Below are 68,958 nucleotides of genomic sequence, written 5' to 3'. Positions count from 1 at the left end.
CCTTGCCGCACTAAGATACAAACCTGCCCCCTTTGACCCCGAGTCATGTTTTTAAATTGGTTCTGATCACATTATTTTACAGAATATTCAATGAATTTTCAATAAACTAATTTTATTTTAACAGTGAAACTAGTTTTATCAATAAAAAAAATATTTTTAAAATGAAATTGCATGTAATATTAAATAATATGCGCATATATTGCACATTTTATTTGAAAATATTCCACAGGGATAAATATCCAAGCACGTTCAAAAGTGTACTTAGTTGCCAAATTTGGACCCTGTATTTTTCAAATCCTAGATGGGGCCCTGGATTAGATAAAAAGTTTGAAAAAGCAATTAATTCTACATAAGTTGTTAACAGTATTTGCAATAGGTGAACTGTAGTTGTGCTTAATATCAAATTGCATTTCAGATTATGACATAGGATGGGGGAGAATCGTGGACCTGAACAATACTGTGATAGAGAGGAATTCCTACTCAAGAAAGCAGTTTAAAAAACACAGTCAATGTGAAAGAGTGACCTTTTTCATTTTGGCCGTGTATAAGAACAGTTTGTTTTTTAAAAAGTGCATGTCTATCAAATAATTTTTTATGTATATATATTGAATATTTTTGTTGTTTGTCTTTAAAAGCTACATTGTATCTTAAAAGTATCATCAAAATGCGGAACGAAAATGCATACATTTTCCGCATAAGTTCCACATTTTTTGTGACTGCGGAAAAAATGCGGGGATTTTCAGCATTTGTTCCGCATTTGCAGAAGTATTAAATGGTGATCCATGTTTTTAAAATGTATTATCTTAAAATAAATATAAAGATACTATGTTAAATGTATCTTGTCATAATTTGACAAGTTTTTAGCTAACCTAAGCACAAAGTGCTCATGGTGAGCTTTTGCGATCGCCTTTTGTTTTTTCAAATGGCCTGTCCTTATATGGGTATATTTAAAATATGCATGTAAGCCGATTTCCGACTGGTATCTAAATTACGCCCGTAATCTAAGTTACGCCCGTAATTTTAACATTCCGCCTGTAATCTGAATTCTGCCCATAAACTGCTTTCTGCCCGTAATTTAAAATTCCGTCCCACCTCATTTACATATTTCGCCCCTGTTTTCCGCCCGGATTACGCCCGGAATCCGCCCCTCTTCTTAAAATCATATATAGAAAAATACGCCCGGAAATATTTTTTACGCCCGGAATTTAGTTTGCGATTCCGTGCCGATTATGGGCGGAACATTTCGTACAGGGAGACATCTATCTTAGTGGACAACATACTAATAAACAGGGCATTGCCTTTCTGATAAAAATAATATAGGGATCACAGTCGAAAACTTTAACGAAATAATAATTGGCAGACAAGCAAGTATAGATATCAAAATACACGAAACACAATTAACATTAATCAACGTTTACGGCCCTAACATTGATGATTCCACTTTTTACGAAACATTACAATCCTTTATAATTAATAACCAAGATAAAAACATTATAGTCGGTGGTGATTTCAACGCTGTCCTTAACCCATTAATAGATAAAAAGAAGGGAAACCTTTATACTCATTCTAAAATAGAAACATTTTAAACAACATAATTGAAAACTACAATGTGATAGACATCTGGCGTACAGTATATCCAAACGAAAGCAAATTCACCTGGCACTCAAACACAAAACCAACAATATTTTGTAGATTAGCTTTTTTTAAATATCTGAGTCACTTTGCAACATTATTGACACATGTAACATACAACCAGTATTTATGACTGACCACTCTCTAGTTGAAATTAAACTGCACAATATACAACCTGAAAGAGGCCCAGGATACTTTAAAATTAACAACAGCATCTTATTGGATACACAATATCAAACACAAATAAAACAGGAAATATTAAATACAGTTCAAAATAATAAAGATGCAAATCCGAACACCTTATGGGAAGTAATTAAAGGAAATAAACGTAAGACAACAATTAGATACACATCATTTAAACAAAAAGAAACACACAAACTTGAAACTGAAATCATACACATCTCAATGGAATAATACTAAGAGCGCGTGCACAGCATAATGAACACAATGAAAAAAATACAAAATACCTCGCAAACACTGAAAAACGTAGAAGCGAACAAAAAACTGTACACACATTAGTAGTCAATGGCAAAGAAATAACAAACGAACTCAAATACTAGAAGAACAACGTTTATTTTTCGAAACCCTCTATAAACGAAAAAATGTTGAAAATAACACCCTTTTTAAAAATACAAATCACGCTTTAAACCAAGAGGAAAACCAACTGTGCGACGGATTGCTTAATGAATATGAATGTGGATTAGCCCTAAGAGAAATGCAAAATAACAAAATATAAAGAAGTGAAACTCCATCTGCTGGAGCAGTATTGAATTTGTATAAAAAAACAATTAGTTGGCATGTGATGGCATCACAATCGAATTTTATAAAATATTCTGGAATGATATAAAAACACATCTAATTAATTCACTTAACTATTCATTTTACAACGAAAACTTAACTACGCTACAAAAACAAGGTATTATATCATTTATTCCAAAACCTGGAAAAAACTTAGAATCCTTATCAAACTGGCGCCCATATGGTTTACTAAACAATGATTATAAAATTGAAACTAAAAGTATAGCAAACAGAAAAAAAAATTATTACCATCAATCATTTCAAAATCTCAATCTGGTTTCATAAAAGGACGTTACATTGGTGAAAACGTTCGTCTTATCCAAGAATGCATAAACTATTTTAATAATTCAAACAATCCTGGTCTAATATTCTTTGCAGACTTTGAAAAAGCATTTGATTCGCTTGATCATTCATTTATGTTCTAATGCTTAGAAAATATGCACTTTGGTGAAAGTCTCATTCAATGGGTCAAACTATTCTATACCAATATTAACAGTACAATCATTAACAATGGCTTCTTTTCAAACAGTTTTAAGATCGAACGAGGGGTTCAACAAGGATGTCCACTCTCATCATCGCTATTTATTATTTGCATCGAGTATCTATCACATCACATCCAATCAAATAAACACATAAAAGGCATATCACCAGATCCTGATGAAGATATCAAACAGTCCCTATTTGCTGACGATGAAACTTATTTATTAAACGACAATTACGATTCTTTCCATAACTTAATAGAGTCACTAACCCTTTACGGAATGGCATCGGGTCTTAAACTAAACAAAAGTAAATGTACTGTGCTACGAGTAGGTATATTAAAACAAAGTAATGTCCTATATAAAAAAGAAATTAAATTTAATTGGACATCCGATGAAGCCACAACGTTAGGAATTACTTTCACAAATAATGAAAAGGATGCAATTCTTAAAAACATACTACCTAAATTACAGAATTTTAAAAACTGCTTAAAATCATGGCATCACCGTAAACTTACACTAATCGGAAAAAAAACACAGTATTGAAAACGTTTGCACTTCCTAAATCAGAGGCGTATCCAGAAAATTTTCAGAGGGGGTGCTGAACAGGGTAGGGTGCGGGAGAGGTGTCCCCTTCCGTCGTCGATTTTTTTTTTGAAATAGCACCTTGAAATGATGCGATTTCCTGCTATCTAATCAGCATTTTGCATGATAAAAGTGCATGTAAAACAAATAAGAACTTGAGTTCACACATCAAGTGTGACAGACACACGGACAGACAGACACACAGGGGTAAATCAAATGACTCTCATACCACTAAAGTGGTGGGAGACATTATCTTTATCCATAACTTTTTTAACGGAGTTAGATGGGTGGACCTCCTATTTAACCTTGTTGGATATCCTACTAGGTCAACTTAGGTACAATATTAAAATGTTTATGTCCATGTCCCTATGAATGGAAAGCAGGCACACAGCGGACAACCTGTCCTGACCCATTGATGATCTTAGTTTTGTCCTTGGGCACTGATACTCCTTTCACACTCGCATGATGTGACAGGGAACACACATGATATGGACAAAACAGTGTAAATGGTGGGGTACAGCTGGGAATCACAATCTGCAACAGAGCCCTGAAGGAAAGTAGGTGGGTTGGGTACACCTTTCCACCTAGCCTGCCATATAAAGTGCAACTCGGCAGGGAGGGACTGAGGGGAAGGGAGATCATCATTGAACCACTCAAGGTCACTAGCACTGACAGGAGAGGAGCACATTTGTTCAGGTATAAACTTCAATCCCATGGCTGCATTAGTCTGCAAATCACTGAATCGGGTGTCCATTTCGTTCAAAAAGTGTCAACAAAGGGAGTCGTTAGGTTTCTTGTGTAGTTTAATTCGGGTGTTGCTGCCTCGATGTTGTCACGCTTTAAGAAAATGATTTAGTTTCATATAGCAAAGTAAATCTTCATTTTTGAGTCTTTTTTTAATTTTAAAAACTATGGATGAACATCAAAGCAGTTAGCCCGATTTGTAAAAAACCCAAAACAAAACAAAAAAATAATTGCCATTCATTAAGTGTGCAGTTGAATTTCACTGGCAATAACTTGTTAATCAAAAGGATTATCACTCTAAAGAGCTAATACCAATTAAATTCATCAAAGAAATTACCGAAAAAATAATTATGATTGTCCATTGCGTTCGTCTAAACTCTTTAATTGCTACAAATTGAAATATTGTTTTTCACAAGTCTCATGCGGCAGCCGTTTGTAAACATTTATCTATAGCTAAATGTATGGATGAATTTCATTAGTTAAATGTATCTTCTTCAGCCAATCAAATAGCGCAGTTTATTACTTACAGTCAATGAACCGTGCACTTTAGCTGACGAAGGTTAGATCGTCTGTACACATGCCCGGGGGCTAATCACACAAATCGACAGCTGTTTATGGCTTAATTAGGGACATATGACAGGAAATATACAGGTGAATTGAAACTGTAAGGGGCTCATTTTTATTTAAAATCATGTCTAGCCAGCCAGCTGGGGGGGGGGGGCTTTAGCCCCCTTGCCCCCCACCTAAATACGCCTCTGTAAATTAATTTATGTATTAACTGTTCTCCCAAATCCACCAAATGATAATATTAACGATATAAAATCAGCAATATTTAATTTCATATGGGACGGTAAGCCTGATAAAATAAAACGAACTCAGTTAATTCAATCTGTAGAAAATGGAGTTATCCAATTAACGAACATTGACTCATTCTTGAATGCAATTAAATGCAGCTGGGTTAAAAGATACCTAGATAATACCAATACGAGTAAATGGAAATTATTCTACCAGAAAATCCTAAAAAATATGGTGACTCCTTACTCTTTTAATGTAACATCAGCAATACTATCTTACATGAAATTGCAAACGAAAACATATTTCTGTCTGATGTTCTATCAGCATGGAGTGATATCACTCATAACCTAGAAACCAAAACCAACAGTAAAACAATTTTATGGAAAAATAAATATAAAGAAGTGAAACTCCAGCTGCTGGAGCAGTATTGAATTTTCATTAAAAACAATTAGTAGGTCCTTTATTTAAGGCAAGTGACCGATTTCCCATACAGTACAAAACAGCACAATACAGCACAATACAAACCAACATAAACACAAAATATGAATAAAGCTGGGGTCACCGCCTTGGAACGGTCAATGCAAAGCATTGGGGGTTTAAATCTGGTTATAGAGCGCTCAACCTCACACTTGGCCCAGCAATATTCATAATACATTTAAGTGTAAATAAAATTTAACGTCATAGCAATGTAACTCAAATTAAACAATAATAAAAGGGAATTAAAACGCATTCAATTTAATTACTATTTAATTACTCAATTGCATTGAAGATACAAGAGTAACAGAATTACAACTTTTTGACGAACGATCAAATAAAACTATTAACAATTGTCAACTACATTCCTTCTTTATAGAAAAGATTTGAGAATATAGAATCATAGAGTTAATATCTCAGATAATCATCGCGCAAATACAGGAAGAAGCAGCAATAATGGGTGTAAAAATTCCATATTACATAGCTTGGTTGTTTATGTGACTGCTAAACAAATTAAAAATAATTAAATCAAACAAGAAACGCCTATCAGAGAGAAAATATAAATAAAATGGAACGTTATAAACCCAATGACCTATGCATGTAGATTACAACTGGGAAAGTCGTATGACGTCACAAAAATCCATAATGACATAATGACGTGAACAAATTCCAAGGGCAGTACTAATTAAAATTTTAATGGGGCTGTGCTACTAATAAAACAAGTTTAGGTGATTCAATATTAAGAAGCAAATGAATACAAATGGTAATTCCATTAAAGCGACATTATTGGAATCAAACAGTATATAGGTGTTTTGACAACTGAAGACAGAGATGATTTGATGTACGATTTGAGTCCAAATGTAGTTGACATGCAGATTTGTTCATACGACACAATGACACAATTTTATTCAACAGTGAAAAATACCTATAATGTAGTATTCATGCAGATTTGTTCATACGACACAATGACACAATTTTATTCAACAGTGAAATATGACTATAATATCACTAATGATTCCAAATTTTAAGGGAAGAAAGATATAGTGAATCGAAAACCATCAAACACGTGTTTTTAAGTACATAAGCATCGTATCCTTTTGATAAAAACAAGTTAATTAAATTGAAAAGTTTAATATGAACATTTGGTTTAACATATTTTAATTTGCGGACACGCTTCAAAACATCTCCGTAAAATGATGGATGGGAGATTCCATTATTTAAATGTCATTTTAAAGAAACATTATATTTTGAAATTAAATCACCATACTTAGAGTAAAATCTAGCAAATTTATTTCTTATGTTATGATACAAAAAGCCTTGTTTTAGCAATTTTTTAGTTAATATTAGATTACGATCATTTAAATCTTTAATACACGAACATGCTCTGGCATAACGTACCAACTGCGAAATGTAAATACCATAGGAAGGTCCTTTAGGAATGTTGCCATCTAGAAACGGAAAATTCACAATTTCAAAGTTAAAATCGTCCCGTTTGTCGTATAAACTAGTTTTGATCAAATTATTATTAATAGTTAAATGTAAGTCTAAATACGCAGCGTCTGTATTGGATATACGCGATCTATTTAAGACTAGTTCTTTTGGGTAGATTTTGTGAATATATTGTTCAAATAATGGATTATCTAAATTAAGCCTGTCATCAATGTACCTACTAGTAAGGTTAAAACAATTAATCAAATCTACTTGCTTAGTTCTAGATAATTCTAACATAAATTCGCTTTCATAACAATATAAAAAAAAAGGTCAGCTATAAGTGGCGCACAATTAGTACCCATAGGAACGCCAATAATTTGTTTAAATATTTTACCATTAAATTCAACAAACAAGTTATCCAAAAGAAAAGTAAGTGCTGCACAAAAGTCAAGACCAGTCCAAATGATGTAATTATCTAAGATCTGATTAGTAAAAAAAGCTGTTTTAGTGTTTAAAGCTAGATACAAACATTTCTCTCTAGCAAAAGTTTTTTCAATCAAAGAAACAAGTTTGGATTTTATTAAAGCGTGAGGAAGCGTTGTATATAGTGTCGAAAAATCATAAGTACTTACCTGTGACACCTTATATTTTTTATTTTCAATTTTATCAATAACTTCTTAGGTGTTTTTTATTGACCAAAATAGGTTAATATTACTATTTTCATAAACTTTATTACAAAATTTAGCTATATGATATCTAATAGCACTCAATACAGATGTAAGATACACTGATAATTGTTTGGTGGTACAAGACACTGAATAAGCGATAAAACGACTTTTATATGGCGTGTAATTTAGGTATCCAGTAAAGTGATGGCAATTTATTGTCAGTAATATTGACTATTACATTTAACTTTATGCATTTGGCAATATGGTCGGTAATAATTTCATTAGGTTGCTTATTGTACTCACAATATGATGTAGTTTGTGAAAGTTCTTGTGAAATAGTTTGAACATAAAACACTCGTCATATTATGATAACATTATTAGCAGCCTTATCAGCAGGAACTAAGACGAATTTAGATTTTAAGTCTTCAAGCAATTTACAGAGATTTTGTTTATTAAATTTAGGTGAATGTGGTAGGGCCAAAGGATGTGTATCATAAAAACATATTTTATTCATGGCCATACTAAATATTTAAAGACATAACTTCAAACAATAAGGCGTTTTTCTATAAAGATTGGTTTGAACGAAGCATTAAATATGTCGACCAATTATATGACTACAGAATTAAGGATTTCTACTCTTTTGATGATATATGCTACAGATACAGAATACCTTCAAATAATTTTCTGAAGTACTACACACTAATCAAAAGCAAACCCATACATATTAAATCTGAAATAAATACAAATAATACACCATGTACTCAAACAACATTCATAGAAAACATACTTGGAAGAAAAAACAAAACAAACAAAATATTCTACACACTACAAATTAAAAACCCTACAGAAAACTCAAAAATCCAAAATAAATGGCAAGTCCTTATCGGAGAACATGAACTTAATTGGAAACACATATTTACCATGCCATATAAAGCAACTTTTGAAAGCACACTGAGAAATTTTCAATATAAATACATCCATAGAATTATAGCTTCAAATAAATATCACTTTAAATGCAAATTATCTATCTCAAATCTGTGTGACTTCTGCGGTGTAAACATTGAAACTATAGAGCATCTTTTTTGGGAGTGCAAACACATCCAGCCTATTTGGAATCAATAAGTATCTTTTCTTAAACAACAGCAACTAAACGTTAAACTATCTTTCTTAAATGTAAGTTTCGGAATTAACTCATTGAAATCAATCGACTGTAATAATATTGTGAATTTTATTCTTATAATGATGAATATTTTATCTTTAACATGAAGTACAAAAAACAAGTACCAAATTTTAATTGTTTTGTCCATAGTCTTAAACTAAAAATTCAGATTGAGAAAGAAATAGCCCTCAGTAATGACACATTACAAATCTTTGAACAAAAATGGAATCGGATTAAATTCTCATAATGTTTTGTCCTCTTATATACATTTCACTCGAATGTTAGTTTATCTTTCTAAACTATTTTTGTTTATTTTTTTATTTTTATTTTGCAATCTTACAAGATCATTGTGAATATACAACAAAACACACACGTCCAGTATGCTTTCTTCCGACTTTATACAAGTCATCATTTTTCATAACTATTCTTCTGTTATTCTTTTCTTTTCTTTCTAAAAAATTATATATATTAGCATATCTTGTATAACATGTCTGAACTTTATTTCTTTGTTCAATCACTATGTTGTATGATCATATACATGTATCCATTGTATGTATTATATTGAATAAAAAAGATGTTTTCTTTATTTAAATAAAGCATTTAAGATACATTACTTCCCTTTTAATGACGCAAACATGTATTTATATAATAACAACACAATTTGGGGTTACAAAATATTCAAAATGGAATAAGACGAGAGATTATTAGAGAGAGGAACAAACATAATAATGGTGATGTGGAAAACACAATGTGCGCAAAAAGCAGTGTTAGAAAGAGAAAACATGGGGAGACTTTATTTCTGGGTGACACAAAACAAGAAAGGATCTGCTTAATTTGGACAAACACGTTTAAATGCGAAGATTGAAAAAAACTTGTAATACCACAAGGCGTCTATTAATAAGCAGATTAAGTTCTTCAATTAAAACAAGCTAGTAAACTGAACACACACTTATTAGTATGAATAGCGACTACATGTCACAATAATCGCAAATAATATCTGTTTTAACAAGTCAATGCACTGTAATTCTCTGATACAAATTTGTTCGTTATAATAGGTATACGTTGAAAAGTCAAGAAGGCCTTTTTTTTGAACTCATAGATGTTTTTTTTTTTCAAATGCAACAATCATCTTGCCTGTGCCTTCATTGAAGTAGACAGATGTAGGGTTGGGCATATCAAGTTGTATGGTATTGAGGACTTTCTTGCCGTCCGTGTCAACTTGACTTACTGATTGTTTACCTAAAACAAACACCTGTCCTGTGGCTGCCACTTGTAAATTAGGTATATTGTCAAAAGGCGGTTTAAAAGCAGGATCCTTCAGCGTGGCCGTGACTGCTCCATTCCTGGTAAGTGTGAGTAGCTTGCCAGTATTGTCAGTCACATAGATACTCTTTCCATCAGGTCTCACACTAATACCTACAACTAATCACGTACTCCTTATAATGACATATGTAAACAAAAAGCTTAGTTTTAATAACCGTTTTGAAATTATTAAACCACTAGATCAAACCCGATATGCTTAATTTAACTTCCTTGCCATTTTCATTGGGGATAAAGACTTTGTTTACTTTAACATATAACGTGCTTAATACATCTTCGATACTAAACATGCCACACTAGCTGGCAATAGTCATACAACAATGACTATTATTAAATTAGAAAAATAATTTAATTTACATTATAAATAGAAACAACATTAAAACATACGGTAACTTAAGCGAGATGGAGTGATTTGAAACGACTTTAGCATACGCAGAGTTTTGAGACACTTTATAGCCAATATCTGCTTGTACTCAATTTTGAAACAAAATTATACAATGAATAATGTCCTTTTTTCTTATTGAGGTCATGCCAATCTTTACTTCGGTTGTGAAAATAAACAAGAACTCTACTAGCACAGTGTATACCCCCAGTGTCTGCCTGATCTCCGGACCCATTTGAATAATTTAGTTTAAAAGTGGGTTAGTTTCTAGGTCAAAATAAAGACAGGTTAAATGGGTGTATTAAGTGTTTATAATTAATCAATACAATTATAAAAGCTTTGGAGGAAGCGGTATGCGTCATGCATGGTTAATTAAGGGTGTTTATCTTCTGCTTTAGCCTAATTCCAAACTATAAATAAATTCGTTAAATTGATATCCACCGCAAATATGCTTCTGGACACTAAAGTATTATATTTGACACGCAAAAAAGCATTTTTTTTCAAGAACAAAGGGCCATAACTCCGTTATTAACAAATGGTTTACGATGCCATTTGGCGTGCATCATCCTGTTATCCATATATATAATCATACTAAGTTTCAATGAAATCCGCCAAAGAACTTCCAAGATATGGCTCCGGACGGACGGAAGGACGGACGGACGGACAACGCCAAAACAATATCCCGATGGCGGGGGATAACAATGTCAATGTCAAAACAAGTTCATGTGATGTGGTTTTGTTGACAGTGCTCAAAGACATCACCCATGATAAAGTATCAAACCTTTCTAGAAAGAATTATAGATGTTTTACAAATTTTGTCATTTTGGGTTCATCTTGTACCAATCGACAGACGTAAGAACCGACATACCAACTCCCAAAATACAACAATCACTTGTTCTACCCAGGAAACGGACTCGAGGGTGTTTCAGTCACCGAGAGGCTTTCATTGCAATCGAGCTTAAATAAAAAGGTTAAAACTAGCTGAATGTACTTATTGACAATAATTGAAATTGGAAAACAATTTTTAAAAAAGCAGCTTACTAGCGCTATCTAGCGACATATCCTCGTATAACGTCTTCACTAGCCTCCCATCCGTGGTGAATTGATACACTGCAGTTTCAGACGATACAAACAGGTCTCCTTGGTGATATGCAATACCGTAACAGAAATCGTTCATATGCAGAGTTTTACAATTTACAATCCTCCCTTTGATGACTCGTAAGAAATGAATCTTATTAACAGTGTAACCGTTACTAATTGTCAACGCCACCTCGTTAGTGGATATATTACACATTGATTTCGGAAAAGTACGAAGTTGCATTTGTTCTTATAAATTGTACGCCTTATCTAGGAGTTTCACACACTTATTGTCAATGTCAGCAATGACTAATTCTCCATTTGACGATTCGCATATTCCCGTTATGCTACTGACCATCTCATCAGTCGCCTTGCGCACATTGTACTTTGAACTGTCTTGAATGCTTACAACCTTGTTGGGGTCAACGGCCTGATGTGACACAACTTCGCGACTAACGATACCGCCTAATTCTGTACAAGAAGCAAGAAACTGCGTCAAGTCCGTGTTGTGGTGGAAATTAATGGAAACATTTGCATATACCTTGCGAAGAAAAACATCTGCAGAAGCGTTTTGGTCTAAACATTTTCTGTACATAATAAACGATCGATCAGGTGACATTTTGTGTATATCTTTAATATTATATCCCTTTATCTTTGAAATAAACTCAACGCATTGTTTTTGAATATTTTTTGAAGAATTCTTTAACATAGAGTGCAGCTCTTTCAATTTCATTTCGGTATTGTGTTGAAGTCGGTCTAGATTGTCGTTTATCAGTTGACGCACATCAACTATTTCTTCCAACACTTTTTCGTATGACTTTTGGAGAGACGTAATATTTTCTTCACCGACTTTTACCATATCTTCTAGACGTTTCATTAACGATTCAATGCTGGTCTTCATTTGAGCCACGTCCATGGGTCGTGTGAAAGATTTTACCTTGTCCGTCAATAGAACTACGTGACTGCATTCCCTGAGACATATATACATGTTTATATACCAACAATTGATAATTCTCCCAAATAAAGTATATTTTATTATTTGCATAGTGAACCCCATTATGTATGTTATCGTCATTATTATTATTCCTTGTATTATGTTTATTTCTAACAATAATATATTTTATAATAATTTCAAACAGTTTGTTTCGCTATTAGTTATTTGTTGTTTGGGGGATATGCATACTGTTCTAGTTTATTTTTGAACATTTAATGGAAACTTAATTTCGATTCCTGCCAACAAAAGTACTTTTGCTTATTAGTTTTCATATATTTTAACTTTTGTAATTGCTTTTATACATTGATTCATATAAAAGTTTAATATCTAGATTTATGATTTGAACTCCGGATTTAAGATTTTGAAGTCAACTTCGTAATATCGGTAGTGCCAATAATGGATTATGGCACCTGAGGGTATGATATTAATCTTAAGTGCAGGAACCCAAACGTGCGTATTACAATGAAACGTCATTCGACGAAAACGGTTTATTTCGTTATGCAATCAGAAGCTATTTTTTACGAGCAGAATTCTATTTAAACATAAATTATGCTTTGTTCAGGCAAATCAATCAATCACACAATTGTGATAGTTATGCCATGTCTTTTGTCACGCATTCAACGGGAAGAAAAACTACATGTAAGCAGGGCACTTAAGCGTTTGATTAAAAAGTATTTGTTGCGATCTGTTAATTGTATAAAAAAAAAACATGTAATCAAACTTAAACATATTTAATTCCCTTTTAGCAAGTTTTCCTGTTGTCTTTTGAACGTTTCGGAACAAACCAACCTGTATTTGTTCAGTTCACTAGTTGTTTTCCCTGCTGTAATTCTGAGGATGAATTCCTTTATTTCGGCAATGCTGAAATATAGCTGTCACGCGCGGCGGAGGATGGTCATATTACTCGGAATCAACTATAAAGTAATAATTTTTAGTAAAATCGAATCGGATTCAACAAAACAATCAATTTAATACCAAGATGTTATATATTTTAAACACAAAATGCAACACAAAAAGCAAATAAGCATTATTTAAAAATATTAAGTGCGCGTCACACGAGTCATTGTCTTTCCCGCTGCAGCTGCAGTTTTTTGTATTTTTTCAATATTTCGTTGAAATTGGGGACGTAGACGTATGGTAAACAGAGAAACAGGTTAGTTCCTGATATTTTTGTAATATATTAGGCTCGACACGAATAAAATAATAAAACAATGTTTGCTTAAATTATCGTTGGGATTTTCCGTGTAGTTCTATTTTCCTTTTCTATTTTTAAAGAAATATTTACGACTAAGAAAATTGATGGGATAAATCGAATACTAGGTCGGTGCCGTATAAAGCGAAGTTTTTTTTTGCTCGGCCCGAACATCTGAACCACTCGCCAAGGTTCGTGGTTCAGATTTTATAAGCTTCGCAAAATAAACTTCACTTTATTCGGCATCGACCTAGTATTCTCTATTTATCTTGCTCATTCACATGCTATTAAAAAAGATCGTTACACGCATCAGAACTTCCGTGCAAATATTAAATGCATCTTGATAGTTCTTTAATACGAAATAATAGGTTTTGATCGGTATCAACGTATTTTATATGAAAGCGATTCGCGTACACAAAGCATACAAATACAGGTATATTTGTTACATAGGGGCCGTCCATAAAGTATGGCACGCTCCAGATGGGGGAGGGGGTGTAAGAAAGTTTGACAGTTTGTGGCATGGGGTCAGGCCATGTGTGATGTCACACATTTATTTTTAAAAAAATCTTATTTATTTATTATTTCTTTAGTAGAACTTAAAAATAATTTTCAAAACAAAGTGAAACATTTGAATTAGTTTTATGTCAAAATAAGACGAGTTGCGTATCTCCTGAATGTATAGCTCGAATTTTTAATAGGCACCTTGGCTGGGCCGGCTTATTCAATAGGCATAACCTCCACGCATATTTCATTAGTAAATGACGATATAATTTATAGGACTGTTCCATTTTTTAGTTAATAAAAGGTTGAAAGAAAATCTAAATTATAATTTCAAACGAAAACGAAACGAAAAGCGAGTAAATGCCAGACCACATGGTGTTGATAAACTGTGGTTAATTGCCTCAATTAATTAGTTTAAATGGTTAAATGTTTACATTCCCATTCTCTCTTTATGTTTAAAAGTGAATTGTGTTTTAAATTAAATTTGAAATAGGTATTACACTATTAATTAAAAAAAATATGTTCGAAAGTGTGAGTTTTGGACGTACTTTAGGGGGCGGGGTCCAAGATTTTGTGACATTTACATCATGATTTATCTTGCACAAATTATAGCTCATTCATGTGCAATTAAAATAATCGTTACACGCATCAGAACTTACGAAATAATAGGTTTTGACCGGTATCAACGTATTGTATATGAAAGCGATTCGCGTACACAACGAATAAAACCACAGGTTTATTTGTAACATGTTGGAAAACACTAAAAAGGATATATTGAAAACAAATAGTTTCATCCTTTACCGTGTGTTAAAACGGAGTTGATTGTAAACGCGCCTTTTACAAAGACGTTTTCTTATTGAAGAAAATACATAAATCAATATCTATTAAGGCCAATATGCATGTTTCGGGTCGGTTAATTGGTTATATCGAATGACCTGAATCGAGCAGACTGTGTGTGACTAAGTTAAATCATCACAAAAGGGACATACATCACTTTAATTTCACCTACTTATAAAACTAACACTTTTGTCTACGGTAATATAACGCAGCAAACGATTCAGTAGACCGATAATTGTAACATTCGACAGAGTAATGAATGATGAAGAGGCACTTCTGAAAACGTTTTATATTATTAGAATTAACTTATAAAAATGAAATAAATACGTCTGAATAGTAAGTAAACGTGAAAGGTGAGAAAAAATAATTTGCATATTTTTTACAACATTTATTTTCGCAGTAAAGTCATGCAAACTAGATGATAATTAGTTTTTTTAATTTATGATATATTTTTAACATTTAAGTACAAAGGTGATCAATCATAGTATAGTTATTTCTTTACTAGAAACGTACGTATGATCATGATATCGCAAGTCGGGTTTTTATTAATGTGCAACCAATGCAATAAAAGAGGAGAAAATTAGCTATTTCGAAGGAACGAGTTAGTAAGCCAATGAACTCTTTAACTGTCCGATTATCCGAGAAGTCCCTTTCAGTATAATGATCGGACGACTAGGTGTATGGGACGTACAGATATTGACAGATCTCGTGTTTTTTACAGTACATCACACATTTGACGATATGAAAGTCCTTCCTGAAAATACCTTACCATCAGCTCGTTTCTTTCGACCATATGACCATGGGTACAAGTTAAGTCGAACCCTCGGGATAGCTAAAATTATCGCATCTTTTGTTTAATGCATCCCTCCTTTATTTACTGCACCGCTCTGTTTTTCATCGCACTTATCTTTTATACACTTTTCACTCCTCTTTTTCTATCTAGTTCCCTCGACTTGGTAAGTCGTTAACACGACATAGCTTACTCGTTTCCACGAGATAGTTAGTCGTTCCCTCGAGTAAGTATATCGTAGGAACGAGACAGATAAAAGAGGAGTGCATGTCACCTTTATGTAGCAAACTGACTTATTGACCATTTTTTACTGTAGTCACAATTTTCATAATACCTTATGACAAATCTCTTATTAACTAAGTTTAAGTCGATCTTTGTTTATTTTCTTTCAAAAGCAATAACTGTTTATTTGGAAATTAGAGCGTCCAAAAATTCCGAGCGTCTCTAAGGTGTCGGGATATTAAATAAGCTTGCCATAAGTATATCTCACTTGAATTATTGCATTAATTCCCTATAAAAGGTAATAACAAGCGTTTACATTAAACTGCGTACCATTTTATTTCTTTAAAAACCAAGCACAATTTATTTTATTTTGGGGTATAATTCGTTATGTTGCCATCATCTTTCAACCTGCACAGTGAGCTGCACAGTGTATTGTTTGTTGTAACACAGTTTTCCCTCTGTTAAACGTTCAAGAAAGATCTGGTTTAAAAAGTATTCTATATTTAATATTTCCGAGTTACACATTTTTATAACTATTTTACAAATTAACTTAAGATCAAATCATAAATGTTGGCCATTAAACTGCTTCTCCGGACTGTAACTTGATCATTCGTCAGGCACTTTTATAATTATTTACCACACATGTTCAACGTTTGAGACTGTGTGTCATGTGTAAAAACCACCTTTTACATCAAACGTTAAGGTCATAAATATAGGTAAAAGGCTAAATTTGTATATAAAGCAACTTGTCTCATTCATCGTGTATTTTAAATGATTTACCAACACAGTTTTAATATTTGAAGAAGGGTTATTGCACCTAAGTGAAAGATCAATATAATACTAACAGCAAAGTGTCAAATATTCAGCTTGTTAAATAATATTGAGCATTATTGACACTGGGCTCAAAATGTTGCCGACCTAAAAAAATATTATGCTTTTTAAGAGTAGTTAATCTCTTTACATGTGAAACCACCTCATAGTCTAAAGCGGTACTGAATTTGACACGGTAAACTTGTGTGGGTGTAGAAAGCAGTGTACCGATTAGACTAACTGAAAACTCAATAAGTAGAGCGCTGAACTGCAAATTATTTATAATGCTATTTTTCTCATACTTCTGATTCCAATTAGACAGTTGTAAGCTACTTGCCTCCGTATTTGCATTTTTGTTTCGTAAACCAGCTTGCCCAGGAAATGTTTGAGAAGGTTAACTGATCGCATATATATGACTGAAATACCTTTGAATAATCCAGACAAAAACGAACAAACAAAACGCGTCGGACGAATTCTTTAAACCTTGTGTCCATCAGGCAGCGAATTAAACCCGAAATATATTAGAAAACACGTTTCAGACTCACGTGATGAATAATTCAATCATTTTTTGCTTCTTTATTTCTTGGACCATAGGCATACTGTGGTTTAAATTTACTCTTCTCCACTCTTGTAACTCAAATTACTGAATCAATCCCGGAGCACTTTCACAAAGAAAAATACACAAAGATGCATAAAGCAATTTTAATATCGATATTTACAAATAGATTACATCAGATAAAATTCTACTACATAATATTAGGCGCTTATCATAATATGCGAGGCTATAATAATAATGTGAATAGTATGATATATGTGAATATTAATGAACGGACTTGTGACATAAAAAAAATCAGAAGCAATATTTATAAATCGAACATGTGTTTATATACGAAGATTTCTATTTACATGTATATAAACACATTTAAATATTGACTAGTTCGTCAACGCATTCAGTGAAAACACAAGATGTTATTGTTTTAAGAAACGAGTAACTCATATAAACATCCCACAAATGAGATTCATACAATTGTGTTTACGATAATCTCCCGTTTACTTATAATTTAACTGATTTGCCTGTGGTGATGAGTCATCATCCAATTATTTGTCGTATCTAAGACACGCCTTGAATAGAATCAGGTAAAACACGATAATTAAGCATGTCCTATGACGAGATTGTCCACGTGGATTGGCCCATCCACGCACGTTTGTGAGTACACGTCAAACCAGTCACGGCCGTCGGTGGAGCAGATGCGCATGTGCATGATTCCGTTAGTGTCACACTAGATGTAATTGTGAGGGTCGCCATGTACCCGGAAGCAATACCGACCAGCGTTGGTGTTCATCGTGGTGCACGGCTCTCTGCAGCTTGGTGTCTTTGGCCATCAATGGCATCCCACCAAGGCTACCGGTGCCTTGTGACCCGCGAGCATTGGTGCTGCGCCAGTTTTGAATGTCCGTGTTCAGCTGGTTCGAGCTTGGGTTTGGAAGAGATTCGCTGAAAAAGGACCCGCTTTGCGTGAATTCCGCAAAGTTCCCTTGGCGCGCCCCTTGTTTATGCACTGCCCTCTGTCCCGATCCGAAGGACCATACACCTCGCCATGTTTTACTTTGCGATGTTAGCTGAGAAAAGACCTGTTCTGGAACAGGCGATTGTTTAGCGGTTTTTGAATGGGTTGTACCCTTTTTTTACTCAATGATGAGTTGATGTTGAATTTGCGACTGAAGTTCGGTATGAAATCTCAAATTTTGCACTGATGAAAGCTCATGCTTGTTTTTAAATTATAGCAAACAAGAGATATGCATTTAGTTAGCCTCATGTTTATTACTTGGAAATGATTTCTTATACGGATGGTAATTATTACAGTTTAAACATTTATTGAATCGCACTTTGAATATTTTTAATGAATTAATGATGCACATTCTAAAAAAATAATTATAAAATGATACGTTTGCAAATTGTCACTAAAGGTGAAGAAGTGTTCTATTACATGTAACTAGTAACATACAAACTTGAACAATGTCAATTTAAAAAAGATTGAATTTTATGTGTGTCAAAGGATTGTTAGCAGTTCTCTTCTACAAAACATCCAAATTTTACAATTTCATTTAATTTTGTAATAATTAACTAATAATTACCTTATTTAGCCCTATATGCAAGAGATGAAAATCTTCTAAACATATGTTGAAAAATGTGACTCATTTCCACATTTCAATGAACATACATTATGAAAAATCATAGGTTAAAAACAATATATATATATATATATATATATATATATGTGTGTGTGTGTGTGTGTGTGTGTGTGTTTGCGATCGTTTAAGCAGTTAATTAATAACGTGTTCAAATACTGTAAACTAATATTTTAGAAAATTTAAAATTATATTATAACAATAAGTATGAGTTATGTAATTATTTGTTTAAACGTTTAATTTTTTTGCATGTTTTTCGAAGTTCATCATTTCTAAATTAAAAAGCATCAATTGAACAAGTATGTTTTGGAAATACAGTTATCCAACCCTAATGAATCCAAATAGCTATCAGTAGTTAGTAATTTGTAGTCAATAGATCTCTGATAAAATAAATGTTAAAGACTTAGGCACACACAGCGTTATGATATTAATCTTCTACCTAATATATTAATAGTTAATTTGTTTTATTTATGACATAGATTTTCTCAACTTTTTATGCAAAATCTAAATCATTCACTGGTTGACAGCACATTGTCGTACATGTACGTACATCTGACATGTTATGGCATGTAATGCTTGCTTTTTGTTCAATTTATGTCTGTTGATCAAATGAAATTGTTTTGCATTGTTTTTGAAATATAATAACACATTGTTAACTATTGTTTGCATTATTTTAATCATGAGTTTCTTTGATGTTTTTTCTATTCGTTTTCAATAAACATAATGCGATTTTGAAGATCGTGTATTTTTCTCTTTTTATCTCGCGTATACAATCATATAAATACTACTTTAGATACTGCTTTTGAGGTAAAACATACTATTGACGACTAGTTAGCAAACTTAAACGAACGGATGTTTATCTTCTTGAAAATATGCGCATAGGGCGTGTATTTGACTGCTTTTGCACGGTGTGTGTCAATGTATCGTATGATTTTGCAAAGTCTCAGGAGCTTGTGGGGAAAGTGTCAAGAACAATACACAGGCCCCAACTTCCAAGCACAAGGTTCAAATTCAAGTCAAAGGAATGACGTAAGAAATTACCACTATGCACTTTGTCAACATCATACCTTGTCCAGCCAACATGGATGCATTCATATATAACACACGAGAAGTGATGAGACAGCTTGTTGGTACGTAGAATGGAGCGAAGGACCCGGTTCCTTGCATAGAAGCCGGACACGTGTGGTATTTCGTGACAGCGAAAATGACGTATTAAATTGACCACGAATCCAATGAGAAGACACGAAAGGATGAGAACAAGGCATCTACAAAATGTTAATTGTGTATAGTTTTGTGGAACACACTTTTACTGAGTATATGTCCAAGGTTGCTAGACGAAGTAAAAATAGGATTACAGGGGAAAGTGCAAGATACGGTGTGAAGTCCTTGTATCTTGCATCTCGGTTAATCGTCTCATGGAAAAACGAAAAGCGGATAAGGTTTAATAAAACACCACCCAGCATTTAATGGATTGTCAAGTCAGTGCGTTACTGCAGCACCATAGATCTTCATTAAATGCATCTGTTGCATGGTGTATGGGTTATCTGTAAAATATAGACGCAGGGGAGTCACTTTTTAAAATTAAACCAGTCATCCGATGAGACCCGACTTATCATACATGCAGATGAGCGTTGTTGAAAGACTTTTAATTTGGTCTTTAAAGTCATTTAAAGAAGTAAAAATGCAGAAATTTTGCATCGCGCTTTAAATTTGATGTGTGCTTTGTACTTTTCTTTCAGTAAAGGAGAGTGAATGAAATGAAACATATTCGGCTTTCTTTTTGTTTTAATCTTGACTGTTCCCCGAAAAGTCCAAGATTTAATTTTCACCAAAATGTTTGCGACTGTGTCGGTTAAAGTAATGTGCAACACCTATATCTAACTGTGTCTACTGTAAATGTGTTGGGTTTCATTGTGTGAGGTAACTATCCAAGTTCCATAACAAATATCTTCAAAGTAGCAGAATTATGCCCATTTTTGTTCTTCTGTTAACATAAACATGCAACATATCCATATGCCTCTTTCTACTATTGGTATTCATTTGACACCTTATGCGTGTTCTCATTGTGTTCGACCACTGACCAAGTTTTTTGACTCTGATCTGAAATTTAGCAGAGTTATGTGCCTTGATGTGCTCAGAAATGTGGCTATGGTAAACGTACATCAACACTGGTTCTACTACATATATTTAATTGAAACTTCAAACGAGTTCATGGGTCATTGTACAAGGTAACTAACAAAGTTCCATTACACTTTCATGCAATGTCGCTTGCAACTACCATATATCTCTAAATTTACCACGGATGTTGAAATAAAACGTTACGAAAACGTTACAAAAGAGTTCATGGTCTTTATAAACATTCTCCGAGCAAAATCTTTAACTGTCACCAGCTCTCTATAAGCATGGCCTCTTTTTTACTTATACAAGTCAGATTAAGGTTTTAATGCACATGGACATTTAAGTTGAAGTTAACATGCAGCAATCACATATCTGTATAACTTCACTTAAGTAGAGTTATGCTCCTTGTGCAATTACAAATTTCATGTTAACTTTTTCATTCAACAAATCCACGTCTCTGTCTTCTACAGATATTGAAATTAACCTAAAAATATGTGTTGAGGATCTTTATCCACAGCCAATGAACAATACATATCGTTTTGACAAGCCTTGAAGTATAATTACGCCCCCTTTTTTTCACTTAGAAATCAGGTTTGCAGGGCATTTTGAAATTTAACAGTTGCATGCAGCAAGCATATATGTCTCTAACTAAAACATATATTATAGTTTAGTGTAGTGTGGGGTTGCATATGGAGTTCATGTGGGTCAAGGGCTTTATTACTATGTAGGAAAATGGTTTCTGCTTAATAACATTACATTTGGAATGATGCATTATGGTTTAACTTTGTGTGTTTAATTCTTAACTTATTTTCAAAGCAATATTACATTCAAGTAAATTAAGTGTCCATTCTTACACGGCACTTGCCAAATTTCACATAAACAAAGAAAAACATCGTCTATGGTTATTTTTTTTCAATAATTAGCTTATACACTGAAAGCACGCGCTGTAACTAAACAAAACATGCCGATACATTTTCCACCAGCGTAATAATCCGGTATTTTATAAATGAAAGTTATATAGGCTGGAGATCTGATCGACATAACAGCCGAAAGTTATTATTTATGGGCGGAATTTTACATAAAATAGTACACAAGAAAAATAAGATACATTGTATAAATCTTTAGTAAAAAAAGTGTTAGAAACAAAATAATTCGTGTACGTTATAGTTTGTTGTCGAATAACCCAGGGCCGGAAGTTAAGATGCGTGGTTTCAAATCACTCGTGCTACGCATCTTAACGTCCGGCCGTGGGTTATTCGACAACAAACTATAACGTATACGAATTATTTCTTAAATAGTTGGCAATTTATTTTCTCTGCATTGTGTAATAGTGTTTATAAAGTCTGTATAATTACATGCAACGGTAAACGTTATATCGCTGGATTTTAAGACATGGTCTAAGTACGTGGAGGTGTTTTCTGTAGTGGAGCTGTCCGCAGACACGATTGGCAAACCGGGATATCCAAGAGGAAGACTGTCTTCAAAAAGCTTGTGTGTATGTGGCAATATGTAGATTTCACATGTTGCTTCACATGTTGCATCTAACGACAAGTTTTGAGCTTTATCTGATGTATTTGCTGTAGCTATTTATGTTGTTGAATATCATCTATGCCGTTATTGCAAAGAGACGTTTTAGATGCATACATTTACATAAAATGTGTATGTAGGGCTAAAATCCCCCTCATTTCACTTATGTATAAAAGATTATATACGTTCAAAAAGTCAACATTGACTTGCGGGTAGACTTGCCAACCAAAAAGCAGGTTAGTGTCTGAGGGCCCGTAATTTTGAGAAAAAATAAACCGACTGGAACGAAACTTGATTTATAAGTCATGTAGAATAGACTCACACGCCAACTCATCTTGTAAATACCTGCAAGCGTTTAGCACAAAAGTCCGGAAACGGTTATTGAAGACAAAATGCCCAACAGTTCAAAGCCCATAACATAGTAAAAAATTAATGGACCGGAATGAAACTTCAATCTGATCTGTAACTCATGCAGATAGACTCACATTCCAAATATATAAAATCGTTAAGGGAAAATCTCCTGAAACGGAATGCCGGACGGACGAACAAACGGTCAGACAAACGGACTGACGTATGAACGGTCGCAAAAATAGACTGCCGGGAGCATAAAGATCTAAATAATACATTTCTTAACGATATACAGAATTAAAGCCTTGTTAACATATACATTTTATGTTGCCAATTAACGTGATATTCTATGAATTATCCACAAATGTAAACATTTAAAATGCATGGCAAATTAAAAAAGGGAGGTAATTGTATCGTAATCACTACATATAATACTAGTACGGGTCGTTTCTCTGGAAATTTCAGCCGCGCTTTGTAGTACACTTTAAAAACAAATAAGTGTTCAATTCATTAATTATGACAATGCTGACATGTTTGGTGAATAGGAGATAGACTCATTACTCAAAACGTTAAATAGACATGGCATATGAGTGCTTCTTAATAAACAGTATGTTAATCTAAGGCTTATAGCAATCATAAAGGTACATGTATAAGAAATTATATAAACACAATCATAATGAACCAAAAGTAAACGAATCTATCGATTTGATATGTACGATGGTAGTAACTATGTACATTCGATCATTTAGAATCTCAAATGTTTTATTTCATAATGAAAATGTTACAAACTATTGACATATCTACCGGTTTTATGTCAACAGCGAATGCAATATTGCGGTCGGTATAATGGGAACTCATAGGCTGATCTTTGTCCTGGAATGTTTTTAGATGGGCATTTGTTACCCACGGTTTCAGTGTAGGTCTTCTTATGCCATGACATGTTCATCAATTGTTCATAATCTTCATACTAAACGCGATCTGCATGTTCATTGTTCCGAAAGTGCACATACACCACGCCATGTCGACTTATTTGTTGTCTGTCAAGTGCAACACTAACACATCGGCATTAAGCCTTGTCAGATCATAATTTGGAAACAAAACAAGATGGAACCTTTCAAGTTCTTGGCCTGACATATTACTTTTTGACGTCGTACAATTTTAACGATTACGTTTTTATTTTCATTATTTTTTAAATTCCCCAAACGATAATAAATGTCTAAATTTGTTTTTTGGAGGCTCATTTGCAACTTCTTGTTCCTTATTATCACGACTTAAGACGTCCCAGACTAGAATGTTTTCCAGTATTGCTCTCCGGAATCGTCAGTTAGCAGGATGCTTTTGCGTCGATGGTTCTGCTTCTAGTTGTTGGCGATTTTGTCACAGCTCTCAGACTGTCTTTGCTTTTCCGAAGCAAGTTTACGGTAATCCGCTATAAAAAAATCCTTTTAGAAGAAACTTCCTTATAGGATTTCATGTCTGCTGAAGACGGACCTTACTTTTTGTCCATAAGAAGCTAAAACGGCTCATTTATCATGTCTTTTGTATATTAGTCTGTTGTATGGACTTTTGCCAGTTTCTGGTTTATTTCGTCTAGTCTTTTTTCTATATGTTTCAGATGGACAATTTGATTTGTTGTCATTGATTTTTACACAGTGTCATAACGTTGTATTGTTCGAAAAAGGTTTGTTATTTTTTCAATTGAACAGCTTTTCGATGATCAATGACAAATTTTGAGGTATCAAGTCAACTAGTATTAGTTCTCCTTGATTCACTGGTCGTCGAGGCATGCGAATGATTTTCACTTATTTTAACGGCTTATCAAGTTTCAAACAAAGCTGATTTGATTAGTGTTGTCCTAATATAGAATGTTTATTGTGTAGTACTGCCTGTACTTAGTTACGGTCTATTTTACAGTTAGCTGGATTCATAAGTCACTAATAACATATTATGGTATCCTTCTTTGTTGACAAATATCGGTATATTCATCTTATCTTCTTTAAAATCTTCCACACCCATTTTTCAGGCGTAACGGCTTCAGTTTATTCAAAGTCAATCATTTTTAAGTTCGCTTTATTTATTGACTATATACACGGTTTTTGTCTGCAACTTTAAGTCCATATACGAATTCTATTTTCACGCTCATATCAATTTGCTAAAGTTATTTATCTGTACACACATAAAACCGGAAACGGTTGATAATCCTAAAGGTCGATATTCAAAACAATCTGATTGTTTAAACAAATAAAGCAAACGCACATCTAACATATTTTACATTTACATGATGATGATAATTAAAATACAACTGTGTCACACTTAACAATACAAGATTAATGTCCGCGTATTAAACTTCCTGTCTGTTTCAATTGTTGTTGTTTTTTATTTAAATTTTTTTATATAGACTCTGAACCAGCTTCAAAATCGTGGTCTTTGACGGGAAAATCTTCGTTGTCAGAGCTTTGATTTTCCATGTAGTCCTCGGCAAAATATAGGATCTGTCTCAACGCCAAAAGCGCCAGTAGGTTCACCCCGTCATCCAGCATCACTTCATTTTCGTAGTTCTTTACCGGAAATACATGGTTCTTTGGAAAGCCGAGCATTTCGGAGACTTGAATGACCTTTTTCTCAATAGATGAGTTTGAGTATACCGTCTCATATTTTTGAGCTAATGCTTTTTCTTCTATGTCAATTTTCGTCAGGAGGACGGCCTGTGGTATTTCTTTGTAAACAGGCGACACAAGTAAAAAAATGCAATTCGTACATGATGAAACATGTATTCTTTACATTTAGTTCTTTCGATTTTCATGTGTTTTTATGAACGGAAATGGAAAACAAATTTAAGTACAAGTACTCATACATTTTAAACGTGTTTGAGGTGGATAATGTACCATAGAGATTACAGATGCTAAATACATACCAATCCGCGTGGCTGCCTTTCGAAAACTTTTGATTTTGTCCATTATTTTAGAGTCAAGCTTGTGAAGGTTTGATGCATCAAGTACAAACACAACACAGTGTATCTTGTCTTGTAAGCCTGGCTTCGTGATGAAAACAGCATCGTCAATAGCAATCGGTTGCTCTGCATTGAACTGTGTAAAATCCATTTATATATATACTTGATTTACATTCGTACGACAAAAGAACTTTAGAAATTCCCAGGAACAAAATCTTGCAAAACAATGCATGTATTTAAAATGAAGAAAATCGAAAAAGCCAATACATAATGAACATATTTGACTAATTTATATTAATTTCATGTTTAATCTGAAGCATTAAACAATAGTGAATTTCATAGCACGTATGGGACTGTCATTTTACTTCGTCAACACACATAAAGACTCCAAAAACTTTTTTGTGTGTATTTAAAAAATTGTATCATGAAACTATAACAAATAGTTATGTTTGTGCATTGTTGAAAATGGTATCGTCTTTAAAGCCGTAAGATCTTTTTGAATTAAGGGCTTTAATGAAATACTGCATATAATAATATGAAAAAATATGCGTTGATAATTTATGAGAAAATGACATACATGTTTTTCTGAATCTGTATTTGGTGTTATTTTCGCGTACATTTTTTAGTCAAATGTGTTCATATTACAAATATATTTAGTTAATAAATGAATCTTGGAATACCGAAGACGAATATCATACGTAACAAAATGTTAGAAGGTACCTTGTATTTTTCTGGTATATGACCATTTAACAAATATGCGAACTCCATAATGTCCATTCCCAAATCAGTCTCCAGTCCTCTCGTGTCGCACAGTCGTATATTGAGCTTCGATTCACGATTGGATTTTATTGAATAAGGCTTGTACTAAAATAAAGGTTAAAAGGTGAATTAGGCTTTAACAGAGAATCTATTCTTTAATGTGGGTTCAACTTGACGAAATATCTTTAAGCATTGCCAATGGATATGGCGCGAAATGATTTTTTTTTATGGCAGTGTTAATTCAAAGATTTCAGACCCCACTCATAGGAAATGTAATATTTTATATGTTTCTTATGAAGTGTTTCTAGCGCAACAAACAAAACACTCTTTGATAATGTTCTAAATGTCATGCTATTAATTTGATGATGTCTTTGTAAGACTAACAATAGGACGTACCGCAGTGGTGATGCTATGCGTTTCTTCTCCACAGATTGCCCTCTGTGTTATTCGTCCTCTGAACACGGAGTTGATCGTGTTGCAAAAGCTGGATTTCCCGGAACCAACAGGGCCAATCAGAACGATGCGATAATCTTGAATCTTCAGACACGGATTTGGCTTGATTGATAGCGCTTCTTGTATGAGCTCCTGAACCGACTATATAATAACACGTATTGATGGTTCTATTTATTACATTTTGAATAATAGTGTGCCAGCTGATCACTACAACTTTTTTAAATATAAATTGGTGAAATAAAATAAATTACTTATGATTATCGGCTAAATTGCAAGAATATACGTCTGTCAAACACAACCATTCTTAAATGGATTAACCAACCTTCTTATTCCATTCTGGAACTTTTCTCCATTTCTGATTTGTATTAGGTTCCGGCGGTTTAGCTGCATATTAATGAAGAAAATAATACTGTTATTAATTACTTTTATCTTCATGATCATCATCCTTATGATACTAATGATCCTCATGATCCTCCGCCTCCTCCTCATCGTCGTCGTCGTCGTCATCATCATCATCATCCTCATCATCATCACCACCACCATCATCATCATCATTATCACCATCATCATCATCATCATCATCATCATCAGCATCATCATCATCATGATCTTCAGCATTGTTATTACTATTATTATTCTTATTATTTATAATTTTAATATTATTATTAGTACTGTTATCAATAGTATCATCATCAACATCATCAGTTTTGTTTTTGTAGTTGTTGTTTACGCATGTCTTTGCTACTTAAATTAGTACCTGCAACGCTGTACACTTCGATATCTGTTGCTTTCATATCTCCATTGTGGATGTCATTCCAGCTGGTTACACCTGTCATGGTGTAGCAAACTCCAAATGCACATGTTCCATCCATTGAAAACACGCCGCCGATGTTTTGTATTGTTTGTTGAAATAAATACATATCGTTTTGACCAAAAATAGGGCCAAAACTTGCGTGTGAATAAATGCTGTAGGCAGTTTTTGAAACAGGAAATTTTCTTCGTGTGTCAGAGCCTGAATATTTCAGCTGAAACAAGAAAGCCCTGTCATCTCGTATATGGCTAGCAACGCTTGCAGCCCAACTCGCAGAAGTGTAGCCACCGAACACAGAACCCTGTTGATTGTATGCCACAGTGATAGTGGCGCCCTGGTAGTCGCATTTCTGGTGAAATATCTGAGATGAACAACCATCACTTGTCGCACGAAACAGTAGAGTAAAATTCTTTGGACCCTGATTTATCCACTGCTCTAACTGAGTCTTGTCTGAATCTCTAAGTTGTCCGGTCATTCTGAATTAAAGAAACACACTTGTTTTTTGTTATATTGTTTTATCTTTGGTATGGCAGTTACGCCCCTGACTTTATTTATCTATAATAAGTGTTTTCATTGTTCGTGCATTCGCACTATTGACTTGTGAAAAGCAACAACATTTGTTTACTCCTCTTTCGGAAAAAAATAACTATTCAAAAACTGACATTGCGAATGCATACATTGACGATGAGCGGAAATGTCTCAGCCTTATGCTGCCACGTGTGCACAGTGGGCACGTGCGTGAACCGTATGATAGAACACCGAAATATGCCCAACAACATCGTGTTTCTTAATATTAAGGTTGTTGCAAACTAAACATTTGCTTTGTAAACGAAAACATGTTGTCATTCCACAGTATTTGATGGTAGCATGACATTGAGCAAGGTTTGAACAAAGTTATTTTGAAGTTTCCAAGTCAAAATGACAAGTGCGCTAATAGCATTTACGAAAAAGAATCCTTTGAAACGTTACGCAATTAAAACTCCACGGCAACATTATTGCTATTTTGTAGCGTCTTGCTTTCTTTGCCGCTTGTTTAACGTTATAATGGATTCCGCTTGATCAGGAAGAAACGATTAGGAAATGTGCGTGATGAATGACAAAGTGCAGAGTAGCGAATGCATTGCGATGGGATAATTATTGACTATAAGAACTAATTAAAACGTGATAGCTGGTGTTGTTACGCTTACTACAATGATATACAGAATATCTTTTTCTCCGGTTCAATGGATTATTTCTGTTAAGCTGTGGAGTGCCAGGGAATAATTGCGATACATGGTTAAATTGTAAGTATCGAGAATCTCAAAAGTCTGGAAGCAAGTTCTTACTTCGTAATATCGGTAGTTTGACGACTCTTAGTCGTTTGAGCTGTTTCAATTACGCAACAATTACGCAACGAACGCCCTCGGTGTTTAATCAATGTTCATTAAATTCCAAATCGATACTTTTTACACTGAAGAACAAATCGTATATTTTTCCTTTTTTGCTCTTTTTCACGATTTTATAATTAAGTCTCTTTGCTCCAATCTAATTTCCAAAATCTTTAAATTCAACCACATGTTTGACACACTGCAATGTTGAATGTATTACACTACGTCCAGCAAGGTAGTCTCACTTTGTTACATGATCTCGTTTTTACACATCCGGTTTATTGCGAACTATAAATAAGCACTGTGTTATTAATACTATTTAATTTTGATCCTGATCCTTTGAAAGCATAGCTATAAACGGCTCTTCTGTTTGAAATAGTGAATCCACAGTCGTTTGGTTTAAGAGTAAATATTTGCTTAATGATACACGCAACATATTCATTTTATAATAAATGATATCAAAAATACAACAATTGATGTCATTTGAATTCTTTGTTATGACTAACTCGTTGAGACCTGACTTTTTTTGCAAAACAAGGTAACAATTAATCAAACACATTTCTCAACTTGTTATAGACGGACAAGAAACGATTGCAGGCATTAATTAAATTAAAGCTGCACTCCGTTTGGTTAATGGTCGATTTCAGATACATGTATTAAAAATTAATACCATTTTCAATTAAGTAACTTCAAAGTTGATAAACGTTGGTAAATTTCAACCGCAATGTAGGATATAGACAATGTGTAAAATACGAACTGACCTACTTTCAAGATCAGAAAAAAAACAAGTATTACTAGAAAAAAACATATTCATAAATACTTTTATTTAAAATTTCATCTTTTTTAAAGTATGTCGGAACAACCATCCCGTTTACTTTCGTTTCTGCTGTCATATTTAAACGTCCATCTTCTTTAAAAGTATGTCCGAATAACCATCCCTTTTACTTTCGTTTCTGCTATCATTTTATGGAAACGTAGTAGATCTAGATACAATATTGAACCAGTTCATAATTGTATGCATCATTTTACTTTGAAATCCGTTTTGCTGCATCTTATCTTCCGGCTCAGTTCTTATAATCTAATAAGTAAAGAAATACACCCTACGTATATGGAATTGTCAAATAGTCTTATTAATTGATCGTATTTTATACCATTAATACTGTATTGCTAATAACACAAATAAAATAACTTAAATGAAGACCTTTTAGCTTCAATTCAATCTCGCACGATTAACTTAGCATTCCTCACATTTTGGATACATTTAGAGTAAAAACGTTTATAAAAAAATCCTAATTACAGACCGTTAAAGTCTGTCGGTTGTATTTTCATAACATTATGTTCTTCAGGGACTAGAAATGCCATTTTGCGCTTCGTCTTCGACTTGTTTTTTAGATTTTTAATTTTTAATATATCGCTGATTAAAAATTACAAATAAAAGCTCATTGAAAAGGGCCTAAGCACATTAATAAGTCAACGTCTTCGTTTGTATTGTAATCTAAATTTTCTAGTTGTATATCAATGGTCTAAATAATTGCTTGATTTAATCATATGTTTATTTGACGCCCCCCACCCGAAATATTGCCCACAATTGATGTTTTTTTCCTTGCCGTTTAACATTTTCTTTTACGGCATACTTAGATATATAATATTCTTCATTACTCTTTGGTTCACATTTTCGGTATATATTTCTTTACAACCAATGGATTATATTTTCGTGACGAAACGTATATGTTGCTTTAAAACAGCTTGTTAGGCAATTTAGATAGTCAATGAGTTGTAATTTACTTTAGAATATAAAGATCACTTTTTGTTACATATGTGCATATAAAATATGATTTCAAAAGCTTATAATATTGAGTATTTACTTTGTAAAAGGAGACAACAAACCTGAATAATTAAATCCAAATCACACAGATATTGTAATGTTAACTAAGTTGAGTAGACCACACATAAATCATTTTCTAAAAATATGCTCGATCATTCTGGAATTTCAACTTTCGTTTTCTGTTTAATTCCAATATCCAAACTTTTTGTATGATGATTTGTTAATTTGGTAAAATGTACTAAAATAAATACAATGTATGAATGCTTTATCTGTAAGAATTTGACTTCATTGCCACTGCACGTTATGATATGTTATCAAACTTTGATACAATATTGAGCCATTACGTAATTGTATCTATCAGTTCACTTTTACTTTCGTTTTGCGATTTCAATCCTATCATCCGGCTGATTAATTATAAACAAATACATTAAGCAATAGGCCCACTGATGAACCCACTCTGCATTGCAATTTTAAAGAAAATATTCATACTTGTACATGGTGACTGTGCGCCAATCGTTTTGATGATTTTTCCCTTTCGCCAATGCTCGTTGATAAGCAAATCGAAACTGAAACTTGATTCATATGCAATCGTATAGCAGTCCTATGTAGCTTTAAGCATGTTTACATTAAAAGTTTCGTTTTTTGGTTGTGCATATAAGTATTGAAAAGTATTTTCTTAGGGTGGCATAGAGGTGACATTCAATCCTTTTTTAGCTCATCTATTTTTTGAAAAAAAAATTATGAGCTATTGTCATCACCTTGGCGTCGGCGTCGGCGTCGGCGTCTGCGTCGGCGTCGGCGTTGGCGTCCGGTTAAGTTTTGCGTTTAGGTCCACTTTTCTCAGAAAGTATCAATGCTATTGCATTCAAACTTGGTACACTTACTTACTATCATGAGAGGACTTGGCAGGCAAAGTTAGATAACTCTGGCGTGCAATTTGACAGAATTATGTGCCCTTTTTATTCTCAGAAAATTGAAAATTTTGGTTAAGTTTTGCGTTTAGGTCCACTTTTCTCAGAAAGTATCAATGTTATTGCATTCAAACTTGGTACACTTACTTACTATCATAAAGGGACTGGGCAGGCAAAGTTAGATAACTCTGGCGTGCATTTTGACAGAATTATGTGCCCTTTTTATACTTAGAAAATTGAAAATTTTGGTTAAGTTTTGTGTTTAGGTCCATTTTATTCCGTAAGTATCAAAGCTATTGCTTTCATACTTGCAACACTTATTAACTATCATAAGGGGACTGTGCAGGCAAAGTAATGTAACTCTGACTGGCATTTTGACAGAATTATGGGCCCTTTTTATACTCAGAAAATTGAAAATTTGGTTAAGTTTTGTGTTTAGGTCCACTTTATTCCTACAGTATCAAAGCTATTGCTTTCATACTTGCAACACTTATTAACTATCATAAGGGGACTGTGCAGGCAAAGTTATGTAACTCTGATTGGCATTTGGACGGAATTATGGGCCCTTTATACTTAGAAAATTGAAAATTTGGTTAAGTTTTGTGTTTTGGTCCACTTTACCCCTGAAGTATCATAGATATTGCTTTCATACTTGGAACACTAGCAAACTATCATAAGGGTACAGTAAAAGGACAAGTTGCATAACTCTGGTTGTCATTTTTACGTCATTATGGCCCTTTTTTGATTTAGTAACTTTGAATATATGGTTATTTTTTTTTACTTTTTACTTCTTAACTATCAAGGCTATTGCTTTCAAACTTCAAATACTTTCATGCCAGCATGAGGTTACTGTACCTGGCAAGTTGAATTTTACCTTCACCTTTGAATGACCTTGACTCAAGGTCAAATTATTAAATTTTGCTAAAATTGCCATAACTTCTTTATTTATGATTAGATTTGATTGATACTTTGACAAAACTACTCTTACCTGACATACCACAATAGACTCCACCCAAACCATCCCCCGTGCGCTCCCCCCGAATCCCTCCCCCCTATTTTTTTTAAGATCATCTCACAAATGACCACCACACCCTCACACTATACCCCACCCCCACCCCCCCCCAAATTTATTTTTTTTGAAACGGTTAAAAAACACAAATATTTATTTTTATTATTTTATGTTTGAAATATCGTCCAACCATCGCACCCAAGAATCCCCCCCATCCCTCCCCTCCCCCCCCCCACCCGAATCCCCCCCCTAATTTTTTTTTTTAAGATCATCTCACAAATGACCACCACACCCTCACACTATACCCCCCCACCCCACCACCCCCCAAATTTCTTTTTTTTTTGAAACGGTTAAAAAATACAAATATTTATTTTTATTATTTTATGTTTGAAATACCATCCAACCATCGCACCCAAGAATCCCCCCACCCACCCCCAATTTTTTTTCCCTTTTTTTTCGCATTTTTGGCAAATAATGTAATAAATGTCCACACCCCCACACTATACACCCCTCTTCACTCCACCCCTCCCTCCTTTGTGATTGAAAATGAGAGTCCCTTCACCTTTAAAAAGAAAATAGATGAGCGGTCTGCACCCGCAAGGCGGTGCTCTTGTTTAAATTGCACTCCTTTTTTTCTATCTCTCGGACTTGACTTATTAACTCGAGGCCACGACTAACTCACTCGTGGTCACGAGTTTGCTATGTCGTGGCCACGAGATAGAAAAAAGAGGCGTGCAAAATTAAATAAAAGAGGAGTGCAATTTAAGAAATAGCGGTGCAGTAAATAAAGGAAGGGTAAATTAAACAAAAGAGGAGAGAATTTTAGCTATCTCGAGATAACGACTTAACTAGCTCGTGGTCACGAGTTAGTCAGCCAATCAAATTGTTCCACATGGTTGTTCATGGTGATCTTTATACAAAGGGAAGTAATCAGCAACAAAAGAGGAGAGAATTTTAGCTACCTCGAGATCCTGACTAAGCTAACTCGTGGCCACGAGTATTTCAGCCAATCAATTGTTCCATATGACGTGCAGACCTAGCATGCGAATGCACTAGGGGTCAGTTGGGTCAATGAACCTGCTGTTAAAATAATAGATAAAATCTTTATGCTACATAACGTGCTGTGCTGGTACGTGGCAGGCTGATCTAGCGATGGATTGCATTTCGGACCAGTGGGAATAAGATCACTGTTAATAAAATAAGTTTTCGCTCGATAATTCTTGTTGCGATGGATTAATTATGATGTTATATTATTTGTAGAGACTTAGACATGGACCTTGAGTTGGATTGCATTTAGGGGTCACTTTGGTCAAGGTTATTGTTACTTAAAATAGAAAATGTGTTTCTGATTAATAACATGAGTTTGGAAGGACGTAATGTGCCTAAATCGTGTTTGAAGGGAGCTTAAATAGTGATCTTGCTTTAAAACTTAATTAATTTCCATTAAAAAAATTGGTTAATAGTTAAATTCAAGATTTTGTTGACATGGTATAATTTCTTGTTATAATTTTTAGATTTTAAGAATAATGTTTTAAATATACTGTACAATATATTTATACATTTAATATATATTTGTGGTTACTTAATCAGGTGACTGACAGAACATTTACATTATACCATTGAAGCGGAAGAATAGTCGAGCGTGCGGTCTTCATACAGGTCTTGTTATGTATTAAATGTGATTTCTTTTCTTTTATTTTTTGGTCAACAACTAGATGAGAGATAATAAGTGTTGGAGCTGACATTCGCAACAACAGATTTGCGGGACACACATTCATTTTTCGATTGTATATTGTTTTACTGCAATAGATATTATTGACTTTCATACACGAAATTTTAATGCAATTTTTTTCATTATTAATATTAGGCATTTAAAATACACTACTTTTTATTATAAATCCCAAAACACGTATTTATATAATGAAAACACAATTGTGGGTTACACTCACAATAAGCAGAGAGGATTTGAACGAATAATGTTGAAGATAGGCCCAAACATTATAATTGCGATGTGGAAAAAACACAATATGGATAAGAGTGAACATGGGTGGTACACTTAATATTGGATACACCGGTGAACAAAATAGATTTCGGTTAACTTTTGGCAAACAAGTTTAACAGTGAAAGTTAAACAAAGAAGCAGTAGTAATACCAAACAGATCGGATGCAAGTTTTTAAATATGAACCTTTGAGTCATTCAAACTGAAAACTAAATCATTAGTATGAATGGTTACTTCATGTCATAATGATACAACAAGATATCGGCACTAATAATTCCATGCACTGTAATGCTTTGAAACTTGTTTGTACGTTATAAAAGGTAAACGTTGAAAAGTTAAGAAACCTATGTTTGGAACTCAAATACGTTGTCGGTGTTCATAAATACAAAAATCATATTCCTTGTATCTTCACTGAAGTATACAGAGCTAGGGATGGATATATAAGTTTTATGGTATTGAAAACGTTCTTATCGTCTGTGTTAAATTGGCTTACAGATAGTTGACATAGGACAAACACATGTAATTTGGCTAGCACGTGTTAGTTAGATATTTTATAGGACGTTCTAAATGCAGGATTCTGGAGCGTGGCTGTGACTGCTCCATCCCTGGTCAGTGTGTGAAGCTTGACATTTACAAGGTCAGTCACATAGATCAACTTCCCATCAGGACTGTGTAAAAGTGCCATTAATTTCCGAACAGTTTACATTTGGGTAGAATACTTTGTATGCTTAAAAAATATAACAAGTTAAATACATTTTCTATACGTAACATTTTATACTAGCTGATATTTTTACAATAATTGCTTTATTTTAATCATTTAATAATTTAATTGCAATTATAAATCATAAATCTGACTCCTTAACTCAAAAGTGCACTCAACCGTCAAATAACAAAAATCTAATGTGGCCATAAAACAGCATGTCCGCAATTTGCCTCATCATTTAATTTCAAAATAACGTATTGTGTCAACCATAAGAACATAAGGTGTCGTATATAATATCCTTTTCCCTACCTAAAAAGGCCAATGTTGAACTTATATATCAAATGATAAATGGCCATACAACAGATTCTTTGGACTGTAACTTCATCATTTATCCGGCCTTTAAAAAATTATTTACCACAAATGTTTACTTTTTAGAGCGTATGTCAAGAGTAACAAACGGCTTTGACCGTAAAAGTCAAGATCACATATAAAGGCTGAGAAATTCCTCATCCATCATGGAACGTTAAATTACTTTGTCGATAATGTCAATGATTTGTAAAAGATATGTTAAACTTTGGAAAAGATCGAGATCAAACTGTCAAAAGGTCAAACATATGCATGATTTAGCTTATTTAATAATAACAAGTGTTATTGACAATGGGCTAACATGTTGAAATTATATTTCGTTCTTGAATTAGGGAGGTTATGTAGTTTCTCCGAACACTTAAAGCGACCTCATAGTTGTTAGCACGATTGGTGATAAAGTTGACATTGTCGTCTTTTGGGGGGTAGAAAGCGGTGTGTCGATCTGACCAACACAGTTTGTAGGCAACTAAACTATACATACGAGGATCGATGGTCGATTCTACGCTCGGTATTCCTGTTTCGTTGCCTTTTTCTCTCCTCTTATTCGAATTGGACGGTTGTCAGCTACTGCCCTCCCTATGTTGTTCAGTTCAAATATGCCTTGACTGGTTACTATGTCTAAACCACAGCCGACAGAATCTCATAATTGGCTCGCACCCGGAGTACCGTAACTTCATGTTTGCCAACGGCATGACCGGACATGAGCGGACATGCGCGTGCAGCAGGGGCTAGCTATCGGACGAGCTCTGTTCGAGTATATTTACTGCTCCAAGTATAAAACCATAAACCTCCTCATGTTTCACATTGCCAGGTTCGTTGAGAAAAGACCTGTTCTAGAACAGGCGATAGTTTAGCAGTGTTTAAGTGGGTTGTATGTTTATTTTTACTTAATGATGATTTTATGTTGAATTTGCGACTGAGGTACGATATGAAATCTCAGATTTTTTACTGATGAATGTTAATGCTTGTTTTTAAATCATCGCAAAAATTGATAAGAATTTGTGTGGCCTCATATGGATGGCATTTTTTCACAGGCAGGGCTCGAAATTAACTTTTTTTTCTACTTGCAAAACATTGCGAGCAGCTTTAATACCAACTCGCAAAATCAAAAACAGTCTCGCAAATTTTGCAAGAAACATAAAAAAGTTAATTTAGTACTATAAAAACAAAATAAAAAGTAATTAACATAATTTTTTTATTTCTGCAATCATACAAAGATATCAGTTCCTTGGACCATAAGGGTATTGTTTTCAAATATAAGTGTGTCGTGTTCACCCAGAAAACAAAGTTTAAGTGTCAGTTTTGGGATATTTTTAATGGGTTTTTAATCATTGAAAAAAAAATCAGCTATGATATCGTGTTGAGTGCGACGACACCAAAATACAAATCAACGGTTAACTTTGCTTTATCTTTCGTATGTTTATTTCCGTCTGTGGGTAAAAAGAAACTAATTATGTCTGGCTTCGACGCCATGTCTGTTCAAGTTCAATGAACAAATGTGAATAGTCGACTGTTTCACGTTTTTTGTACCAATACTATCCGCGTATCTGTACTATTTGTATACCAGTCTACATACAAGGTGCGCGCTTCCGCATACAGGTATTCAGACGTTTTATAAATTGACCTACGGTTTAGCGTTCATGACGTCGAGTGCATTTATATTACTAGTTTTTTTCCAACTATTTCTTTACTCGCAAAAAAGTACTAGTGGCTTAAAACTTAACTCGCAATCAGTATTTTACACTCGCATTTTGCGAGTGTGCGAGTGTTAATTTCGAGCCCTGCTGACAGGTCAGGTTTCAACCTTTATTTAATTGCTCTTTGAATAGTTTTTATGAATAAATGATGCAAATATCAGAAACAATTTTAAAATTACACGTTTACCAGTTGTCACCAAGAAATGTTGAGGTGTTCCTCCATGATACTTATACCATACAAACATGAACGATGTACACTTTCAAGTATGTACTATTGTATTATATGTTGTATATAAAAGTTGTAAACAGTTCTCATCTCAAAACATCCATATTATTCAACGCCATCTTATTGTATAATACTTGCTTAACATAAACTTATATCCAAGAAATTAAAATTTGCTTAATAGATGTTTCAAACTTTGACTCATTACCGCATCACAATTGACATAAATTATATAATAAAATCAAACGCAAGTAATTGTTTTAATGTCTCCAACAATTGCGTAATACCAATTAGTGCAGAAATCCAAGGGTAATCTAGGCGTCACAGTCTATACAGCTATTACAATAACCATTACAAATTTGGAAACATATACAGAAACATTTTAATATATTTCAGAACAAATTTAAGACTAATATTGATTTTGATGAGAAAATAAAGTTATTTATTGTCCATGCGTTTCTATCCGGATCTATAAAATATTGATAAAACATCTCTGGTATGTTCACAAAGGCGCTTCAATACTTAGAAGGACAATTAACAATTTTTATTAGAGGCAACTCAATATCGGCAATGTGAAAAAGAGTCTATTCATGTGATCATTTTTTTTTAAATGTGCTGTTTGTTTCATAGTTTTTCCGAGTGATTTTTATTATTTCTGAATTGACTGCCATCATTTGAAATAGTATTAGAAGATAGTAACTCTATAATAATGACATCAAAGATTTATAAGTAGGCAGTAACAATAGATCTCTGGTGAACAGAATCCAACAGACTGCAAAAACATGGAAAAAAAGCTGCTAAACATATCCAAAATACACTTCCTTTGTGGCAAATAGATTATTCATATCACTTGGTTTAAATGAACATCTGTCGTACTATGGTATGTCATAAAACTTGTTTGTGTTAAATTTATGACTTTTTTGAAGTGAGATATTTTGGAGAGTTTTTGTAGTTGGATATGAACATGTGTATATATTGTTAACAGTATTTTAATAATGTATTATTTTGATGTTTTATATTTGTTTTGAATAAATATAACGAGATTTAGAAATCTTGTGTTTTCTAGTTTTTCTGATGTATAACATAATTAAAATACCGTAATTACTTTTTTTAGTGTCCAAAAGTTTTGATACACACATTTAAAAAATAAAAGGTGGTCTGAACATTTAGAAACAAATAATACAAGTGCCCGAAAATGTAGAGAGCCAAAAAATATTGCATTCACAAGCGGATACGGGTATGCACTATATATAGTGTCATTTTTTTCAACGAATAATAGCACGTGCTTGTAAAATACCACTGCATATAGAATACATGTCTTTTATATATTTTTCATTTTAAGCTGTTGAGTGAAACCACGGTCTATTAAAGGTTTCATCGTTATTTACACAATAACGCAAAGGTAATGGTAAATTATCTGCAGGTATTTAGCTGCCAGGTTTTATGACCTTAATCCGGTTGTGAAAACGCATGATCGAAGTGTGACCAGATAAGCGCAGCAGGGATAAAATCTGATCAAATAGCTCTGTAAGATGAACTGTCTAAAAGATAGAACCAATAGACGAAAACATGAGAATTTAGAGCAACGAACAAATATTACTTTGGCTTAAAATAGGAGTATCCAAAAACTTTAGTAATTACGGTACTACTTTATTACTTTTGTGCGAGAACAAACTATTAACAACCAGCCTGATAGCAATGTATAACGAACACATGTATATCTTGTAAATGTACGTATCACAGGTGTATTTGGCTGCTTTTGCACATTATGTGTAAATTTTTTGTTAAATTTGGAAAGTTTCGAGACTTTCTGGGCCACAAACCAGGGCTTTGCCTTCGACCCACTAAGCTCGGTGAAAATCTCCATATTTTAAGTTTTTTCACGTTTATATCTGTGTCAGTAAAATTGATGAAAGAAGTGTTTAACAATAATGCCCAGTTTAAAAACATAACTGGAGATCCGATTTAAAAAAAAAACGACGTACCCAAGATCTCAAAACACACCTCTCTTACTTCTCCTTTCCTTGCGTATGTAATTCACGTGTACACGAAATCCTTCACACTGTTCACTTGTAAACTTGCGTAATGCGCGTAACAAAGCGCTATCGACTAACTTCATATATTAGATCTTGAAATGTAAAATTGAACGTGTGCCGGGTCTTGCACGCCACACTCAGTCTCAACATACTGTCTCGTCACTTCTGTCGTTTTATTTATACATTCACACATGTTGGCTGGAACAGGACAGCTCTGGGCAAAGTGCTTAGAGTAAGTTTCTTACACCGGTCTTTTACGTTGAATTTGAATTTTTGTCTTTGACCTAGGGGCGTGACATTATGTTTATAACTTCTGTGAAGCTATTTGAAATTCAATCCATACTTGACAAAGCTACATTATGATACGAACAAAGCTGTCGTTGTTGATTTATGACTTTTAACATTGGACATCGAGTTCAATTCTTGATCTTGAACCAAGGAAATTGATTATTGTGTATGACCCTTGCAAGGTTTTTCTGCTATAAATGTGTTTGGTGTCATTGTGTGAGGTCATAGACCAAGTTCCTTACATATAACGTTCAATTTAGCCGAATTTTGCCCCTATTAGTACTTGATAAATTAGTTAAGGTGAATGTTCAACATCTCCGCATCACTGATTCTACTACAGGTATTCAGTTGAAACTATACTAGGGTTCTCGGGGTAACTTACCAAGTTTAAAACTTCTGACCTGTGTAGAGTTATGTCCCTTGTTGTGCCAAGAAACTTGGTTATGGTGAACGTAGAACATCCACATAGCACTTTTTCTACTGCACATATTCATTTGAAACCTCAAACGTGTTCATGGGTCACTGACTAAGTTCCATTACCCTGACCTATCACATATCTCTATATTTCCTCCATATGTTGATTGATTTTTGATTGAAATTCAATTGACAAATTGAAAAATTTGTTAAAGAGAGTATTCACGATTTTGTCAAATATTTATGAAAATATAAATTGTGTAAAATACTTATTATACACGTATTTCAATAAAAATTAAAATAAAAGTTAAGAAGAACACGTGTCGAAAAATTCGAAATAAGCCATATATTTAATTCTGAAATCGAAAATGTCTGTACAGTCGAATTCGCCTGTATATCATGCATGTACGATGTGAATCTAAATTTAGTTTTACGGATCATTTTAATTTCCTGAAACGATATCTATACATACGACACACGATCACTAAATCCGATCCTAAAAAGACGAATGCTTCGGTTATTGTAGGAAAATATGTACGAAATATCTTTGTCACAATCGGCTCGGGGCGCTAATTTGTTTTGCTGCATTTTATGAAATTCGTCTTCACTGTATATTTTTTCTTGTCTATTTTGTGTTATTGTAACATATTTTTATGACTATATTACAATTTAACACATATAAAAATCGTGCATACTCTCTGTAAGGTAAACGATCATCATCTCCCTGTCACTGTTTCCACAACAGGTATTCAGTTGAAACTAAACCCGTGTGCTCAGGATAGATGCGTTAGGTCATTGTTTAGTGCAATAAATATAAGTGACTTTGACACACCCAAACTTGCCTTCACAATATTTTTATTATTTGAATAAAGCATTGAAGATATAGTTAGTTCTATTATAAAACGCAAAAATGTATTTATATAATAAAAACACAATTTAGGGTTACACAATAATTAAAATGGAATGAGGTGAGATATTATTAAAGAGAGGCAAAACATAATAATGGCGATGTGGAAAACACGATGTGCCGCAAAGCAGTGTAAGAAAGAGAAAACATGGGGAGACTTAGTTTTGGGTTTACAAAAAACAAGAAGGATTTGCTTAATTTCGACAAACACGTTTAAAAGCGAAGAATGAAAATAAATGTGTAATACCACAAGCCGTCTTTGAATAAAGCAGGTTAAGTTCTTCAATTCAAATAAGTTAGTCAAACTGAACAGACACAAACTTAATAGAATGAATAGTGACTACATGTCACAATGAGCATAAATGATATCTGTTCCAACAAGCCAATGCATTGTAATTCTCTGAAACACGTTTGTATGTAATACAAGGCATACGTTGAGAAGTCAGGACACCTTTGTTTTGAACTCAATGATGATGTTGTAGTTCCTAAATGCAACAATCATCTTGCCCGTGCCTTCATTGAAGTAGACTGAGGTAGGATTGTACATATCAAGTTGTATGGTATTGAGGACTTTGTTGCCGTCCGTGTCAACTTGACTGACAGATTGTTTACCTAAGACAAACACCTGTCCAGTGGCTGCTACATGTAAGTTAAATATTATATCGTTCGTTCTAAATGCAGGATCCTGGAGCGTGGCTGTGATCGCTCCATCTCTCGTCAGTGTGAGAAGTGTGTCATAATATGTTGCGTAGATCCGCTTACCATCAGGACTCACTCCAACACCTTTAACTAATCATGTACACGTTACAATAACGTATGGAAACAAAAAGCTGTATATTGCTTATTGATCAGAAATTAGTCGACAACTACGTTAAACATGATATGTTAAATTTAACTTCCTGGACGTTTTTATAGGGGTAGAGTACGTTGTATTCTTTAACATATAACAAGCTTAAAACATTTTCAATAATTAACATCCCACACTAGCTGGCAATATTTATACATAATTCACTGTATTTAAATATAAAAAAAACATATTTTCATAATAAACAGAAACATCATTAAAAAAACTGTCGCTTTAGCGAGATTGGAGTAATTTGAAAAAACTATAGCATAGGAAGATGGTTTTTACAGTAAATAGCCAATTTCTGCTTATTCGCTATGTTGATACAAAATTGAACAAGAGTTCCGCGTTCGGAAACATATGCCCAAAAAAACAGGGCTTTGAACTAGTGACCCCAATTTCAAGAGGGGTCGTCTACTGTCCAAAGGCCAATGTACATGTGAAATATCAAGCCAATGGTCAATGTTTTACAAGATATTGATTGAAAACGCCTATAAAACTTATTTTTACAGTGACCTTGACCTTTGACCTTGCGACCCCTATTTTAATAAGGGTCATCTACTGTCCAAGGCCAATGCACATGGGAAGTATCTAGCCAATCGGTCAATTGGTTGACGAGTTATTGATTGGAAACGATTTTAACACATATTTTGACCTTGACCTTTGATCCAGTGACCAAAATTTCAATAGGGGTCATCTTCTGTCCAAGGCCAATGCACATGTGAAGTATCAGCCAATTGGTCAATTTGTTGACAAGTTATTGATTATAAACGATTTTCACACTTATTGTGACAGTTACATTGACCTTTGACGTAGTGACCCAAATTTCAATAGGGGTTTTCTACTGTCCAAGGCAAATGCATTTGTGAAGTATCAAGCAAATCGGTCAATTCGTAGACGAGTTATTGATCGCAAACGATTTTCATACCTAATGTGACAGTGACATTGACCTTTGACCTCGTGACCCCAATTTTAATAGGGGTCATATAATGTCCAAGGCCAATGCACATGTGAAGTATCAAGCCAATCGGTCAATTCTATGGCGAGTTATAGATCGGAAACGAACTGGTATACCGACAGACAGACAGTCAGACCGACCGACATCCAGCAAAACAATATACCCCATCTTCTTCGAAGGATAAGAGGTTGTGGGCATAAAAATGAATAATAAATGGCATAAATGCATAAATTATTTTCGTATTGAGGTAATATCAATCTTTACGCCGGTTGTGAGGGTTAAAAAAACTATACTAGCACTTTGTATACTCCCAGTGGTAGCCTTGATTTTCGGACCCATTTGAATAAGTTTAGTTTAAAGTGGGTCATTTTCAAGATCAAAATAATGGCAGGTTATATGGGTGTATTAAGAGTCTAAGGATTAAAATCCACACAATTATCAAAGCTTGGTAGCAAGCGGTATGCGTCATGCAGGGTTAATCAAGGGTGTGGATCTTCTGAATAAGTCCAATTTCGAAGTAAAACAAGGTCAAGGTCAATGTCAAAATGGTTTCAGGTGATGAGGGTGTATTGACAGTGTTAAAAGACATCTTCCATGCTTAAGTATCAAACCTTTCTAGGAAAAATTATACATATTTTACAAATCGTGTCATTTTGGGTTCATCTTGTACTAATAGACAAACGGAAGAACCGAAATGCCAATCGCTTTTTTCCTCCCTGTATCTGTAAATGCTTGGGGCATACAAATCACTTGACGTTTCCAATGCTTGTTGTTTCATTTTGGGGCAAATACAAAGTCTCTAATGGATATGGTGTCCGCCTAGCGAAAGTGAGGTCACGGCATCCATCCCCACTGTAAGAGCGTTTTTTTTAATCTCCAAAAATACACCAATTACTCGCTCTACCCAGGAAACGGACTCGAGGGTATTTCAATGAGCCTGAGGCTTTCAATGCAATCGAGCTTTAATAAAAGGTTGAAACTAGTTTAATGTACTTATTGTATTTGGCAAATCAATACAAAAAATAGCAACTTACTAGCGTTTCCTAGCGACTTATCCTCATATAACGTCTTCACTAGCCCCCCATCCATGGTGTATTGACACACTGCAGTACAGGACGATACAAACAGGTCGCCCTGGTGATACGCAATACCGCAACATACATGGTTGATATGTACAGTATTAAAATTTATAATTCTCCCTTTGTCGACTCGTAAGAAAAGAATCTCATTAATAGTGCCACCGTCACTAACTGTCAACGCCACCTCGTTAGTTGATATATAACTCATGGACCTCGGACAAGTAGGTAGTTGTAGTTGCTCTATTAAATTGTAAGCCTTATCCAGGAGTTTCACACTCTTATTGTCGAAGTCAGCAATGACTAATTCCCCATTGGACGACTCGCATATGCCCGTTATGAAACAATTCCACTTATTAGTCTCCTTTCCCACGTTGTATGGTGACCTGTCTTGAATACTTACAACCTTGTTAGGGTCAACGACATGATGTGACACAGATTCTCGACTGACGATACTTCCTAACTCTTTACAAGAAGCAAGAAACTGCGTTAAGTCCTTGTTGTGGTGGAATTCAATGGCTACAATTGAAGTTGCTTTGCAAAGAAATAAATCTGCAGTCGCGGCTTGGTCTAAACATTTTCTGTATATAATAAACGATCGATCAGGTGACATTGTGGTTATGTCTTTAATGTTATATCCCTTTATCTTTGAAATTAATTCAACGCAATGTTTTCTTATATTTTCCGAAGAATTCTTTAATGTAGAGTGCAACTCTTCTAATTTTTTTTCTGTATTTTGTTGAAGTCGGTCTAGATTGTCATTAATCTGTCGACGCACATCAACTATTTCTTTCAACACTTTTTCGTATGACGTTTGGAGAGACGTAATATTTTCTTCACCCATTTTTACCATATCCTCTAGACGTTTTACTAATGATTCAATTCTAGTCTTCATTTGAGCTAGGTCGATGGGTCGTGTGAAAGATTTAACCTCGTCAGTCAATAGAACTACATCACTGCATTTCCTGAAAAATTATATATACACAAATGGTATTATAATAATTAACTGTTGCAATATATATATTATATATATATATATATATAATGATTATTTTTATTGATTTATCGTATTGCACATTTCTATGTTCTATGAAAAGTAGCATATTTAGGTTGAACATCGGGAGTCATGATATTTATTCAACTTTGTACTATCGGCAGTGCCGATTATGGATTATCGGCACCTGAGGAATGGGCTAATAATTTAACTGCATGCATATTACAATTAGACTGCATTCAACGAAAACGGAGTGTTGTGTTACGCAATCAAACGTATTTGTTTGAGAAAAGAATTCTATTCAAACATACATTATGCTTTGTTCAGGACAATCAATCATAAACATAATTGTGACAGTTATGTCATGTCTTTTTTTCACGCATAAAACGAAAAGAAAAACTGTAGTTAAACAGTTCCACGTAAGCAAACAGTTGTCCTGCAATCATGGTTGGATTAATATTCAAATATTTATATATTGATGTATTGATATAAACATATCTGCATAGTGTGTGTTCTTTAGAATATTTAATAAAGAAATAAATGGTACCATACAACATTTGTAATAAAATGGATAAAATTCCAATTGTCCAACTTTCACAATGGCACACCTGACAAGAAAGGCTATTGCTAATAAATGCATTTATGGACAGCATCGCCAAAATCGCTCGTATTTAGCTCGAAACAATAAACAAACACATCAAGTTATACTATTATGTATGGATAGCGAGCTACGAAACAAACAGTTGATTTGGCCTATGTGCTAATACTTTATAGAATTAAACTTATTGAACCACTTACTTGTGATTACGGAGATGACAGACGTAACAGAGCAGCTTTTCATCATCTTCACAGAACATCGTCAGTTTCTCAGATTTGTGCTCCTCACATAACTCCAGTGTATCATCCACTGTTTTAGATACAGGCCAAATTTCACCTCCCTTTTCCTCAATTACTGAATGACTTTTGTGAAACTTATTGTGCGTTAACACACAACTGTCACAGAAATAATTTGAACATTTCTGACAATAAAACAGCCCTTCCTTATGTATGCCATCATCCTCGCAGATTGAACAACACACGTCGTAAACACCGTCCGAGCTTTTGTGCTGTGATGTTTCCAACTTGGTCGCCATTGTTTGTATGAAACTACTTTCGATTTCCCTATATTCAAAATGTGTGCTGCAGTTGTGTTTATATGTTCGATAGGCCTGACATATTTTGTCGTTTGGTTTACAAGGGGTGCTCTATCTTGGTTGATTTCTGTTTAATTTTTAGAATAAATACTGACTCTGAGGAAAATTTGTGATTATGTGTTGTACCTTATTAAAAGTTCGATTTACAAATTTTACTTATTACACGTTCATACGATAACAGAAATGCATGGCTCTGGTGATTGCTCTTGCAAAAATTCAAGCTCTTTCAAAGGCGATTACAAAGATCGTTACATACATCAGAACTGCCTTGGAAATAATCTGTGCATCTTGATTTTTATGAAATACGAAGCGATAGATCTTGAAAAGTACCAACGTATTTTTGATTGAAGCGATTCGCGTGCACAGAGTATACAAATACAGGTTTATGTGTTACATGTTGGGGAAATCTAAAAAGGATTTATTAAAAACAAATTGGTTTCATCCATTTAAAATGGTGTTGATTGTAACCACGCCGTTTACAAAGACGTTTTCTTATTGAAGAAAATACATATATCAATATATGTCGAAGTCAACATTAATGTTTCGGGTTAATGCATATTTTGCTTATATCGAGTGACCTGAATCAAGCCAACTGTGTGTGACTAAGTAAAATAGTCACAAAAGGAACAGGCATCACTTTAATTTGACCTACGTATAAAACTAACACTTCGGTAATATAACGCATCAAACGATTCAGTAGACTGATAATTGTTACATTCGACAGAGTAATGAATGATGAAGAGGCACTTCTGAAAACATTTTACATTATTACAAATAACTTATTAAACATGAGTGAAAGAAATCCGAACAGTTGGGATAAGTCAGTGACCTGAACAAAGAAAGGTGAGGGCACATTAATTTGTATATTAATTTATTGCAACATTTTTTCTCGCAATTAAGTCATGCAAACTAGATGATAAATTAGTGTTTTTAATTTACGGTACATTGAACATGGTTATGGTACAAAAGTAATCAATCATAGTAGAGTTATTTCTTTACTAGAAACGTGCGTGCGATCATGATATCGCAAGTCAGGTTTCTTTAATGTGCAACAATTTAAACAAACGAGGAGAGCATTTTAGCAATCTCGAAGAAACGAGTTAGTCAGCCAATCAACTCTATAACTGTCCGAATATCCTAGAAGTCCCTTCTCTTTAAGTTTAATGATCGCAGGACTCGTTGTTTGCGACGTACAGATAGTGATATATCTCGTGTTTTTACAGTAAATCACACATTTGACGACAGAAAGTCCTTCCTGAAAATACCTTACGATCAACACGTTTCTTTCGGCCGTATGGTCATTGGTAAAAGTTAAATTTATGCAACAAACAATTTAATTGACCCACTAACTCGTTGGAACGAGTTAGCTAAGTCGCACATCGGGATTGCTAAATATATCTCCTCTTTTGTTCAATGCATCCCTCCTTTATTTGCTGCACCGCTCTGTTTTTTCACCGAACACCTCTTTTATATAGTTTTCACTCATCTTTTTTTCTATCTCGTTCAGATTTCACTCCTCTTTCTTTTATCTCGTTCCCTCGACTAAGTTAGTAGTTTGTACGAGCTTACTCGTTTCGATAAAATAGTTAGACGTTCCCTCGAGTAAGTATGTCGTGGGAACGAGATAGAAAAATAGGAACGCAATTTCAAAAAAGTTGGAGTGAATTTCACCTCTTTGCTACTGTAGCAAACTGACAAATTGACCATATTTTACAATGTTCAATGTTCATAACACCTTATGCAATATTATATAATTGAATCTTTTTAAGTCGATCATTGTGTTTTTGTATTCAAAAGAAATCACTATTTATTTGCAAAATAGACCGTCGGAAAAATTCCGAGCGTCACTCGTGCTTTAAGAATATCCCACTTGACTTATCGAATTAATTCCTTATAAAAGATATTAACAAGCGTTTACATTGAACTGTGTTCCATTTTCTCTGAAAAAGCAAGCACATTTTGTTTTATTTGGGGATGATGATTCGTTTTGTTACCATCGTCTTTTAACCTACACAGAACGCTGCGCTGTGTATTGTTGGTGGTAAAACCAGCCTGCCGTCTGTTACACGTTTTTCAAGAAAGATCTGGTGTAAACAGTGTTTTATATTTAATATTCCCGCTTTATATACTAAATTACTTTACAAATAAACTAAAGATAAAATGTTACATTTTTGCCATTTAACAGATTCTCCGGACTGTAACTTAAGCATTCGTTAGGCGCTTTTATAATTATTTACCAAACATGTTTACTGTTTGAGACTGAGACTGTGTGCCATGTGTTAAAACCGTATTGCACCTCAAACGTCAGTCACACATAAGCTTGCGCAGACTGTAACTTCCTCATTCATCGTTTTTTTTAAAAATAATTTACCACAAAGTTTCAACATTTAAAGAAAGGTTGTTGCACAAGTGAAAGATCAATATTAAACTAACGACAAAGTGTGCATGATTCAGCTTGTTAAATTATATCGAGCATTATTGACAATGGACTCGAAATGTTGCAACGGGTTTAATGAGTCAGTAGTTTTTCTCATTACATTTGAAACAATCTCATAGTTTAAAGCGGTACTGAATCTGACACTGTCAACTTTTGTGGGTGTATAAAGCTGTGTACCGATTAGACTAACTCACCTAATAAAGCGCTGAACTACACATTATTTCTTATGCTATCTCCTACTTCTGATTCAAATTAGACAGTTGTGAGCTACTGGCCTCCAAATTTCAGTTTTTCTCTTGTAAACCAGGTTACCCAGGACATGTTTGAGAAGGTTAACTGATCGCATATATATTATTAAAATAACCGTTGAATAATCCAAACAAAATCAAAACGCGTCGGACGAATCCCCCAAAACTCCTGTCCATCAGGCAGCGATTTGAACCCGAAATATATAAGAACACATGTGTCAGACTCACGTGATGAATAATTCAATCATTTGTTTTTCCATTATAAGACCTTAATACTTCTATATTTATTGGACCATAAGAATCCAGTGGTTTAAATTACCCCTATTCCACTCTTCTAACTCAAATTACTGAATCAACCCCGGAGCACTTTCATAAACAAAAATACACGAAGATGCATACAGCAATTTTAATATCGGTATTTACAAATAGATTACATAAGATATAATTCTATTACATAACATAAGGCGCGTATCATAATATGCGAGGATATAATACTTATGTGAATAGTATGATATATGTGAATATTAATAAACGGACATGTGACATGAAAAAAACAGAAGCAATATTTATAAATCGAACATGTGTTTATGTATGAAGATTTCTATTTACATGTATATAAACATATTTAAATATTGACTAGTTCGACAACGCATTCAGTGAAAACACAAGATGTGATTCTTTTAAGAAACGAGTAACGCTTACGAATATCCAACATATGAGATTCATACATATTTGTTCACGGTTATCTCCCGTTTGCATATAATTTTAATGATGTGCCTGTTGTGATGAGTCATCATCCAATTATTTGTCGTATCTTAGACATGCCTTGAACAGAATCAGGTTAAACACGATAATTAAGCATGTCCTATGACGAGATTGTCCACGTGAATGGGCCCATCCACGCACGTTTGTGAGTACACGTCAAACCAGTCACGGCCATTGGTGGAGCAGATACGCTTGTGCATGATTCCGTTAGTGTCACATTGGATGTAATTGTGAGGCTCGCCTTGTACCCGGAAGTAATACCGACCAGCGTTGGTGTTCTCCGTGGTGCACGGCTCACTGTAAGGTTTCTTCGAGAACGGGTACTCCTTAAGCTGTGACGGGTGCAGCTTCAAGTCGTTGGCCATCAAAGGCAACCCGCCAGGGCTACCGGTGCCTTGTGACACGCCAGCGTTTGTGCCGCGCCATTTTTGAAGGACTGTGTTCAATTGGTTCGAGCTTGGGTTTGGAAGCGATTCGCTGAAAAAGGAACTGCTTTGCGTACGCTCTGCGAAATTACCTTGGCGTGCCCCTTGTTCATTCACTGCCCTCTGTCCCGATCCGAAGGCCAGACCCTGCGCTTGAGCCAATTCTAAAGCCTGTTGCGCCCAGGATTCCATTTGGGACGCACCCTGGCTTGGTGGCACTACCGGGACCGATCCACCCCCTTCACCACCTGCTGTTGACCACATGTCAACTTGGGATGAGCCTTCAAACTGCATGAAGTCCTGCCCTTGACCCTGCGTTTGACCTTGACCCTGGTTTGTTCCACCTCTCTGGTCTAGGATTGACACTATATCTAGTTGACTTGGTGACAGTCCGAGCTCTTGGGCTAACCTTTGACCTGGGGCTAGGTTTGATGTCTGCATCTGTATTGAACCTTGACCTTGACCAAAACCCTGATCCACAGGCACACCCTGACCCTGTACCGATACTTTTACATTCGACGATTGCATTTCGGACCTTGTTATGGTTTGGCCTGGTGAGGAAAACTTACCCTGAGCAGTACCTTGCGCTTGACCTGACTTCTGGCTCTGATTCACACCTTGTGTATTCGATGAACCCTGCTGCAATTTTCCAGTGTTATTTGTGGAATTCTGACCTTGTCCCGAGCCAGTTTCTTGAGCGGAAATTATGGTTCTATTAGCAAACATCTCTTGGGTGGATTCGAAAGAAGACAAAGCAATCAGTGGATCTTGACCTTGTTCTGTGACGTCAAATCCACTACCCATGACATCAAACCTAACCCCTTGCGATGTCAAAGCGTCCGCAGCATTGCTCAGGCCTATGCCCTTTGCTGCGCCGGTTCCCACGTCATTTCTACCACCAAAGTCCTGAGATAGAGATCGAACGGTCATTTTGACAGTTGGTTCTCCGGCGAAAGGCGAAATTTTATCTGGACGCCGTATGTCAGTAGATTTTGAACTGTTGCTCGAACGGCTTTGGGCGGATGTCTCGACTGATGATCTGACAACAGAGCCGCCGTTACGTGAGGGAGGCTGGGAGTCTTGCCTGTTTCTCTGTTGATCGTTTGACGAGATGCTAGACGAACGCTGTACATTGGCGTTGATTGCCGTTCGCCTGACGGATCCACCGCTTCCGGAAGTGGATTGTACCACAGCGTTCGTTTGTGATGGATCGAGCGACGAGTCCCCGGATGCTCCCAGAGATGATGCACTGAATTCCGTGCGTCGGAAAGAGCCCCTAATGCCGCCGCTTGTTTCAACGTTAATAGGAGGCGGGATGCTATTTGATGACGTCATTGACGATCGCTGCGCAGATTCATTAATCGCCGTGCGTCGTATAGCGCCACTTCCTGACTCCTTAAACGACGCTAACTGAGCGTTAACATTAGCGCCCGCGGTTGCTTGTTGTCCGCTTTGTTTAGGTGTACCTGACGTTTCCCGCGTTGCAGAGCTAGACCCAGAACCTCGGAGGTTATCGCCTTGGACCGCTCTATTTACTTGGTTAAACGTACTAGTCCCTGAATCCTGAGTTACCGATTGTGAACTAGATCTACGAAGGTTTCCGCCTTGTCCTGATGTATTTCCTTGATTTTGAATGCTAGCCGCACTAAAACCCGTTCCGCTGTTCGCCAACAGCGATCCGGTTCTACGGATATTTTCGCCTTGACCAACTGCATTGCCTTGTTCACGCATGTTAGCTGCACCAAAGATCGCTTCCCGGTTTGCGGAATTTGACCCGCCTTGAGCAGTCCTACCACTTTGATCGAGCAGCCTTACGTCCACCATTCCCTGACTGCCTCCAATTTTTCCCGATTGGTCCATATCATTGTAAGTCCGGAAACCGAACGTGTAATAGTCACAGAAATTCTCCCTAACTTTGCCTTTGAATTCCTGAGCGGGCACGCACGTCTGGGTGTGCTCCTGGAAAAGGTAACCGGCGCCGCATGAAATGCTGTAAACGTTGAAAGAGTCGCACTGCAGGTACATGGTCATGTCGCATGGGTGCCGATACATGTAGCTCGCGTCCGCAACGGGCGCGCGGTTGCAGGGATTGATGAGACTTGGTAATACGCAGGCTATGTCCCATTGACTCCACACCTCCCCGGGGGTGCACATCCGCTCCCAGGCCTTGCCCCAGATATCGCAGTGAATGAACTTGGACAGGTTGCCAGGGAACGGGAAGAAGAGCTTGTCTGCAAAAATAGTGCGAAAATAACGATAATATTAATGAACGCTTATATAGAAATAAATATACTAGACATCCCTAATTTTGGAAATAAATTGATCCAATTTAGAAGGATGGGAAAGTCCACTAGGCATAAATGGGTAAAAGTGTAAGTATGCGTAATCGCCGCTATTCTGTAAGCTCTGTGGTTGGTAGAAGCGCTTCTCAGCCCAGCGATCCGGGCTCAATTCCGGCGCATGTGAGTTTTGGTCACCATGCCGAACATGTGGGTTTTCCTCCGGGTACTCAGGTCCCCCCACCCCGCACCCACATAACAAAATACCATACCAAATTTGAATATCTTTTAATTAATATGTTTTCCTGGAAAGTGCAGCCATAATAAACTACTCGCCCCCAACTTTCATGAGAAAGTTAATTCGGTAGGAGTGCACATAATGCAGCCTCGGGCGCACCCTGGGTCGTAAAATACAAGCACAATCAAACTCGCACTCACTTTCAAGGATGGCTTGTCTCGTGCACGGGTTATCGGTAACAGCCGGAAGTGGCAGCTCGCAGGAGGCGGTGAGTCCTGCCCTCTCACCGACACACTGACCACACCCTTCGTGGAACAGCTGGCAATTAAGCAATGAACACGCGTGTAGTATCAATCAATAGACGCGCGTGTAGTATCAATCAATAGACACGCGTGTGGTATCAATCAATAAACACGCGTGTAGTATCAATCAATAGACGCGCGTGTAGTATCAATCAATAGACACGCGTGTAGTATCAATTAATAGACACGCGTGTAGTATCAATCAATAAACACGCGTGTAGTATCAATCAATAGACGCGCGTGTAGTATCAATCAATAGACACGCGTGTAGTATCAATCAATAGCCACACGTGAAGTATCAATCAATAAACACGCGTGTAGTATCAATTAATAGACACGCGTGTATTACCTATCAATAGACACGCGTGTAGTATCAATATATCTACACACGCATATAGTTACAATCAATAGACGCGCGTGTAACAACAACCAATAGACACGCGTGTAGTATCAATCAATAGACGCGCGTGTAGTATCAATTAATAGACACGCTTGTTATATAATAAGGAGAGATTTATACAGCGAAGCTATGTTATTTTGTATTTTACAACAATAATTATGGCTGTGTTCTGTTTTTCACTACGATGATCTGAACATATAGAGAATATTTGTTGGATTCGGTGGATTATCGATTTTAATTCACGAGTGATCATAGAAAATGATATTTTCACGAGTGGCGCAGCCACGAGTGAAAATATATATTTTCTATGATCACGAGTGAATTAAAATCGATTATCCACCGAATCCAACAAATTTCCTTTTTATTTTATGCTTTTTTTCACAGTTTATATATATTGTTAAAGAGTTTAACTAAAGAATTTCGCTGTGATAATGACGTCATTCGTCAAAAAATGACGTCATTTCACAGTAAACAATGAAAATTATCAATAATTTTCACTGATAATTTTCACTGTTTGAAACAGTGAAATTATCAGTTTTAATTCACTTATATTTCTCTATAAACCCCCGGAAAGCATACAATAAAAAACAATATGCGTCGCGCTTTTGAAAAAAAAACGGGGTTAATTCATGCGCGAAGATTTTCATCCCAGATAATAAGCATGTGCCCTTCACACAGGCTAAACAGGGAGGATACTTTTCGCGGGTATAGTAGTTTTTGTACAAGGAGGGTCTCTTCTAACAAAACTCCAGACAAGGCGGAAAGAGACGTCGCTGGTTAACCTGTGTGGACTGCAAATGATATCTCTTTAACTTGTAACACAAAGCGTAGTCCAATTATTTTAGTTGACAAACATATTTGCCAGCATCTGGACTTGCGAACAAGTGTATTTGGCATTGTTTTTTTTTTACATTGATGGCGTTTTCAGACCAAATTGCAGATTCCGTATCCTTCGAAAGCATGTCTAGTTCACCAAAATGCCTACCTTTCCCTGTTCCGGCTGATAATACACTAAAAAACTTGACTTATAATTAAGTCGCGTTCTTAGAAAACTGGGCATGATGCATGTGCGTAAAGCAGTCCGCACAGGCTAATCAGGGACGACACTTTCCGCTTTTATGACATTTTTCGTTTTAATGAAGTCTCTTTTTAGCAAAACTCCAATTTAGACGGAAAGTATTGTCCCTGATTAGCCTGTGCGAACTGCACAGGCTTATCTTGGACGACACTTTACGCACATGCTTTACGCCCGGTTTTTTTCAGAACACGACTCATTTACTTGTACACTCGTATTTAACTTCTTTGTAAAGCAATATTTATCAGCTTGTTTAAAACTTTATAATGTAATCTCGTGTAAGATTTAGCTTCATTAACGAAAACAGCTGTCGTCTTAAATTATAAATAAAAAGTACATCGATCAGGAAATTAATATTTTATACGCCGCCTATTTATATGATCCCTGCACTTTTACCTTAGAAGGATCAGTGTAATAAATCTCATATATGTCAAATATGCATGTCCCTAAACCTTCTATTTATGAGAAATATTGCTGTGATATAGTAGATTTATTCAATGTCATTTCGCTTCATGTGGTTGCATTTGAAATTAGTTACTTTCATTATACAGCGATGCTTTACTCTATAGTCTGAATCACTAGGGTTATAAATATTAAACAGCTATAATTAACTGAAAATATAATAATTATGCAAAGAGTAATTATTTCACGTATTCAGTGCGTAACTGATTAGTAACCGTTAATACTATTGTAATATTCATAATTTTTTATGGTTACAATGCGCCTGTCAAAAGATGAGCGATCGTTCGTAAATCAACAGAAAATTACATTGTTGTAAACGTTTGGTTTACAAAGGTAAGCATAAATAAAGCTTGTTCGTGGTTATGTTTGCGTATAACATTTAACGATTGCGTCGGTCGTATGGGGAACCACAATAAACGGCGAATATTTTAATTGCACTTATTTTTAACACTTTGAAGGAATTTCTATTAAGGAAACTCTTTGTAAGATTGATTTTTTTGTTTTATTATCTATTTTAATTGATCTAACCTCAAAATGAGCACTTTTATTAAACCAGTGTATAATATGCGATATTTTGGGCTACATACATGTTATTGTATTGATGGGACATTTAACGTTTATTTGTAATTTTCGGTTTAAAAGTATGATCGAAACTAAACAACAGTCTATTTAAAAATAACTTCCGAAAGGAAATATGAAAATGTCCATTTACCGTGCAATTCAAACCAGATTTGAGTTTGTTGCAAATGAAATCGTATACATGCCCAACCTATATTGTTCAAAAGTCAGAAGTACATGTACAATTAAAATGAGAGTTTACTCTATCAATTAAACGACTTCAATAAAACTAAATGACAATTATTACGACAAATCTACCTGATTAGACAATCAATAATAATAATAATTTAATGAAAACAACAACAATACATTTCCATCACGTGATCCATCAAATAGAATGACGTCGCAGATACATTATTATATATGAATAACACCAGGAGGGCATTGAAAATGAATTAATAAAAATAAAGTGCATCCACCTGATTAACCAAATATATCAGCCGCGCTCCGAGAAAACGGGACTTAATGCATGTGCTCAAAGTGTCGTCCCAGATTAGCCTGTGCAGTTTACGAAGGCTTATCTGGAAAGACACTTTCCGCTTTTAAGTTTACTGAAATTTAATTCAGAAGAACTTCCTTTTAATGCAAAAATTCCATAAACGCGGAAAGAGTCGTCTTTGATTAGCCTGTACGGGACGGCACAGACAAATCTAAAACGACCCTTTACGTATTTGCATTATTTCCTGTTTTCCAAGAACGAGGTACAAGTAATGAAAGTACAATTAATTTACCTTATCAACCATACATACAGACGTGAAAGCGGCTAGATTGCACTTTACCGGTACGCCGTTGTTTACCACTATCGACAAAGCGGGGGTTTGAGGCGGTAGTCCCCGATACTAAGGACATATATACAGGATAAAAATGATTATTAGGTGATGCGTAAGGTGTTAGGTTTTAGGTGTTAGCTGTTAGGTGTAAGGTGTTGCGTACCAGTAAAGTGCAATTGCCCCATGAAAGCTTTGTTCATACCTCGAAACGCGGGCACTGCACGACGTACAGTTTTCCAAGATCCCCGCACATCAGAAACTTGGTAGCGTCGAACGGATGTACGAACTTCGTGATGTTGCGGGCTATGTTTGCCTCCGTGCAGGGATTTGCGAAGTTCCATTGCTCTGGTGGAGAACAACACATTTTATAAATTCCCAACACAATTCTAATTTGTATTAAAAAATAAGGAGAAAGACATATATAACATCGGATTTACGAACATGATAAATGCTAGCCTGTGTGCATGGGTAAGCGACAACCCCTTGCTTTGGCAAAAGAACAATAACAGAAGCGTCTCGTTATTATCCGCAATTCGGAATATTTTGTATACAAATTTAAAAATACGGCGTCGGATGTACGAAGGTTTTAATTGTAAGACATTTATTTTTAAAGATATGGTAGCCTACGTTACCAATGCTGAATGAGTCCCATAAAATAAGTGTATATGAAAATGCTAATTTTGATACTTAGTACTTATATTATTCACTATAAAACTGAGACATTTACATGTGAATTCTGAACCGAGTACGGGGCCGATGTTTCTATTGGTTTCTCACATCTACATTTTAGGCCGATGTTTCTATTGGCTACCCCCCCCCCTCTGGTCCTATTGGTTACTTACCTCTACACTGGTCAGGGTACTCCGCCGCGCATGACAGACCGTTTGTTGGGTCGTTCACACAGCGGATATTTACGGCTGAAAAAAGGGAAATGCATGAGTGCATAATGTATAGATGAAAGGCGGTAACGACAATACAAATAATACATGCAAATCTAAAGCAGTGTGTTTTTCACCATTTTGAGAATGGTGCCGGGTCCCTTTGAATTGTTTTTTTGAGCATTTTGACTTAAAGTGGGAAATTAGTGTTGTTGTTCTCCTAAAAAATGCTTTTAAATTGAGAATACACGTGTTTTTAGTATTATATTTACTAAGGTTGGATTTATGTGGATGGGAGTTGAAGAAAATATTGAGATCTTAAAAAAAAATTAAACCTTTTATTGGGAATTTGTAGTTCATATTTGGAATACCGTATATATATTTTTCCATTGGTAATGGGGCCGATTACCGGACACGATTTTGAATAAAAAAACAAACACTTAAAATGGTTTCTTTGAAAAAAGTGGTATCGCGAAACATTCCTATATATGACATTTAAGTGTCTTCTTATTTTGTTATATAAGACTGTTAGTATGTAAGGACATCAGTCACATGCCATAAATACAGGGATCCTTGCTATAATAAGGTGTCTGTTGGTATGGCGCTGCTGAAGTTTCACTACGGTTGAGTCGTGTTCTGAGAAAACTGGGCATAATGCATGTGCGTTAAGTGTCGTCCCAGATTAGCCTGTGCGGACTGCTAATCAGGGACGACACTTTCCGCCTTCATTGAATTTTTGCTAAGAAGAGACTTCATTTAAACAAAAAATGTCATATAAAAGCGAAAAGTGTCGTCCCAGATTAGCCTGTGCGGACTGCACACGCTAATCAGGGACGAATTTTTCCAATAAGCCCCGTTTTCAAAGAGCAACGCTCATTTCATTAATAGTGATAGTATAAAATGTTATTTTAGAGTGTTCAAGCGAATGTAACACAATATGTTTCTATGTAATGCACAGAGGAAGTATGGACAAGGACTAAATAAGCTTACATTAGCTGCTTATAATATGCTTATCAAATAATATAACGAGGGATAAAACCAGTTGCTAAAAAATTTCATTGGAACCAATGCAACTGGATTGATTCCACCAGGTCTTAAACCCCCATTTTGATGTTATTATGTATTTTTATCATGTCGTCGTACGTTATTTTTGTATTTATACCGGTTTTCAGCTCTAAATCCCACACTTGGCCCATAATTATTTAAATCACAATTAAACGTACATACAATTTTACATAATTGCATCACGATTCAAATTCAATAGCAATAAAAGAGAGTGCTTTTCAAAATAATTGCCATTTGACTTCTCAATGTAATTGTAGATAATTAAGCTACTTTGGTTATCCAAGTCACTGATAACTAAGATAATGATACGAAAATATGACAATTATTGCTTTGTTTGATGAGTATTCCTGAAAGATAATACATTAATAAACGAGTGGCGCAATCGATACATTTATCGTTACTTAATAAAAATCGCCACATACACATAGTATAAAACTATAATTGAACTTACGGACGAGGGCAGTATAGGTGTCCTGTGTGGAGGTGGCTTGATTAGGCGTTTGTGAAGCCACTTGGCCGACGCCAGCGACGGCCAGTAATACCACAGATCGAATCACAATTTTCCAAACCACCGCCTTATCGTCCATATTCGATATCTAAGTTTCCCCCTATTCAGACTAACTGTTGCGTTCTCGGTCAGCGAACAAAGAAATTTCTCATTTTAATTTCAGCTACGTGGTATTTTATATAAGATGCCTGCATTAATTAGAAATGATCAATGATAAATAAACGTCTGGTGTTTTGATTTTACACGTCAAATTTAACATCTCGTCCATCATTTTATTAATTTTATTAATTTCGAAGACGCCTGAACCATTTGATCATCGTTAAATGATTTATTGTTTACAAGTTTCAAACATAATGAAAGTACTAACGACGCTAAAACTTTATTGATGATTCCTCAGACTATAAGTGATTACGCTCCAACGAATGCTGTGTGGGCGTTAAAGGGCGCACGTTTGCGATGTGGGCGTTTCAGTACGCGTGTGATGCCCTGTCGCAAATGAGTAAATGGCGCCCGCCAGCTTCTGTTATAAAGAAAGATGGGCTAAACCGGTCGTAGTCAGCCTGTTCGCGGCTATATTTGGGTTGCTGCAGCTGAACATATAACCCAGCGGTGGGTACGAGTATTGATTTAATTAAAAGATTAAAACATTTTGGGTGTCGGAAAAATCAAAAACACGTCGGTCGTTGACCCCCAGATTTCCTTACATCTATCGGTTGCGCTTTGCGGGTAATGCGAATACCGATGAAAGTTATAGGTTACCGGTAAACTATTTTATTTCGATTCCATCCAAAGCCTAAGGCTTATCGCAAACGTTCTCGATTCCGTTTTCAGTCCTGGTATGTGTGTGTGGGGGGGGGGAGTAAGGGTGGATCTAAAGAACGCTTTGAAAGCGGGGATCGAGACAGTGACCTCTAGGCCGCTAGGTGGACACCATATCCCCTACCTCACTGCGATGTACAGTTAACCTTCGGACAGCCACTGAAAGTGGGAAGGACATGTACATGAACCCAGCCATGTGATTATACGCAATTGTTTCAACTTCTGACGGTTCACTAATGACCATTTTACTGCATACGAGGACTGTCTGAAAGGTTCATTCCGATATTTTATCAAAATATAATACCTTTGAAACGCTGTATTGTGAGGAAAAGTAGATAAAATTACCATAGCAAAAAAGGGTCGTCGTGAATTGAACACTCTGAGTTTTTGAAATATAAACAAACCATATACAGTACAGTTATATGATTTAGTTTGCGGGAAACTTAACCAAACTGATGCTATGCAAACAGAGGATACTCGTGGAATTAATATCCAATTTTTCAAACGTTGTGATGAAATCGTCTGCTTTTTACAATTAATGAGATAAAGTTTGTCTTCTATACAACCCTGAGGGGAGACTAGTTCACGGAGCAGATTTTATACTTTTGTTATTATGTGAACCGTAAAACGACTAAAAAACTTTAATTTTAGAAAAGACCATGTACATTCATGCTTGTGGTCCTGTGACTCCAATAAGTAAATAATTCTTTTAACACAAGAATAATCAACACACGATTGATGGCACTCGATTGAAATTTACAACAATATTTAGCCATACAAAAATGACAAAATAAACAAGCAAAAGTGGTACATCTAAACGAGCGATTAATTTGCTTTATTACAAAGCAGTTGTTCGTGTTTGTCGACTGGCTGAATTGCATTTTTTTCTTTTCAAAATACATAGTCACCTTTTCACATTCGATTAATTTAATTGTGCCATTTGTTAAAGCAAGATTTACGATATGAATCAGACAAGTACAATGGGGTCATTGTGGTCTGACCTTTTTTTTTATTGGCGAGAGTAAATGACTAGAATAATCGAAGCGCTTAAATTGCGTAGAAAGACTAGTGGCGCGGGAAAACGGATGACTAGTTTATGGTCATATAGAAAGTACCTACTTAATTGTTTTAAAGAAATTTGATAACGAGTCTTTATCTGAAACAACAACAACAAACAAACGTGGGAGAGTGCATGTCTCTAGTATTTATTCGCCCGTCTAACAGTTGCAAACAACATTTAATTTGTTTAAAAAGTTGTATTTTTCAAAGGAAATGATTTTATTTAGTAAAAACTACATATTTTTATCTGTCTATGCGATTAATAAAAATCTATTACAAATCTTAAAATGCACATTCTTTTGTAATCATTATTGATTCATCATATTATAATGATTACCTTTGTCATAAATTACATTTTATCTCTCAAGTATTTCGTGGTATTTTCTCCTTTCGTCATCTTGAATGTTTAATATTATGTGACGTTATTGATTGAAAATGTGCTTTAATAGTAATATGATGTATTTCATTGAATCTTGCGTATGACGTTATCTTATTACCGGTATAAATAGGGTCGAACTTTCGTTTGGCTTCAGTACCTTTTGTGGCACTCGTTGCTAAAAGATCAGAGTAGAGATGGATAATCAGAGTAGATAACTAGAGATTTTATTACTAGCGATAAGATAACGAATAGTGACGGACAAGAACATAGATGATACATGATACCCAACACCTCACACTAAGTTAAAAGCTATTCACTTAAATGGCACATTAATTTTACAAAATAAAAACGGAATACACGTACATTATACGGCATCATCACGGAAAATAAATAACTCTTGGGTTACGGAACCGTCAATTAAAGTAAAGCTATTTGTTTAAGCAAGATTTACGATATGAATCAGACAAGTACAATGGGATATTGTGGTCTGACTTTTTTTTATTTGCAAGAGCAAAGGACTAGAATAATCGAAGCGCTTAAATTGCGTAAAGAGAATGGCGGCGCGAGAGTGAATGAAAACCATTTAAATTACGAGAATACGTATGAATAGTTTTATGGTCATATAGAAAGTACCTAATTAATTGTGTTAAAGAAGTTTGATTTCGAAATTTCGGCTGAAAAAACAACAAAACAACAACATGAGAGAGAGCATGTATCTAGTATTTATTCGCCTATCCAACAGGTAAAAAACAGCAATCAACATGTGTGAGAGTGTCTAAATTTGTATTTATTCCAAGAAAAAAACATTTTCAGTAAAAACCATATATTTTGAACTATCAATACTATTATTTAAAATGTATTACAAGCTTTAAAATGCACTTTCTTTCCATTATTAAAATGAACATTTTTGCCGGCAGATTCGTGTATCTCTTTCGCTAATGTGTGTTTCATAAATCAGAGCTTATAAAAAGTTAAAGCCTCTATAACGCTCAAAATCAACTAAAATTTCGTAAAGTATTTCGTACAATAAAGTTAACACCTAAACAATCAGTGTTTCTTATAGCAATAGCCACAATTTCAACGCTAGATGTGGTATGATTACATAGATTTGTGTAGATACAAAATGCTCGTTTTTATTTATTTGTGACAACAATAAATTCCATGTTAATTTCCTGCGAATATATCTATTGATACGTCACACGAACACTAAAATGGTACCATGTTAAAACCATAATAAAACGAGCATTTTGTATCCACAAACATCTATTTTACTAGACCACATCTGGCGTTGACATTTCGACAATGGCCTTAAGGAACAATGATTTTTAACTGTTTAGCTTTATTTTACGAAATATTGTACGAAATGTTTGTTGATTTTGAGTAGTAATGTTACTTTAACATAAGTAGAAGTATGCCTTCCTCTTCGTAGTTTTCACATACGTCTGGAAGCAGGATGTCGATCGACAGATACGTCATTGCGCTCATCAATCTCTTCAATATTCAAAATATTGTTTCATATGACTATAATGGCCACTAAAAACGTGAGTTTTTGGTGGTTTGACTTTTATGGTTTTGTGATCACGCACAAACAAACTATAAAAAAGAAGTTCATTATTCCGAAACTAAATTAACACTAGTGCTATGACCTAAATCAAAGCTTATTATTACTCTTAATTTGTTCAATTATTATTAAGTACGAATGTCAATCTCATGAATAAATCATTGTTAATTTTATTATTATTACATGGCATATTATAATTATCAATAGATTATAATATTGATGAGTTTTATGCGTGGTATTTATTGATTCATCAATTACAATGATAACCTTTGTCATAAATTACATTTTATCTCTCAAGTATGTTCTCCTTTCGTTATCTTCGATGTTTATTATTACATTACGTTATTGATTGAAAATGTGCTTTATTAATAATATGATGTATTCCACTGAATCTTGCATATGACGTCATGACGTTATCTTACTACGGGTATAAATAGGGCCGAACTGTCGTTTGGCTTCAGTATCTTTTGTGGCACTCGCAGATAAAGTATCCGATTAGAGATGGATAATCAGGTAGATAACTAGAGATTTTATTACTTGCGATAAGATAACGAATAGTGACGGACAAGAATATAAAGTATACGTGATACCCAACACCTCACACTAAGCCAAAAGCTATTCACTTAAATGGCACATTTACAAAATAAAAACGGAATACACGTACATCACGGAAAGTACTAGTAAATAACTTTTGGGTCACGGAACCGTCAATTAAAATAAAGAAATAAAGTAATTCAAACAAGCAAATTCATTGAATTGATATCCCCCGCCAAATAAATTTTATTTATGGATGGGTGTAGAACTAAAATAAAAAGGTATAAGTGAAGGGTTGTGCTCTCGAGTCCGATCCCGTTAGGATGGATCTAAACAACGCTCTCAAAGTGGGGATCGAGACCATGACTTCCCGGCCGCTAGGTGGAAACCATATTCCCTACCACACGGCGATGTTAAGTTATAGTCCGGACAGCAACTTAAAGTGGGAAGGACATGTACATATACCAAGCCATGTGTTTATTGGCAAGTGTGTTTAGTTGGTCGCATTATTACAGACAACCCAGTAGTCCCACAATATTATTGTTTTATAGAGCTTCACTAGTAGTTCTACCCTTCTTTGATTGTATGATAAAACGTCTACCTTCTACACGACATTGTTTGTGTTCATGTGTTTCCAATAATTAAATGATTCTTTTAACACAAGAATAACCAACATACGATTTAGGGTGGGGCCGTTTCATCAAAGATCGTACGACAATCTTAATTTACGACCAAATTTTGGAGACATTCAAATGACAAAATAAAAACAGCATTAGCGGTACACCTAAACGAGCAATTAATTTGCCAAATTACAAAAAAAATATTTCTGCTCCGCTTTTTTATAATGTATGTATGCAGGTGTTCCTGTTTGTCGACTCGTTGACTTGTATAATTTCTTTTGCAAATACATACAGTCACATTTTTACAGTCAATTAATTTAATTGTGTCATTTGTTTCAGCAAGATTTACGATATGAATCAGAAAAGTACAATGAGGTGGTTGTGGTCTGACTTTTTTTTTATTGGCGAGAGTAAAGGCCTAGAATAATCGAAGCGCTTAAATTGCTTAAAGAGAATAGCGTCGCAAGAGTGAATGAAACACCATTTATAATACGAGAAAACGTATGAATAGTTGCATGGCCATATAGAAAGTACCTACTTAATTGTTTAAAAGAAGTTTGATAGCGAGTTTTCAGCTGAAAACCAACAACATCAACACACAAACATAGGAGAGTGTATGTCTCTAGTATTTATTCCCCTATCTAACAGTTGCGAACAGTAATCAACATGTGTGACAGTGTCTAAAGTTGTATTTATTCCTAGAAAAAACACATATTCAGTAAAATTTATATATTTTGAGCTGTCTAGTCAAATATATAACATTTATTACAAGCATGTTATACACATTCTTTTAATTATTACATTCAACATGTGTTGTCGTCAAATTCGTGAATCTCTTTCGCTGATGTGTGTTTTCTCAATCATAGCTGGATAAAAAATCAACATAAGTAGAAGTCTGCGTTCATCTTCGTCCTTTTCCAATTCGTTTTGAAGCAGGAATCAATCGACAGATACGTCACTGTGTTCATCAATCTCTTCGATGTACTAAATGTAGTTTTATTCGACTGTAATGACAACTAAACAAGTCAGTTTATTTGGTGGTTTGACTTTTATGATTTTGTTATTGTCAGTAATTAACACATCGCACAAACAAAACATAAAAAGAAGTAAAATATTCCGAAACCAAATTTACACTTTAGTGCTATGACCCATGCGTATTATTACTCTTAATTTGTTAGAATTTGAATAGAATCTACATTGAGTACGAATTACAATCTCATGAATAATAATTGTTAAGTTTATCATCATTACATGTCATATTATAACAATCAATATATGGATATATTTATAATTTGAATGCGTATTATTATTTAATTCATCATATTATTATAATGATTACTTTTGTCATAAATTACATTTTAACTCTCAAGTATTTCGCGTTTTTTTTTTCGGTTAATGTTATGTGCAGATGTGCAGAACAGATTCTATAGAGCAGATTGTAATCTAGTGCATTGTGTCACACTGGTCTTACTGACCTGTGTGAATGCGCGCTAAGCACTGTGGGAAACGGACTTTTTTCCATCATGGCGTTGGTAAACATAATAAACACGGAACTGAAAAATGGTAATTTAATATTATCAAAAACAGACCCCATCAAACCGGACCAGCTGCAATATATATTTGGATGCAGTTTGTGCTTCAAAAGGAGCCACTTTTTATGTCAGTCTATTGTTTGTAAGAATCACTAAACACGTAACTTAGACTAACTAAACACGTTGCAAGACTGTATCTTCGAAATAGTAAATAAATCTAAATCATAAATAAATATTTATAATTAAATACCTGCTGAAATTTGAGAACGTAAACGATTTAGAATAAACGCTGTGAACATTACAAGTAATCTTACATGTATGCCTAATGTGTGAGAGGATTAATCAGGGATAAAATTAATGGAGTTCGAAGGATCTAACATTTTGAGGAGGACGTCATGGTATCTTGAACATTTGGCACTTTCATATATTTATTTAGTAGATACTGAAAATGCTGAATGTGCTAATTGCAACATCAAAGACGAGCAGGTGAGATTTTTACAGCTTTATTTTTCTTGACATAATATTGTATGTTTTCCATTTAATTTATATGGCGCTCTATTTTAGCTCGGCTGTTTTCGGGGAAAACCCTAGGTATTGTCATAGACAGCTCGTCATCAGACGTCAGCATCGTGCTAAAACCTTTACATCGGCTCTAAAATCAAAGTGCTTCCACCTATTACATTGAAACCTCACATGTATATGCACCTTGATGATTTCTACACACCACACCCATTTTGGGATCACTCGGTCAAGGTCACTAACCTTTAAAAAAAATTAAAGAAATTTCATTTAAACAAAACTGCACCGCAGCCTACCTTGGCACCCATTATGTGGTGCTCTTGTTTATATATAATTTTAAAAATGTATTAAAAACCAGAATAGTTGATGCATGTATATATAAAAAGATACAGCCATGAACAGTGTGTTTTAATTTTTAATAAATATTCTTTGATTGCGTATATGCAAAACAATGAAGTCCATATATTGTTAACTGATTTTTAAAATGTTGAATGTCACACCTTACGTACCAGTCCGTTTATGTACCAACACTTTATGTACCACTATCTGACACTTTATGTACCATATTTATAATATATAGAGATAACTAATTTAATATGAATGTGTGTTATTGATGAAATGTATTTTGTGTGATAGTATTTATGAATTTAGACTTATATATTGGCCATAGATTTTATTTTTTGTCAGATTGTCTGAGTGTCACTGAGTGTCTTAGTTTAATTTATTAGCCCAACTACATGTAGTACTTAATAAATGATTTATTAGTCTTACCTGAAATTGAAGTAAATTATAAAAATTCATTTGTCTCTTATCTTATCCTGACTAAGGATTATAAAGTCTAAAATGTTTTTTATTATATTGTATAAATGAAATGTGATACTTTGAAGAGAAGAGAGCATGACCTTAAAGTTCAAACAGTAAAAAAATCAAATTATTTCCTTCTTTAGATATTAATCATGTTTAGAGAATGACCTTAATTCATTAGGACTGCTATGAATGAATGGACAATAACACCTATATTTTATGTAGGTAGTACGTAAAGTTTCAATGTACGGGTAGTACATAAAAGGTCTGGTACATGTACATTTTATTTGCATTTATTTTAAAGCATTTTCAGTCATTTTGTGAATTCCGTGTTTTTTGTAATAAGGTGAATTATGTTGCACATGGCGTCAAATATTAATTCATGGGCACTATGGTGTAGAGAATGTTGTCCGCTGGGCATGGTTGATCAATACTCTGGGAGAGTTCTCATTATCGTCTCCATGGACAACAAGTACTGGTGTACCAAGTAGTAGTAGTAGTAGTAGTAGTAGTAGTAGTAGTGGTGGTGGTTGTGGTGGTGGAAGTAGTAGTAGTAGTAGTAGTAGTAGTAGTAGTAGTAGTAGTAGTAGTAGTAGTAGTAGTAGTAGTAGTAGTAGTAGTAGAAGTAGTAGTAGTAGTAGTAGTAGTTGTAGTAGTACTACTAGTAGTAGTAGTAGTAGTAGTAGTAGTAGTAGTAGTAGTAGTAGTAGTAGTAGTAGTAGTAGTAGTAGTAGTAGAAGTAGTCGTAGTAGTAGTAGTAGTAGTAGTAGTAGTAGTTGTAGTAGTTGTAGTAGTAGACTAGAGTAGTAGAAGTAATATCAGCAGTAGTAGTTGTAGTTGTTGTTCTTATTGTAGTAGTAGAAAATTAATTAATAAGTAGTAGTAATAGTAAGAGTTGTAATGGTTGTGTCTGTATTTGTATTGAATTCTGATAATACAACACAATGATGCTGCTGCTAACAATGATGATGATGAATATGATAATGCTGCTGCTGATTGTGATGATGATTATATGATGGGACTTCGGTATTATAAAATTTGTGAGGTTCAAACACAAAACCTGTTGGATAATAAAACTTCTTATTTTATGACAAAAGAGCTAGATTGTAGAGTAAAAAATAAGTATAAAATTCACAAATAGAAAAGCTACCATTAAAGGACCACGTGGGCTTCATCAAAAGCAATGCATGAAACAGTTATATCTCTTTCAAATGCACTCAATATTGCTGTTTCAATTCATATGCTCAGAAATGCTTCTGGATGGGCATACACCAATAAGTACTTTCCTTCAGTTATTTCTTCTAAAGACACATTAACAACACTGTCGCCCTTAGCAGGAATTCCAGACGCCCCCTAAGATGTTCCCTCCCCAGATATTTCACACATTTTAGTTTTAGTGCTTACATAACCTCCTCCCCACCCCATAATAAATTTTTAATGGTTTGGTTGTAGTATGATCTTGATTTATTATCAAAATGATTATTTTGCTTATGTAATATTATGTAATTAACTTTTTATATGAAGCAGCTTGTTTGTTGTTTTCTTTGGATTAATCATTCATTATTTTTGTTAAACTGTTTAAGGAGTGCATCTAAGTCATTAGTAAGACGTGCATGTTTGTGTACTAGAGGAATGCTAGAGGAATACATGGGATATTTTCAAAATCTTACACATGTTGTTTTTAATATAATTAAATAGGATCAATTGATGAATTAATTCAGTTTGAGTCAACTTGGGCTGGGTTGTGGAACTATAGTTATTTGTTGTGTTTAATCCAATTAAATAGGGTACTATGTAACTGTAA

The 68,958-nt window shown here is 34.7% G+C and overlaps 2 protein-coding genes across 3 annotated transcripts; both read right to left on the bottom strand.

Annotated features, from left to right (window-relative positions):
- Nucleotides 1–23,761: 23,761 nt before the first annotated feature.
- On the bottom strand, nt 23,762–31,839 carry LOC127837222 (interferon-induced protein 44-like). 2 transcript variants are annotated; one of them, XM_052364147.1, is made up of 7 exons: nt 31,728–31,839; nt 27,993–28,522; nt 27,558–27,619; nt 27,179–27,376; nt 26,744–26,887; nt 25,988–26,159; nt 23,762–25,789 (listed from the first exon to the last, which is right to left on the bottom strand). In XM_052364147.1, the coding sequence occupies exons 1-7, from the start codon at nt 31,733–31,735 to the stop codon at nt 25,464–25,466; spliced, it is 1,440 nt and encodes a 479-aa protein (XP_052220107.1). In that variant the 5' UTR covers nt 31,736–31,839; the 3' UTR covers nt 23,762–25,463. The 2 variants fall into 2 exon arrangements, with proteins under 2 accessions (XP_052220107.1, XP_052220108.1); XM_052364148.1 differs by lacking the exon at nt 31,728–31,839 and adding an exon at nt 31,301–31,552.
- Nucleotides 31,840–41,762: 9,923 nt separating this feature from the next.
- LOC127837219 (uncharacterized) lies at nt 41,763–46,799 on the bottom strand. The gene is made up of 3 exons (XM_052364145.1): nt 46,463–46,799; nt 44,629–45,635; nt 41,763–42,581 (listed from the first exon to the last, which is right to left on the bottom strand). The coding sequence occupies exons 1-3, from the start codon at nt 46,795–46,797 to the stop codon at nt 42,235–42,237; spliced, it is 1,689 nt and encodes a 562-aa protein (XP_052220105.1). The 5' UTR covers nt 46,798–46,799; the 3' UTR covers nt 41,763–42,234.
- Between the last annotated feature and the right edge of the window lie 22,159 nt (nt 46,800–68,958).

This window comes from Dreissena polymorpha, chromosome 7 (assembly GCF_020536995.1).
Source record: "Dreissena polymorpha isolate Duluth1 chromosome 7, UMN_Dpol_1.0, whole genome shotgun sequence".
Classification (NCBI taxonomy): Eukaryota; Metazoa; Mollusca; class Bivalvia; order Myida; family Dreissenidae; genus Dreissena; species Dreissena polymorpha.
This window is presented reverse-complemented; position numbering and strand designations above follow the sequence as displayed.

Excerpts from the sequence above, each read along its gene's own strand:
- LOC127837219 (XM_052364145.1), bottom strand. The coding sequence starts at position 46,797 with ATGGCGACCAAGTTGGAAACATCACAGCACAAAAGCTCGGACGGTGTT. Across the intron at positions 45,636-46,462 it reads TGTCATCTCCGTAATCACAA|GAAATGCAGTGATGTAGTTC; the intron begins GTAAGTGGTTCA and ends ATAATTTTTCAG. Across the intron at positions 42,582-44,628 it reads TAAGTCGCTAGGAAACGCTA|TTAAAGGTGTTGGAGTGAGT; the intron begins GTAAGTTGCTAT and ends GTACATGATTAG.
- LOC127837222 (XM_052364147.1), bottom strand. Across the intron at positions 27,620-27,992 it reads CGAAGTGTACAGCGTTGCAG|CTAAACCGCCGGAACCTAAT; the intron begins GTACTAATTTAA and ends ATTAATATGCAG. Across the intron at positions 25,790-25,987 it reads AAAGGCAGCCACGCGGATTG|AAATACCACAGGCCGTCCTC; the intron begins GTATGTATTTAG and ends CTGTTTACAAAG.